The 69,973-nt window shown below is 39.2% G+C and overlaps 6 protein-coding genes across 9 annotated transcripts in view; 1 reads left to right on the top strand and 5 right to left on the bottom strand.

Annotated features, from left to right (window-relative positions):
* Positions 1 to 3,693: 3,693 nt before the first annotated feature.
* Positions 3,694 to 8,254, top strand: med11 (mediator complex subunit 11). Its single transcript, XM_024287441.2, has 3 exons — positions 3,694 to 4,642; positions 5,742 to 5,872; positions 7,833 to 8,254. The coding sequence occupies exons 1-3, from the start codon at positions 4,573 to 4,575 to the stop codon at positions 7,989 to 7,991; spliced, it is 360 nt and encodes a 119-aa protein (XP_024143209.1). The 5' UTR covers positions 3,694 to 4,572; the 3' UTR covers positions 7,992 to 8,254.
* Positions 8,255 to 10,716: 2,462 nt separating this feature from the next.
* On the bottom strand, positions 10,717 to 28,975 carry ehbp1l1a (EH domain binding protein 1-like 1a). 2 transcript variants are annotated; one of them, XM_036216845.1, is made up of 20 exons: positions 28,645 to 28,712; positions 25,230 to 25,287; positions 22,269 to 22,320; positions 22,027 to 22,122; positions 20,142 to 20,195; positions 19,733 to 19,911; positions 19,499 to 19,644; positions 18,395 to 18,445; positions 18,237 to 18,327; positions 17,939 to 18,080; positions 17,196 to 17,353; positions 17,065 to 17,113; positions 16,285 to 16,794; positions 16,175 to 16,211; positions 16,063 to 16,097; positions 15,864 to 15,975; positions 14,193 to 14,292; positions 13,642 to 13,715; positions 12,436 to 12,550; positions 10,717 to 10,898 (listed from the first exon to the last, which is right to left on the bottom strand). In XM_036216845.1, the coding sequence occupies exons 6-20, from the start codon at positions 19,864 to 19,866 to the stop codon at positions 10,805 to 10,807; spliced, it is 1,848 nt and encodes a 615-aa protein (XP_036072738.1). In that variant the 5' UTR covers positions 19,867 to 19,911; positions 20,142 to 20,195; positions 22,027 to 22,122; positions 22,269 to 22,320; positions 25,230 to 25,287; positions 28,645 to 28,712; the 3' UTR covers positions 10,717 to 10,804. The 2 variants fall into 2 exon arrangements, with proteins under 2 accessions (XP_036072738.1, XP_024144527.1); XM_024288759.2 differs by lacking the exon at positions 22,269 to 22,320 and having other exon boundaries at positions 28,645 to 28,975.
* A 3,743-nt stretch (positions 28,976 to 32,718) lies between these two features.
* On the bottom strand, positions 32,719 to 39,479 carry taf6l (TAF6-like RNA polymerase II, p300/CBP-associated factor (PCAF)-associated factor). Its single transcript, XM_024288672.2, has 12 exons — positions 39,321 to 39,479; positions 38,400 to 38,562; positions 37,982 to 38,068; positions 37,678 to 37,828; positions 37,523 to 37,573; positions 36,617 to 36,711; positions 36,466 to 36,540; positions 34,614 to 34,834; positions 34,384 to 34,516; positions 34,025 to 34,153; positions 33,191 to 33,681; positions 32,719 to 33,104 (listed from the first exon to the last, which is right to left on the bottom strand). The coding sequence occupies exons 2-12, from the start codon at positions 38,544 to 38,546 to the stop codon at positions 32,771 to 32,773; spliced, it is 1,914 nt and encodes a 637-aa protein (XP_024144440.1). The 5' UTR covers positions 38,547 to 38,562; positions 39,321 to 39,479; the 3' UTR covers positions 32,719 to 32,770.
* Positions 39,480 to 40,876: 1,397 nt separating this feature from the next.
* Positions 40,877 to 42,092, bottom strand: cth1 (cysteine three histidine 1). Its single transcript, XM_024287997.2, has 2 exons — positions 41,954 to 42,092; positions 40,877 to 41,887 (listed from the first exon to the last, which is right to left on the bottom strand). Exons 1-2 carry the CDS (start codon positions 41,990 to 41,992, stop codon positions 41,039 to 41,041), a joined length of 888 nt encoding a protein of 295 aa, XP_024143765.2. The 5' UTR covers positions 41,993 to 42,092; the 3' UTR covers positions 40,877 to 41,038.
* A 991-nt stretch (positions 42,093 to 43,083) lies between these two features.
* Positions 43,084 to 65,167, bottom strand: mta2 (metastasis associated 1 family, member 2). Its single transcript, XM_024288000.2, has 18 exons — positions 64,704 to 65,167; positions 59,044 to 59,111; positions 58,433 to 58,526; positions 56,551 to 56,668; positions 55,724 to 55,787; positions 55,424 to 55,541; positions 55,203 to 55,305; positions 53,859 to 53,958; positions 52,121 to 52,309; positions 51,435 to 51,509; positions 51,304 to 51,362; positions 51,130 to 51,230; positions 49,448 to 49,587; positions 49,141 to 49,369; positions 48,966 to 49,055; positions 47,864 to 47,982; positions 46,452 to 46,594; positions 43,084 to 44,714 (listed from the first exon to the last, which is right to left on the bottom strand). The coding sequence occupies exons 1-18, from the start codon at positions 64,729 to 64,731 to the stop codon at positions 44,564 to 44,566; spliced, it is 1,989 nt and encodes a 662-aa protein (XP_024143768.1). The 5' UTR covers positions 64,732 to 65,167; the 3' UTR covers positions 43,084 to 44,563.
* Positions 65,168 to 66,904: 1,737 nt separating this feature from the next.
* Positions 66,905 to 69,973, bottom strand: part of eml3 (EMAP like 3) — a 59,586-nt gene continuing 56,517 nt past the window's right edge. For all 3 annotated transcript variants that reach the window (XM_036216886.1, XM_024287998.2, XM_024287999.2), the window contains 3 exons: positions 68,886 to 68,984; positions 68,668 to 68,798; positions 66,905 to 67,775 (listed from right to left, as the gene is read on the bottom strand). In XM_036216886.1, the coding sequence (XP_036072779.1) occupies positions 67,548 to 67,775; positions 68,668 to 68,798; positions 68,886 to 68,984 (458 nt within the window). In that variant the 3' untranslated portion in view covers positions 66,905 to 67,547. The remainder of the gene's footprint in view (positions 67,776 to 68,667; positions 68,799 to 68,885; positions 68,985 to 69,973) is intronic.

Here is a 69,973-nt window from a genome sequence, read left to right as displayed (position 1 = left end):
TATTTTAGATAATGTGAAAACATTTTTTTTTTAATGCATTAACCCTGAAGATGTGCAGTAAGATCAAACTTAAAGCACGTGCACGTAATGCTGCACGAGTAACGTGAATTTATCTCAGGTTTTGTGCTGGACATGCGTCCTTGCATGCTAAAAGCTTCAGCCTTACTTGTTTCTGTCTGTTATTAAGGACTTAATGTCTTTGCCCCACTCTGTTTTAGAAGTAAACATCGAACATATGGTGTATAAAAGCATAACTAAAATTAAAAATTAAATATTGAGAAGTTGAAAACCGACGTATTATTTAGCTAAGCTAACCTAGCATCAACACGGAGCTTCGAATCATTCCGATTAAAAATAACTTTGTGGAAAAAGAAATAAGTGATGCATTTAGTCATTTAAATTGACATAGTCACAGAATGTATCAGCAAAACAAATACTTGTTTTATAGAGAATTATGATGGCATACTCTTTCACTTACCTTCGTATTCTCCGCCATGTTGAATAACACTCACTTGTCGTAAACTAATGCTTGGAAGAAAGTCAATCTCTGCTTCCGAAAAAAAAAAAACTCCCATTCTGGGTTAAACTTTTTGTTTTCGTTCTGGTCATAGACTTCCTGTTTGACGTCCATCGCTATTAACATCCAATATGGCGACGTCCTTACGTCAAACCGCCATGACAGCCTGTACAATGGATGCAACAGCTCCATTAAACTTGCTCATGGCACAACACCCAGATTTGACACCAACAGAGGAATAAGACAGGGATGTCCTCTTAGCCCTTTCCTCTTTTTACTAGTTGCCCAGGTTATGGCCCTTCATATTAAAAAATATCAATTCCGAGGCATTACAGCTTTAGGAAGAGAATTTAAACTCTTAATCTGTGCTGTTTCCCCTTAAAGACTGTGATCTAATCAATGGTATTTCAATAAAAACTTCACTTACATATCTCAGTATAATTATTGATAAAAATGAAACAAATCGCAGTGATGTTAATTTCAAACCAAATTACTAAAAGATATAATACATGGCTCATGAGAGATCTTTCACTTAATGGTAGAATTCTATTATCTAAAGCTGAGGGAATATCGAGATCTGTCTATCTGTCTCTGTCTTTAGAAATGCCCAAACATATCAGTAAATTATTAGACAAAACATTGTTTGATTTTATTTGGAGGAAACAATGTCATTATCTAAGGAAAAATGTTTTGTGCAACACCAAAAAGAATGGGGGCATGGATGTACTCGCCTTCGAAACTTTAAACAACTCTTTTAAAATAAAATGGTTAATGAATTTACTAACAGGAGAAGACAATATGTGGAATGCCTTTCCCAACCATATATTTAACACGTTGGGAGGCATTAAGTTCCTGCTCAAATGTGATTATAAACTTGAAAAATTGCCCACAAAACTTTCAAACTTTTATAAGCAAGCCCTGTTGGCCTGGAAATTAATTTATAAACACAATTTTTCTCCAACTTCTTGTTTCATTTGGAATAACAGTAATGTACAGTACAAAAATAAATCTATTTTTTTTCCTAGATGGTATGAAAATGATATTGTTCTGATAAGACAACTTTTCAATCCACATGGACATCTTTTGACATATGAAAAATTTCTTTTCCAATTCCATATTCCTGTTCCACCCAAAGAATATGCAATAGTGTTAGATGCCATTCCAACCAGTCTACTACAGCTGTTTAAAGGGATGTGTAACACCGATCAATTACCTACTTAGACAATTTTTTTGGCCGATGTGGATCTTTGTGTTAACTCAGTTTCCAATAAGCAAAGAAATCTTTTTCATACCACAACCTTACCTGCTGGGAGATTTTTTTGGGACTCAAAGTTTGTTGACATAAACTGGTCTTATGTTTGGACTATTGGTAACAAATACTGCTTAAATAACAAAGTAAAATAGGTGTCTTATAAAATACTGCATTGAATATATCCTGTTAAAAAAACTTTGAGTAGGTTTGCTGTTGATATGGACCAAACCTGTTCATTCTGTGGGACTCAAGAGGAAACCATTTATCATCTGTTTGTGGACTGCAGACATACACATGTGTTTTGGACAGAAGTTGGGAATCATATTGGAAACATAACAAAGAAACCTGTAACATTTTTAGATAAAGAAATTATTTTGGGTTACCTTACTAACAAAGTCGACAAAGATTTTATTTTTATAACACAGTTGTTTTTATTATTGGCCAAATTCCATATTCATAAGGCCAAGTGGTCGAACTCCAAGCCCAGATTCCAACATTTCTTGAATGAAATTAACCAGTATAGTCATGACATTAAACAAATTCAAAACAAAAAGGCAATTAAAACTAATTTGATTTTTGAAAAATGTAATCTATAACAAACCCCGAGGTTTTTTTGGATTGATGTTTCTTTTTCTCATACAGTATATGTTTATGATTTTTGCTTGTTTGCTTTTCTATAATATGTACTCACTTTAATTTCCCCTGAGACATTCACTTTGTTGTTGTGCTATCTTGTTTGTCTGTTAATAAAGTTATATAAAAAAAAAGGTACTCTTGGAATTGTCTCAAATGTGAGGTATGTGTCAAAGCGAGTACAGGATAGGAAGAAAAAGTATTTTCACCAATGATTTTGACAAATAAAGAGGTGCTTTTTTACTTTAAAAAAAACGCCAAACACCTGCAGGGAGGTGCGAATATATTTCTCAGCCAGTTGTGTAACTCTTTCCAAAAAAATTGTGTTTGGGGACAAGAGTAAAATAAATGTTGCGTGGTTTCAATTTCCTTTTCCCAGAATGTGCATATGTTATCGTTTATATTAAAACGTAGCCGTAAAAGTTCTTTACTAAGCATGTGTTGTTTGGCTTCCACCCGCATAAGAATTCAATGTTTCGATTTTTATTAATTTATTCATTTTACTTGCAATTTCGCATCCATAAATGCAAATTTTCTAATACAATTTGTAAGTTTTCTTTATTTCTGGTGGAGGCCAAACATATATTGAATCAATCCATTTTTTCAAAAAACACAAGGGTGTAAAATTGGTTTTCAATATAAAATCAGAAATGTAAACTTCCTACTTTTATTTACTCACTGCAGTACATTTTTTGTTTGTGTCTATCTCTGGCATTTTATGTTATTTCATATTTTGTTTATTTTTATGCTGTTTGTCTGTTTGTATATATGTACAATGTATATTATTGGCCATTTTGAACAGCTTTTTTATACTGAAACTGATGTTTACAACAAAGTTTATTTAAAAAAGAAAAACGAGAGAAAACTAAAAAAAAGTTACACTCGTGTAAATATAAACAACTCAGAACATTCCAGTAATTAAAAAGAAAGACTTCAATGAGAATAAAAACAACAAAAAAGAAATACAAGAGATGTGTTACTGTATAAAACTTCACTTAAAAAATAAATCTGTAATTTAAGATCTGTTACCCTGTTCAGAATTCTGTTTTAAGAATTCAAATAAGACATGAGCTTTAAATAATTTGTACATTCTTCCACAAAAGTTCTTCATTTTTAAACGGAGCACTTAAAAAAACACATTTATGTGAATAAAATTAAGGAAATAGTATTAAGTTACAAAATGCTGCTTTTTATGTTGTCTGTTTGCAGACTAAATCTAATCATTTGGAAATTCAAAAAGCAGCACTAAACGCTATTAAAAGTTCACCAGAGCTGAAAATCAAAGCAGAAATATTTACGTCTCTCACATGAATAAAAAAAGGTGCTGAACTGAACATATCACTGCTGCACAAGCTGCATGCGTTTGCATTCTGAATTTATTATGAAGGTAATCATTAGAAAGATAAATCGAATATAAGATTTTGATTCTTTTACTTTTGGTGGGATTAGAAAGTAAAGATATTTTGTAAAAAAAAATGGATCGTAATCTCTAAAGATATATTTTATTTTTATTTGAGATGGGGAAAGAGGTTTGGTAAAGTTTGTTCTTCAAAATGTATTGTTACATGGCTTTTACTTAATCTTGAAACTGGAAAGTATCTGAGAAAGAATCCAGATGTTATGATCAATGACTAAGAAAAAAAAATTATAAATAAAAAAAATAGTTCATGTTAAGTGGCAGCCATCATTCTGAACGTTTGAATCCACTTTTCAAGAATGTCACAGCAAACAACCTTTTATCTGCACATTATCTTATTGTTTTCTTCTAATTTTCATGAGCAGGTGGGGTTGGTGCCCACAAAATAATCACTATAGAGTGAATGGTTATTAAGCAATCACACAATAAAGAAAAACAGTCATTTTTAAAGCAACAATAACTTATTTGAAAGAAAATGGGGGGAAAAAATAAAGGAAAGAGCGCTCATTCCCTCTTCTTGTCTGTAGGTGGCGGTAATGCACCGTTCAGTTACTGTTGCTGAACCACAGAAGAAGAAGACACATTCACTACATGATCTCCGTGACTGAGCTTTTGGTTCTATCTCTGTTTCGTTTGATTCTTTTTACACCATCGCCTTTTAAACTTTTTGGTGAAGGTTTAGAGTAAAGAGACGGTGTAAACCCGCTCGTTTCGAACTGGTTCCCGGAGAAGAGCCCTTTTCTCTGTTTGTTGATGGCCAATGAGCGACTCCGAGCTCTGGAGGAAGTGGAGAAAGAAATAGCGATGGTCCTGCAGTGTGCAGGTAAGGGAGGAAAAACGTCGCTGCTGGGCTTTTTCAAATAACGATTTTTGAAAAACCTCGTTCTCTATGTTCTAATTTAAAATTATTTGACATGTTTAATGAAAATAGCTGAACATTTTTAGGAGAATAAAGCTAGCTCGACATTCATCTATGTGTTCTCCCTCTTTGTGTATTTACTATACAAGTTTATGCAGGATGACAATGTCAGAAATGTATCTGGAGTACAAAGAAAACCACAAAACTCTCGTTTTCTGGCCTAATCTGATTTAATCAGAGACTGTGTGAGACTTTGGAGCCTAGAAAAGTGTCAGGAAGTGAGTGAATGCATCCATAAGAAAACTCGAGCCAGAGATATGAGGACTCCGAGGAAAAGCACAGACAGGAAGGACATGGATCATGAACAGAACTTTAGAGATGGAAGAGTTTAACAAGATCTAGTGATGAGTAACGGAGGAGAAAAGTTTTGGTTCGATTTGGAAGAAGAAGAAAGGAGACGAGCAGAGAAACCACAGAAAATTAAAACTGATGAGACACAATGCATTATGGGAAAGAGGAGTGGATGCTGGATTGACATCTGTGAGCAACAGTTTGGTTTCATGCAGAGACAGAGAGGCACTGATGTTTGCTTTGAGGAAGTTTCTGGAGAAGATCAGAAGGAGCTGCTTTGTGTCTTTGCAGACACAGAGCTGGAGGAAGCAGAGATGAAGATGTTGAGGATCTTTGGGAGAGATCAGGATGGATCAGGATCAGGAATGAATCCATCAGAGGATCAGATCATGGTAGATGTTCTGGAAGCAGATGAAGATGATTGGACACGATGAGAGGAGGAAGAGTGATGATGATGGTGGGAAGGAGGTCTGGAGGAAGACTAAAGGAGGTCCATGGATGAAGAGAAGGAGAACATGATTGTGTGAGAGAGGAGGATGCAGAGAAGAAGGTTAGATAAAGGAGGGGGGGGGACTCCTAAAGGCAGCAGATGAAATATGTAGAGGAAGTGTCAGGAACTGTTAGAACTTTAGATAAAGTTACCATAGAATCAAGTCACAAGTTAAATTCATAGTCCTTCATCTGACTTGATGTTTGTTTCTTTGCTCTCCAGGTAATATTGTCCTGGAGCTCTCTAAGGACAAGCAGATTGCAAGTTTCGTGGAGAGACAACTACTGCAGTTCCAAAGCTCCATAAACCGAGTGGAGAGTGAACTGAGTGCCCAGATCCGCTACCTCACACAGGTACCAGAACAGAACCGGAGGAGCGTTCTGGTTACTGCTGAACTACTGAAGAAAAAGGAGTTCATGTAACAAGTCTTCAATTCAATATTGATTTGTCCATATTATGGTCATGAAAAACAGTTTTACAATACTAGTGATTTAAACTACATAAAGATAAAACTGTTATTTAATTTTAAGTATTACATCAAAGAAGAAGACAGTATTTATTGCTTAGTTAGTAAAATAAATAGTTTTAAGATCCACTCCTATGAAAACGGTGGTTTAGGTGTTCTTAGCATGTTCTTGTGGCGTTTTTCTCATGATGGAGGACATAGATCATGAAAATCAAGATTAAAACTGCTTTTCTGAGTATTTCTATAATCAACCCAGGTTCCTCCTTTTTTTTGGCTCCTTAAAATGACCGGAGTCAAAGAAGGCGCCGTACATTAAAAGCTCAAAACATCAGAAACAGCAACTAGTGGGAGAGGTGGTAAACAAAGGGTTAATGGGATATCAGCTCAGACTTACCCCCGCCCACAACTCAGGTGAATTTCTGATGAACTCTAGTCACTCTGCGGAAACTGTCCAAAAAATGGCATCAAAAAAAGTCTAAAAACAGCATTATGATAATTAAAAGATCACTGGGAGCAATTTGAAATTAGAAATTATGGTGGTCGAACTATCAAAAGAAAAGATTGATTAATTTAATAGGACACATGTTGTATTTTTCATTATTTTTAGTTTTTAAACTATTGAGAAAACCTAATTTATTCAAACAAAAATATTCCTTTTAGAACAGTAGCAAAGAAACCTACAACAATAAAATATACAAACATGCGTAATGAATGATTCAATGCAAAAAAAATAATAAAGCTGTTTTTTTTTATTCTTATCTCAATTATCAGGAAGAAAACGGTTATTCCCATTTTTTTGACCTAATTTTTACTTTTTACAGCCATCCATTTATTTAGTAAATCCTCTGGTTTGGGATCATGGGGATGCTGGAGCCTATCCAGCCACTGCTAGGTGAAGGATGGGGTTTATTCTAAACCAGGGGTGTCAAACTCAATCCCACAAGGGGCCAAAATCCAAAACACACCTTAGGTCACGGGCTGAACAGGATGAAAAATTATTGAACACTCCAAAACCATAACTTTTTAACATAATTATGAACTAGATATATAGCTTAAGCTGTGATAATGCTAGTGTGAATGCTGTAAGCTGAATTTGATACCTGAAGATGCTGAAATTGATTGCTAAAAATACTGAAGTTGATAGCTAGTTAAAATATTAGCTAAATGCCAAATTAGCCTAAAAACTAAATAAAAAAACGAGTTTAGCTGTAACAGCTAGCATGCAGCTGAAATATTAGCTAAACTCCAAAATATCCTAAAAAATCTTAATAAATGCTAAAATAGTAAAAAAAAACTAGCAGAATGTCAATTTTTAAAACTTTAAAACTTTAACTTTTTAACATAATTATGAATGATAAAAAGGCAGGAATATTATTCCAGAATAAATCAATTTAAACCTAAAATAATTTTCAATATTTGACTCTCCATAAAAATATATTTTTCCAAAATTATACAAGTTAGAGATGAGCACAAGATAACATCGGGTCATTAATAACAGTAAAGTTAAATGATGTGGAGGGCCGGATCCGGCCCCCGGGCCTTGACTTTGACACATGATTAAGAACCTTCGATGAACCTGTGAAGCATGTTTCTGGTCTGTGGGAGGAAGCTGGAGAAAACATGGACAACTTCAGCAGAACCCAGCTGGGATTTGAACCAGAAACTCCCCCTCTGAGGCAAACCACTACACCCCAGGGCCACCCTCTTTTATCATCCTGGACAGTTTAGCTTCACAAAAATGTTCTTTATTTTGAACTGACTTTCGGTTTGACCTGACTAAAGGAAAACTGCTGCATCACTAGGCTGTCATGATGAAGTAATGAAGTCAATCTTTTGAACTCCACCAGGTAGCAACAGGCCAGCCTCATGAGGGGTCCACGTATTCTGCCAGGAAGGACTGTCAGATGGCCCTGAACAGAGCGGAGTATGCGAAGGTCAAACTGGGAGAACTGGGCCGCGCATGTGAAGCCATGGTGGAACAGCAGCATGGACAGCTGTCCAGCTGAAGAGGATCTCTGAGCTGACAGCAGGACGTCGTCTTTCCCTGATGGAGCTCTCCTCTCCACCGAGTTCCTCAAAATACATTTGTTTTTGCTATTTTTTCCTTACAATCCTTGAGTGTAACTAAACGTGTTAGTGTCTCGATACATTTGACTACTACTTTTGTTTGTGTCAATATACTATTTTTTTAATAAATTGAGATAGCTTCATTTGTCACTCACAACCTAAAACATGTTAATGACTTTAATAAAGTGTCTTTACATTTGGATTCCTCTTTGAGAGATTTGATCCATTTGAAGAGCAAAATCACCCAAAACAATAATACATCATTACAACTCACCACATCACTGCTGTTGTATTCCAGAGACTCATCCACTCATCCATGTGTTTAGCTTCATACTTCAACAAACACTGGATGATGAGTTAACCAATGCTCTGGTGAAACCAGCTGTTTGAGAAACAACACATGAGTTATGATGTGTGTAGTGCCATTGCAGAGTCAAGAGTGGGACACAAAGAACTAGAAAAGTTGCATTAACTGTGATAATGCTAGTGTGAATGCTTTTTGCTGAAAATGGTGAAATAATTGACTTTAATTGCTGAAGGGATTTGCTGAAAATGCAAAAACTATTTGCAAAATGTTACATTTGTTAAGACTGTAAATTTTGTTAAAGTATTATGAAAGAGCGCTGAAGTTAACCTATATTTCTCAAAAAACTTATAGTCAAATTGCTCAAAAATCCATCATACATGCAAATTTTGCAAAAATATTTAGTGTGTTGCTTAAACATGAGCTAAACTCCAAAGTAGCCCAAAAAACCTTTGTACATTCTAAATTATAAAAAAAGCTAGCTCATTGCTTAGATATGAGCTAAACTCCAAAATAGTCTAAAATTCCTCAGTAAACTAAATCAGTCAAAAAGTTAGCTCGTTGCTAAAATAGAAGCTAAGATCTAAATTAGTATGTAAATACCTCAGTAAATAACAAATTAGCCAAAAATGTTAGCATGTTAAAATATTAGCTAAACTTCAATTTTTGTGTATAACTATAGAAGATTAAAACACAAATATATTTAAAGGCTTGTTGCTATAATCTACTTAAAATGTTAAAATTCAAAGACTTCTCTATTCATTTCCTATGGAGGATAACTTGCTCAATATGTCAAAAACTATCAAGTTTATGAATACCAAAAATACAAGCAGGAATGTCCTGAATGTTGTGATTTAAGATTGTTGAAATGGCTGAAAGTTTGACTGAGTTGTTAGATGCTGAAAACGTACAGAAGGTTTAGGAGAATCACTGTAGAGTGAGTGTTTACTGAGAGTCCACACATTGTTGCTAAAGGCACTTTCATCATGTGGCCGACTCTTCCGGCCCATGAGGAACTACAAAATGTGTAATTTCCTACAGATTCATTATAGTAAAACAGCTGTCAGATTCTATCATTAAATCTGCTGTGTCCCTTATTGTTTTGCCTTTAGAATCAATAAAAATATTTTTGGTTAATACTTCAAATTAGCAGAAAGAAGATTTTACCTGAAAGAAAAAAAACACTAAGAAAACGTAGTACTTCCAGTTTTTGAATCAACTCAGTTCAGTTCAGTAGAAATAAACCTTTTTAATCCCCAAAAAGAAATTTAAGACCAAATGAAACAAAATAAAACATGGGTGCAAATACACACAATATGATACAATTTTGCGTCATAAATATTTTAAACTACAGCTTAAACACAACGTGGATACAGCAGAACAGACAGGTGGACACAGAGCTAGTATGATAGGTTGGATGAAAGGATTTCACTCAATCTAAAACAAAAGTATATGTACTGTATAAAACACAGTGATCCCTCACAGTTCACCTTTTGCAGTCTTCCTTGGTTTTTCTGTGCCTTGATTGGCTGTTGACCTTATCACTCTCTTCTGTAGATCCTTGTTTTCATCCTGTATAACTGGAATTATTTTTCTATGAAGGTATGAACTTAAATATGAGCTTAAAAAAGAGAGAAAAGTGTGAAAATGTTCAGGTGTGTCTGAGAAATGTGGATATCTGATAGCTAAGAATGCTGAAGCTGATAGCTGAAAACGCTGAAGCTGATAGCTGAAAACGCTAAAGCTGATAGCCAGCTAAAATTTTAGGTAAATGCCAGATTAGCCTAAAAAACAACAAAAAAAACATAAATTCTCCAAAACAGCTAGCATGTAGCTGAAAAAATAGCTGAACTTCAAAATAGCCTAAAAAATGAAAAAAAAAATTAACCAAAACAGCTAGAGTATAAATATTACCCTAACTCAAAAACAGCCTAAAAAACAAACCAAAAAAAGCCTGAATTAGGCAAAACTGCTACAATGTAGCTAAAACATAAACTCTAAAATGGCCAAAAAAAAAAAATCTGAAGAAAAGCCTAAATTATCCAAAATGAGTCAACGAGCCACTTTTCTTCTTGAGAATCTGCTGGAATGATCGTGTTAATGGTTGAAAAGTTACATTAAATCAGAGAACACTGGAGCTCCGGCGTTAAAGGGTTAACTCTTGTGATGATGTTTCGCCACTCATGCTGCTACATTTCCTGACGTAACATGATCGACTGTGGGTCTGCTGGTGAGTGGATGTGTGTGTGATTGAGGCCCTGAGACAGACTGGAGACCTGTCCAGGGTGAACCCCGCCTTCACCCATCAGCAGCCGGGATAGACTCCAGCACCCCCGAAAGGGACAAAGTGGCCAAGAAAATGAATGAATGAATGTTGTATTTACCAAGAATTTGTACGAAACAGGACAGCATTTAGTGGTAAAACGGTGACAATAATGGGTGCAACAGTCATTGTAGGACACACTTGTCTTCCTGTTGTTGAGAATACTTGATCTTCCGCTCCTCAAGGCTTCGATTAAGGCGTTCATCCTCTTCTAGTGCTCTAGGAATAAAGAAAGAGGAGCATCATGAGCTGTTTGCCAAGCAGAGAATCTTTAGAACATGTGTCAAAGTCAAGGCCCGGGGGCCGGATCTGGAGGGCCGGATCATTTCATTTAATTATTATTAATACCCTAATGTTATCTTGCACTTATTTCTAATCATTTTGACATAATGTATTTTTATGGAGAGTAAAATACACTACACTAGAGGAGCTGGTCAATGAAAAGAGCTAGGACCACCGTTTCCATGGTTACTATTGGAAACACAATAAGACATCATAGTTTAAATTCAAACATGGGGTGGGAGGTTCTCCTGCTTAAACCAGCTCATGTCCAGGCCTGTCTTAAGTCTGACCATGTGGATGATCCAAAATAGAACCTTTTGGTCTTAATTCCTCTCTCCGTGTTTGGAGGAAGAAGAATGATGATCCCAAGATCTGTTAAGTGGAGATGGTGCTACCACCATGGGGGTGGTAGCATCATGCTATGGGGTGTTTTTCTGCACATGGGACAGTACGACTGCACTGTATCAAGGAGAGGATGACTGGGGATTTTGGGGAACAACCTCCTTCCCTCAGTCAGAACATTGTTGATGGGTTTAGACTGGATCTTCCAACGTGACAGTGAAGGACACAGCCGAGGAGTGGTTCTGTCAGAAGCAGATCAGGGTTCTGGAGTGGTCCAGTCAGTCTCCAGAACTAAATCCAATAGAAAATCTTTGGAGGAGCTCAAACTCTGCTTCTCAGCAACAGCCCAGAAACCTGATCTAGAGGAGATCTGTGAGGATTCCCATGATTTCTGAGGACTTAGAAATCACAGTGTTCAAATCCTTCTCTGTCTCTCTGATAGCTGTGATCTGACTGGGAGTGAAAAAAGAACTGCACCAGCTACCTCAACAAGATGTTGTTTTCTCTGTTTGGATTTTTGACCTGTTTTTTTAGACCTGTCCTGAGTTTCATCCAATGCCTGGACCTGGTTCATATGTGAACAAGTGTTTCAGATTCTATAGTTGGCTTGTCCCTGACCAACTGTGATCATCTGTTATCAGTTTCTCCTGCAGCAGCTGCCTCTCCCATCACCTCCCTCTGGACCTTCTTGTTTCTTTGCCTTTTAGAACAACTACAGTGCTTTAATAAGCTACATTTCAGTTTTCACTTTTCCTGTTGTTCCAATCTAACTTCTGCCTGGTGCTGAGGCTGCCCTCTACTGACTGGACTGCTCCTGTCTCCCATCTAGATGATTTACCTGAGCAATGAAAACCTTCATCAACTTATTAGTTGTTTCTCATAATTCAGAGTTTCAGAGAGATGTTCCAGTCTCCAGTCAGACTTGGTTAAATTGGCTTTCAGAGATCAATGAACCCAATGGAAGCCTCAGTGACTTTCAACGTGGAACAAATGTTGTTTACAAAGTATGTTAGCAACAGAGAAAAAACTGGCCTGTCACATATCCTTAACAAAAGCTGGTTTACAGACCAGTGACCAGGTTTAACAGAATGTCTCTTAAGGCTTCTTCTAGCTGGGTGTGTGTGCGTCTTACCCCATCTCTTTAGCATCCATGTCATGAACCAGCTTGTCTCTTTGGTTGACCAGAGACACCAGCTCCTGGATCAGCAGCTGCTCTCTCTGTGCATGTGCTTGAGACTTCTGGCACTCTGCAAGGTCGCAGAGAAACATGTCAGTCCTCTGAAAACGAGGATAATACTTCATATCCATAGCAGTGTTGACGACTATTGCTGAAACTTTTTCAAGTCTTGACAAAAGCAAAGACAGCACAAATGTTTTTTTGTTTTTTTGTTTTCGGTAGAAGGGTAAGGCTGATTTTATAAGTAAGCTAATGTGTCTTTTTGTGTCAAACAGATTAGAATGGAAAATGAAACAATACAACAGGAGTGTCAAACTCAATCGCACAAGGGGTTAAAATCCATAACACACCTTAGGTCGCGGGCCGAACAGGATAAACATTTATTGAACACTCTAAAACTACATTTTTGAAACTTTAAAACTGTAACTTTTTAACATAATTATGAACTAGATATATAGCATCGCCTGTGATAATGCTAGTGTGAATGCTGGAAGCTGAATTTGGCCGCTGAAGATGCTGAAATTGATAGTTAAACACACTGCTGATAGCTGAAAACGCTGGAGCTGATAGTTAGCTAAAATATTAGCTGAATGCCAAATGAGCCATAAAACTAAAAATATATATAAAAAAAACTTGGGTTAGCCAAAAACGTTACCATTAAGCTGAAAAAAAGCTAAACTTCAAAATAGCCAAAAAAACAACGGACAAAAGCCTAAATTAGCCAAAGCAGCTAGCATGTAGCTAAAATATTAGCTAAATTCCAAAATAGCTTTAAAAAAATCTTAGTAAATGCCAAAATAATCCAAAAAGCTAGCAGAATATTAATTTTTAAAACGTAAAAACTGTAACTTTTTAACACAATTATGGATAATAAAAAGTCAGGAATATTATTCCAGAATAAATCAAACCTTAAATAACTTTCAATATTTTACGCTTTATAAAAATATATTTTTAACATCAGGCCGTTAATAATAATAAAATAACATGGAGGGCCGACTCCGGCCCCCGGGCCTTGACTTTCACACATGTGCCATACAACATTGTATTAAAAAGGCTTGTTTTGATGCATTTATATTGTTTACACATTACACATTAATGTCTCATAAGGAAGACAGACTTTGATTATTACTGAATCATCATTAGTTAAATACAACATCAAACCTTTAATAGCCATCAAGTCTCTCAGTTCTTTGTTTAACAGCTTCAGTCTTTCTTCCAAGTCCTGTTCTTGGAGCCTGTAATAACAAAAAGGATCATTTCTGTTCTGTAGCTCCTAACAGCACCTTCACAGTCACAAAGGGCTTAAATAAACAAAAAAACAAAGATAAAAAGAACATTTTAAAGAACATTTAAAACTACATTATAGGAAGCAGTAAAATACATAGAAGACAAACACATTTTTTCTGTAAAACAGTTTGATTCCAGTTGAAGCTATTAGCTTCAGTGTATTCTCCTTCAGAATCTACTGAAATGATCGTGTTAACGGTTTAAAAGTTACAGTATGTTACAGATTTTGTGTTTAAGCCTCACTGGCGACGCCTCAGGTGTTAAAGCTTCTGATTTGAACTATTACATACGTTAAAATCAGAAGCTGAAAAATGTTTATTAAAATTAATGTAAAAATATCATTGCAGTTGTGAGCACTAAAAAAGTTATTCATAAGATTTTAAATCTTTTCAATAATCTTTAGGAAGTGATCCGAACTGCCTTACAGGAGCTGGAGGTGGTCCTGCCTCCGGATTAAAGCGTTTTTCTTGTTGACTAGGCTGAACCATTCCTGAATCAGCATCTCCTCCTCCACCGCGTCACTGCCTGCACACAACAAGAACACCGAGTAGAGTTTGGGATAAGGCATCAAAGTCAAGGCCCGGGGGCCGGATCCGGCCCTCTGGGTAATTTTATTTTATTGTTATTAATGACCTGATTTTATCTTGCAATAATTTCTAACTTGTATAATTTTTAAAAAATATATTTTTACGGAGAGTAAAATATTAAAGCTATTTAAGGTTTAAGTTGATTTATTCTGGAATAATATTCCTGTTTTTTTGTTATTTAGAATTATGTTAAAAAGTGACAGTTTTAAAGTTTTAAAAATTGGCATTATGCTAGCTTTTTGGACTGTTTTGGCATTTACTAAGAGTTTTTAGGATATTTTGGAGTTTAGCTAAAAATGTAGCTACATTCTAGCTGTTTTGGTTAATTTACATTTTTTTTATTTTTTATTTTTATGCTAATTTGGCATTTAGTTAATATTTTAGCTGCTATCGACTTCAGCATTTTCAGCTATCAGCTTTAGTGTTTTTAACTATCAATTTCAGCATCTTCAGCAGCCAAATTCAGCTTACAGCATTCACACTAGGATTATCACAGGTAATGCTATATATCTAGTTCATAATTATGTTAAAAATTTACAGTTTTAAAGTTTAAAAATGTAGTTTTAGAGTGTTCAATAAATGTTTATCCTGGTCGCCGCGTGACCTAAACTGTGTTTTGGATTTTAGCCTCTTGTGTGATTGAGTTTGACCCTCCTGGCATAGCAGAACTGTTCGACAGCATCTTAACTAATCCTTACAAATTCTTTATAACACATTTACCGCACACACATGAAAATGGTACGTTCCATTTTCGTGACGTCTTTTAAAATAACCTCAAGACACAGCTTTTAGACGCATACTCTAAGACTAAGTTTTTAAAACTTTTTAACATAATGATGAATAATAAAAAGTCATGAATATTATTCCAGAATAAATCAACTTAAACCTTAAATCCATCCATCCATTTTCTTGACCGCTTCATCCCTTTCGGGGTCGCGGGGTGCCGGAGCCTATCCCGGCTACTGATGGGCGAAGGCGGGGTACACCCTGGACAGGTCGCCAGTCTGTCTCAGGGCCTCAATCACACACACATCCACTCTCACATCCACACCTAGGGGCAATTTAGAGTCACCAATTAACCTATGAAGCATGTTTTTGGACGGTGGGAGGAAGCCGGAGTCCCCGGTGAAAACCCACGCATGCACGGGGAGAACATGCAAACTCCACACAGAAAGGTCCCAGCCGGGATTTGAACCGGGGCCTTCTCGCTGTGAGGCGAGAGCGCTAACCACTTGCGCCACCGTGCAGCCCTAAACCTTAAATAACTTTCAATATTTTACTCTCTATAAAAATATATTTAGTCAAAATTATACAAGTTAGAAATGAGCACAAGATAACATCGGGTCATTAATAACAATAAAATAAGATGATCTGGAGGGCCGGATAGAATTACCCAGAGGATCCTGGAGATTTTTGAACATAAATGAGAGAGAATATTTGCTCCTCATCGATGTGTGATTGCAGATTCTTTCCACCTGTATTATTAGCTTCAAACATAAAGGATTTGACCTGTTTCTATCAACTGTCTGAGTTTGGTCTCCACCACTCCAGCTCTGCTGTCCAGCCGGTTCTGCTCTGCTTCCAGGGCTTTCATCTGGTTTGACACATACTGTCCTGGCTCCTAAAAGGATCGATGCTGTTAGGAAAGATTTACAGAGCATTGCTGCATTCACTTTGGCATTCAGCGGTGGATTTGACCAAGACTGACCTGTCCTTCTTGTTTTAGCTGCATCAGCGATTTATCTGAAAAAACACAGAAATCAGCAACAGGCCAACATATGGAGATAAACAGGAAGGTGAGTGATAACAGTAAATCTGACCACTTTCAGAGTTCCTCCGGCTTTCTTCTGCAGAACTCTGTGATAAAGAAAAAACACTTTTTTCAACTGAAATAAATAGTGAAGACAATAACTGAAAGATGAAAGCATACCACTGAACGCTCTCCATCAAAGGATGAGCTTTGCTGAGATCTGCGCTTCTTAACGAGATCCGCGTCTTTAACTCGGATGAAGCTAGACTTGGCTGAGAAGCGAGTCCTCGCTCGTGGCACTGGGTGCTGAGTACTTCCTGCTGTACTTGTTGATGGAACTTGTTCAGCTTCAGAAGGAGGAGCCACGTCCTTGCTCCTGCTGCCTGCCTTCTCGGGAGCGTTTTCCGTCCCGGTTCCCTCAGAACTTTGCGCCTCCTCCTGGAGTCTCTGGATGCAGTACTGAAACGTTTCCTCCTGGCTCGCCCGGGTGTCGTTGCTGTCTGCTACAGCATATCTGGTTTCACTGCAGTCCTTCTCTATGTGCAGCACGCTGAGCTGCTGGCCTGTAAAATGGGTGTGGATCTGGTTGAGGTAGGTCATAACAATCAGGTGGTCGGGCACCTCCAGCAGGACCAAGTCTGAAGGGTCCAGCAGGCGAGAAATGCCAAGTTCAGCAAAGCCGTCGAAGGCCTACAAGAACCAATCATGAGGTTAGAAACATCATTCTTGAGAAAACACAACCGAACATGGGCTCGTTGACCCGCATTTTTCCTTCACAATCTCCTGGGATGATCGTGGAATGATTGAGGAATGATCTTGTTAACGGTTGAAAACTTACAGTACATGAAAAGACATATCCTGGCTAAAAATGATCATTTACTAAGAGTTAAAGCTATTCTTTATTTGTGCTAGATGTGATGCTACAGGTTGTTGTGTCTTGATGCTACTTTTAAAACAAACCTTTTTGTTGTTTTGCTTGATGTCATATGGGTCCAGCATTTTGTAATTTCTGAGAGAAAAAAAAAGGAACTACTGAGTAACTGAATTTACATTTTAAAAAGGGGGGGGATAACATGTGAGGTATTTCTTACATTTTTTCTGGATGAAAGTGGTCCAGGATAGCACAGAATGCCAGACCATTTCTCCAGGAAGTGGAGAAGTTTGAGATCTTTACTCCCTTGTGATCCTTTGTGACCTCCTGACACCACTTCAGCAGAGACTGACTGGACGTTACCAAAGCAGCAGAACTCTGAGTGAGTGATGAGAAAAAACGTCACAAACAGGAGAGCCGTGTATAGAACAGAAGCTTCAATCAGCAAACCAGGTGCTTTTAAGAAAACTATTCTAGTCAGTAAAACACATTTTCTCAAACTAAGATTATTTTTCTATTGAAAAACTGGATTATATACTGTAAATATGTTTATATAAACAGGGGTTTAAAAGGAACACTCCCCTACCCGCCAAATTAGATTTCAATTTGGTGGATAGAAAAAAAAGTCACTAGCACCTTAACAGGATAGACATTGTTCATTGTTCATCCAGATCATTTTATTTTACTGTTATTAATGACCTGATGTTATCTTGTACTTATTTCTAATTTGTATTAATTGGACTAAATATATTTTTTATGGATAGTAAAATATTGAAAGTTATTTGAGGTTTAATTTGATTTATTCTGGAATAATATTCCTGCATTTTTATTATTCATAATTATGTTAAAAAGTTACAGTTTTAAAGTTTTAAAAATTGTCATTCTGCTCGCTTGTCTAATTTTTTTCTTTTTTCTTTTTGTTCTTTTGTGATGAAGATTCCGTTTTTGCAGCGTGTTACTCACATCTCTTTGTTTTTTCTGCGACTGTGTTGCGTCTCTGGTTGGTTCTGATTGTGTTCCCGTTGGTGAAGCCTCGGAGCGTTGGCTCTGTCCACGAGGAAGAGGCACGGGTCGGGAAAGGGAGTTTTCTCTTTTTTCCAAACTCCTGCAAAAAGACACAAACACATTAAACGAACTGTTTTCAGACATGTTGAATTCAACATCGACTTTGACACACGTGGATTCGAGGAAGCAGCTTCTGTGCTTTTACAGTGTAATGAGGTTCTGGGGTTCTCTGTAAGGCTCCCACAGAACTACTCACCCTGATGATGACGACTTGAGCTCTTCACTTCTGACCTGTTCACAGTTTGAAACTCCAAGCTGCTGTGACTTGGGGATGGGGGGGTCCAAAGCTGAAGAACAAAGACAAGAATGAAGTTGGTCTAGAGATTCTGCAGTGAACTCAGTGCTGCTGCTCACCTGTGTGTTGAGGGTCCTCTTCATTAAGAGTGCTCAGCTGTCTGCTATACTCTGAAGAGAAGAAAAAAGATTACAACTGCTGTAAAAGGTGGTGATCACTACCTCAGAATCAAAACAAGTGTTCACCATTTGTTTTATGTAAAACAACCCGACAGAACTGTGAAGAGCACTCTAGTCCAGTGAGAAGGCCCTGGTTCAAATCCCTGCTGGCTTCTTTCTGTGTGGAGTTTGGATGATCTCGATCATGAGTGGGTTTTCTCCAGCTTCCTCCCACTGTCCAAACACCTCATGGGTTCATTGGAGACTTCACAAGAACTCTAAGGTGTAAACGTGAGTGTGTGTAGTTGTGTGTCTGCTGCCCTGCAATGAACCTGCAAACCTCACTGTCACCCAACAGTGACAGGATAGGCTCCAGCATTCCCGGAAAAGATTGAACAGGTTTGAAAAACGAATGTATGGATAGGTAAATGGCGTTAACAGTATATGAGAACTGGACTGAGAGACCCCCTAAGTACCTGCTGGCTCCAAGAAGCCAAAACCCCATAACCTTTGATAGAGAAATAACCAGCAGTTGCTCCATTGGTCAGAATAACCATTCTTGATCTGATACCTTTTCTTAAATCTTCTTGATAATCCCAACTTTTTTTCATTCTATTTTTTCTTTATTGCAAGTTATTCAGGTTATAAACTGACCAATCAGATGCCTCAGTGAAAGCCCGCTGGCCCCACCTTCACATTTGATTGACAGTCCACACCCCTTCCACTTTCAGTGGTAGGGGTGTGGACTTTGAACAAGCTCACTTCTGTAGTTGCCATAGAAACGTTGACCAATCCCTGTCTTCTGGCTCCAAGATGGGAACCTCCGTATCTCACAAAAATGGAGACTGAGTCGGTTGTTGTGTCCCCACACAGAAGGCTGGTACTCTGAACTTCTGATTGGCCCAAAGGTGCTCACGTTGGAAACCACATCAGCTCATTGTGATGGTACAGATGTTACAATAGCAGCGGTAGAGGAAAAAAGTGACTTCATTTAGTTAAACTGAAGAATGGAGTCGTTTAGCTTCAGTATTACTTATTCTGCTCTAAAACTGAAGGTGAATTTACCCATCACATGAATTTCTTGTCCAGTTCCAAAGCCGCTCTTTTTCTCCTTACTGCCTTCATCATCGCTGTCATTAAAGTCATCCAGATTGCCAATGTCACTCTGCTTTATGCTGAGCAAACTAGCGAGACTCTGCATGTCTTCATCCCTGGGAAACAGAAGACAAAATCCTCTCAAATCCCAGAAGCAGACCTTTCCGTCAGGAATTAGACAGACATGCTCCGGAGCAAACTCACGTGGCTTTGCCTTCCTTTAGGAAGATGCAGGACAGGGTCACCTTCAGTGTAGCTTCAACCACCTTCACAGACAGAGGCTTGAGTTTCAGGATGACGTCGAATGTAGCTGGAGTGTCACTGGCATATTTCTTCATGTTCACATCGCCTGATGCCAACACTTTTCTATGGCCTCTCGTCTCCTGACAGGAAACCAAAAAAATAATAATAAAAACATTTGCACCTCACAATTTTCCCCTTTATTGAAATTCATTTTTACATTAAAATAAAATGTTTATTCTCTGCGACTCGTGGACTGGGGTTAGGGGATCACTGCGGTACAGTATTTTGTTTTTCAACACGTGGTAAACACGTTGAGGCACATCAAAGAGTCATTTTCTACTATTTTATCATGCAAAAATGACAGACTTACGTTTTCAATGACGAAACTCCAGTCCTTGTCCTCAAATTCTTTTGCAGTAGGCTCCTGTGGTTGAACAAATCATCGTAAGCACATTCCCACCAGCAAATCACTTATAGTTCCTGGGGTTGGGATGTTTGTAGGTTTGGGGTTCTAACTGGTGATTTAATGCTGGGTTCACGCTGGACGCTGGAGTGCACGCAGCATCCACGCTCTCTTTCAATGCACAGCAGCATTTTCCTGTGACAGTCAACAGGTGCTTATGTTACAGCTTTTCTGTTTTTATCATCATGGATAAGTTAATAACCTAAAAATATGACCCCAGGTTTCTGCTAAGAAGAAGCAAGTAGTTAGTAGACCTACACTTCTTTAACTTATCTGTTGTTGAGACACTCAGAGAGAGAAGTGTTTGGGTTGTGATTGTGTGTTTATTCATCTCTACAGTCTGTTTAGATACAAACACATGATCACATTTGTCAACAGCAGTGTTTAATTGTGAAAAATAGGTCATATTTTGAAAATAAACCGGATTTTCTCATGTATCTTGATGTCATTTCCTGCCATACTTGAAGCGGATTGCTGGCGGCTCACGCACAAAAAGACCAGACGGTGAAACGATCCTCTGCACGACGTGAGCCTCCCGCAGAGGACCGCCGAGCTCCACGTCTGCTGTGAACCACACTGTAGGTCAGGGGTCGGCAACTTTAACAGTAAAAGAGCCATTTGAGCTCGTTTTGTACTGATCAGAACCAAGAAGGAGCTGCATAGTCTGAGTTCAGCCTTTAAGAAATTTAATCTTCTTTTTCTTAATAATACATATGAATTATGTCTAAAAATAACCTAGCATCTCTCAACATGTGATATTTTATAACCAATGTTGTTCAGCATAAGATAAAATGTGCTTTTAACTCATAAAGATCAAACTTTTTACCAAAGTTTTCCATATCAAATCTGTTCATTCTGGAGGTAGAGTTGATCAAACAAGATGTCTTCAGGTCAACAAGATGTAAAAACCTACATAGTTTATCATCTATGTGAACCTCAGACATCAATTTATACATTTAACTAAATTAAATAAATACTAATTAAGTCATTCTTACTTTAAATAATTATTTTTTTCTTTTTTTTTGTTCTTTTTCTCCTCTCTGTCCTCAGCAGTCTTACTCTGCTGGGTTTTGTTATTTTAGTTTGGGGTTGGATCTTGATAGTCTTAGTTTACAGGCTTTGTTTATTTGTTTTCTTTAGGTAGTTTTGGTTAAGGAGCTGCTGACTCTGACGGTCGACATGTCTGGATCAGCAGTCTCTATGACTTATTTTAGGTTTGTAAATGAGTCACCATGGAGATAAAAGTGTCACATGTGGATCTGGAGCTGCAGGTTATAGACTCCTGCTATAGGTTGACAAGGGCGTTGAATGTAGGCGGCCTCCGTTCTGCGGCGCCTCAGCGTCCAGTGTAAACCAGGCATAAGTCTGGTTCCTAGAGGAAATCTTCCCCATCCGTCCCCTCTAAATGTAATGTGTTGGTCACTTTTACAGGCTTTATTTGAATAAAGTTGAGACAAGTTGACCTGCAGAGGCTGGAATCACAATGACACAACAGTTGTAATTAATTTAGCTCAAGTTTGATGTATTTTTTTCCAATGCATACAGAAGACAAAAATGCTTTATCAGAAAAGTTGAAGTCTAACCCGTTGTGTGAATTTATTCTCTACTTTGTGTCTCCCACCATAAAGCTCGTGTTGTGCAGGAGTACTTCTACTCAAATGTTCTGAGTACAAACACATTTAAATACTTGTCAACTATTAATGAGCCGTAAAGCCAGGAAGCTTTTTATCTGATGATGATCAAGCACCCAGACCATGTTTCAACTGACCAGCACACAGACTTCCCATCATACCTTGAAGAGTGTGACGGTGATGCTCAGACTCTCTGGAAGCTGCCAGACCACCAGCCCTCTGTAGGGGTTCTTTATGCCTGGCTGCCAGCCATGGAGCTGGAACAACAAAAGCTGCTTTAGCTGTCGTTCAGAGCTGAGCCGAACACAGGTCGTAAATGACAAACATTTATTCAACACACTAAAAATCCATTTTTAAAACTGTAACTTTTTAACATAATGATGAACTTGATATATAGCATTACCTGTGATAATCCTAGTGTGAATGCCGCAAGCTAGATTTGGCTGATGAAGATGCTGAAATTGATAGATGAAAACACTGAAGCTGATTGTTAAAATATTAGTTAACTGCCAAATTAGCCTAAAAAACTAAAACTAAAAAATGAAAAAAAAGACCAAATTAGCCAAAATAGTTAGCGTTATATATAAGATAAACTCCAAAACAGCCTAAATATTCTTAGTAAATGCCAAAATAGTCCAATAAGCTAACAGAATGACTATTTTTAAACCTTTAAAACCAAAACCTTTTAGCATAAATATGAATCACAAAAAGGAAGGAATATTATTCTACAATAAATCAACTTAAACCTTAAATAACTTTCAATATTTTACTCTCCCAAAAAAATTTTTTTGTCAAAATTCTAAAAGCTAGAAATAAGAGCAAGATAACATCGGGTCATTAATAACAATAGAATAAAATGATCTGGAGGGCCTTGACTTTGACACATGTGCTCTACAGGGAATGCCGTGACCGCACCAGATATTATGGTCATAGAGCCTCCTTTTTTTCTACATGTATGCTGCAAGCAACAGGCTGTAGAGAACACTTAGACGACATACTGGGGTTAGTAATGACTGAAGTACAGCAGGTGAGACACAGGTGTGTTGAGCAGATTTGGCATTTTTTAACCTCGCTACGAAGTCTGTTAATGCTGTTCAAGTGATGAGTGTCGTTCCTCGCATCCCCTGGCTATTATAAATGAGAAACGTAGACAATCAGAGAGTAGTTTTTGTCCTACAGCCTCTCACTTAAATCATGAGCATACGGCCTTTGTGCCAGTCTGTAAGAAGCCAGTGCTCACATCTTACTAACAGCATCCCCCATACGTCATGAGTGCGTGAAACAACGTTATTCTTAGAAATACTACACAATGCACTTACCACATGCACACAAATCTACATTCTATTTCATGATGTCCCTTAAGAAGGCTGTATGAGCATCAAGGGACCTGCAAGACACCGCTCTACGAGCGGAGACAACCCACAGACCCCCAGCACCACCACGAGGTCATGTGACTTTATATACAGTGTCATCAGTGCTGGAATGTTCTGTTGGATTCTTGTGTGCAATGCATGACGTTTCCATGATTAAAGCCTCTTGTGGAAACTTAACGTACTGCATTAAGGTCGTTGGTATTTCCCTTTACAAAAGGGTTTTCAAGTTTTTTTAAATATATGGGGCCTCATTTACAAAAATGTCAAAAATGTCAAAAATGTCGGCATGTCGTTTGCTGACGGCACAAACCAAAGCAGAAGAGGAACAAGCACTGTGTCATGGTGGTGCGCTCCTTGGACCTGCTAACTCAAACTGATTTATGAGACACTTTTTGTGTGGCAGGATGTGAAAAAGAAAAAGCAATATCACTTTAAACATGTCAAAGAATGAGCAGTGTTGAACAAGAAATAGAAAAAGCAGTTTTTAGAATTGCTTTATCATCTAATTTAAGAGATCAGTAATGCAGGTACATTGTGAGAATGAAAAAGGATTTTCAGTATTGACTTTTATTTTGAATTATGAGTCACAAACACTTCCACACTATATAAGCATACATGCAAGAACATGCAAAACACCCAAGTCCATGACATGTTTATCACTGCTTGAACAAACATCTTCCATTCAGATACGGAACTCCAACTTTAGAAAGAGATTACAGAACAGAACCTGTCACTACAAGTAAAGCTTTGTTGTCTGTCATGACACAGGCACATGTATTTGCTTACTGCAGCCACTGACTGTACATGAGAACTGGACTGAGTGACCCCTCCCCCTTCTCGTTCCAAACAGGAAGTACCAGCTGATTCCAAGAACCCAAAATCCCATAGACTTCTATAGAGAAATAAACAGGTATTACTCAGTCATTCTACGGGTCAGAATAACCATTCTTGCTCTGAAAACTCTTTTTGACATCTTCTTAATAAACTCAACTTTTTTCATGATATTTTTTCTTTATCGCAAGTTATTCTAAGTTATAAACTGGCCAATCAGATGCCTCAGTGAAAGCATGTGGTGCCCGCTGGCCCCACCTTAAACGTTTGATTGGCAGAGTCTCCCTTGCCCGCTTTAGTGGAAGGGGTGTGGTCTTCCAGCAAGCTCACTCCTGAGTTGCCATAGAAACGTTGACTCAGACCGAGTCAGACCAATCGCTGTTGTCTGGTTCCAAGTGCACAGATATTTGGGGACTGAATTGGCTTCATTGCACTGGAGCTGAAAGTAAGGCATTTTCTATGTGATGTCACACCTACTCAGTCCAGTTCTCTCTATATAGTCGATGACTGCAGCCTAAAGGTGGATTGTCACTGGTGCGTTTGTGGTACGTTGTGTTGTTTTAACACAAAACAATAGAACGTTCATTAATCAATCCAAACATTCACATTGTGTCATGTCTGCGTTTCCTTTAGCAACACAACACAAGGAGTTCTATTTCCATGCCGTCAACACATCAAATTTGCTGTAAAAAGCCGGAGAAATAGGAAACAGTTTCAAAATAAAAGCTTGTGTTGCCCTTAAAAAAGAAAAACTTCATAAAATGTTATTTCATATTTACAGTGACGTGCCCTAGCGATTACACATGGGCAGATACCGTGTCCATCTTCACCATGCACTAAGAGAGTTGTGAAAGTACAAAAACACAACTTTATTCATGACATAAGACGCCTTTAACAGGACTCAGTGAGGAGAGAGAGGACATGGCTTCTGATTGCTAAACTCCAGGATGTTGATGACAGGGATAGCAGAACAAATCGCTCCTCTGGGAGTCCGGGTAGAGGAGGGACGGACCGCCGACACAACGGAGAAAAGTACACTAACAGACGCTCGTGAGACGGTTTCCCCACGGAAAGTAGCAAAGATGCACGCAGATAGACCGCTCAAACTTCAGGGGCAGAAACTCACATTTAAATAAGAGCAAACTCAGTGACGTTCCTACCTTTGTGCTGTAACGTCTGTTCCTCCTGGTCCACACCACCCTCAGTTTATCTGGTTGCCTAAGTTAAAGAGAAAAGAAGATAAGATGCATGAAAACAAAATGAATATTTAAAGCATTTTTCATTTCTACCAACCTGTCTAATGCAGAAATTGAGTCAATCATTTTAAAAAGTGTCAAACACAGAAAGGTGTGAAAAAAGCCTGCAGCAACAAGGACCCGGAGACAGACCGATTTGTCCTGAGCTTCTAAATCACATGTCAAAGTCAAGGCCCGGGGGCCGGATCCGGCCCTCCAGGTCTATCCGGCCCTCCAGATCATTTTATCTTATTGTTATTAGTGACCCGATGTTATCTTGAGCTTATTTCTAACTTGTATAATTTTGACAAAATATATTTTTATGGAAAATAAAATATTTGAAGTTATTTAAGGTTTCAGCATCTTCAGGGATTAAATTCATCTTACAGCATTCATACTGCATTATCACAGGTAATGCTGTATATATAGTTCATAATTATGGTAAAAAGTTCTGGTTTTAAAGTTTTAAAATGTAGTTTTAGAGTGTTTGATAGATGTTTATCCTGTTCGACCCGTGACCTGAGGTGTGTTTTGGATTTTGTCCCCTTGTGCGATCGACTTTGACACCCCTGCCTTAAAGCCTCTATTGTGGTGGACTGGGACGGTCTTGGGCGGTGGTTCCTGCAGACTGTGCTCCAGTTACAGGGGAGTGACCCTTCTCAGATTGCTTGGAATTGTCTGTGCTGACATACTGGAGAAGGGAATCAAGTTGTTAAGACAACCTCAGATTAAAAAAAAAAAGTGTTGTTGATTTTGTCGTCTTGACAGTGAACCGCTGGACTGAGAATTGTCATGAATCAAATATACAACAATTAATGAATTTAAAAAAAAACACCAGGCATTATAGTTTTTTTTTGAGGGGTGAAAATGATGACTTTAACATGGGAGTCGATGGGAAATTGCTCACTAAGCTCGTTGCTCACTCTGGTCATTTGAGGTACTGCAACGTTCTGTTACTTCCTGGTTATCTTCACCTCCTGCCACCAACCACTCCGACCATTCAGGAGTCAACCCCTCCCACTTGAAAGTGGGAGGATCTGTCAATCAAAGGTTTTGAACATTGGATGTGGGGGGCATGGGGGGGGGCATCCACTTTAATTGAGGCATCTCATTGGTCAGTTAATGGCTTTAAAGACCCATTCCAATGAAAACCGTCTTTTCTGTGCTTCTAACATGTTCTTGTAGCATAATATTTAAGGTTTAAGTTGATTTATTCTGGAATAATATTCCTGCTTTTTTATAATTCATAAATATGTTAAAAAGTTACATTTTAAAAGTTTTAAAATGTCATTCTGCTAGCTTTTTGGACTATTTTGGCATTTTCAAGATTTTTAGACAGTGATCCGTACGGATCACAAGATCCGTATGGATCACAAGCCACAGTTTGATACACACGTGTACCCTGGACCACCCCAACCCCCACCCCCCATGCACACACACCTCTGGCTCGCATCATTGAAATTAATTGTCCGGAATGGAATTTGCATCAAATTAATGTAATGTTTTAACAAGTGCTAAAGCAGCTGCTTGACAGTTCTCCAAAAGTCTGTTCACCTGAAGCTCCTGCTGCGTGTGGGAGGAGTCTCTGTCAAAAACCTTTCTTGACTTCATCATGGAGGCCCCAAATGATTAAATATCAGGTTTATTTAATTTCAAGAGCTGAATAAAAGCATTGGTTCACGTTTCCATTTCTGGATTCAGAGAATCTCCCAGTTAAGAGCAGCAACCGTACTGCACAGGAGAAAACCGCTCTGTAACAGGGGGGGGGAGTACGGCAAGCCAAAGGGATCATAGCTCGCCAGGAAACGCGAGCTCAGCAGCGCCATGTTTAACGGATAACAATTATTAATTTAGATAATAAAATGTTCCCAGTGTTTAATAAAACAATTAATACCAAAAAAAGAATTTTAAGTTTAATTTTAACTGGTCATCAGAATTTTAAGGCGTACTCCAGATAGATTTAGTGTTTTTAACACTATTTTTAAGCATTCTTTTCTGTCAGTTTTTGTAGATTTGGTCACAAGACATGTAAATGTCATTAGAAAATACATGTTTTAGCATTTTGTTTGTGTTCAAAGTTCAAAGATGTTTTATTTCTATAAATAGGCCTCAATGAACTAACAATATTAAATATGTGTTTTGAAGCTTTTCCAAAAAATAATTTTAGGCATTTAATATTGTTGTTTTTGCTGTGTTTTTTTTTACTTTTTACTGATCTGAACCGTGAGTTTTGAGATCCATTACACCCCTACCAGAAACTAATGAAGGACAGAGGCTGCATGAGTCATTAAAAGTAATAGTGATCGTAATAAATGGTATGAAACTATCATCTTAATTGTCTTTATTTCTAGTTAGTTTAAAGCTAATGAGGGTTAATGTGTGTTTTACATCCAGTTTGTGGATGACCTGATTAGTCGACTATTGAAGTGATCGTTTGTGGGGGCACTACTCCCCCTGCTCCCTACAAATCACAGTATCGTCTGCGAACATCATGATCCACAGGGTCCTGTCTGATCTCAACTGTCGGTCCATCACCAAACATGAGGTGCTGAAGTACTCTGTGGCTTCCATAATGTCTTCTCATGTTCCTTATTTCTGACAATCGTCTACTGTTGGTTTACATCTTTAAGTTAAAGATAAATTCCTTCTTTTATCACACAGTTTCAGGGAGCAGACATTTCAAATTAAGTCCTTTTTGTTGAAATGCATTTGGTGCTTAATTTCTACTGAAACAAACTTAAACATGTTGAGGTTTCTCAAACTGCTGTCTACTCACCTGACTCATTCCTGCTCCACACTGAGCGTGTTTGGACAGTTACAATCATGTACAGTCACGATCATTTATTCCATCACATCTGTTTACCCAAAATCTGATCTGAACACTTGAGAAATGTGATCAAACCCCAAAAGCCACAGGTTCACCGACCGATGCCATACCCACGTGTGACAGGACGCTTAGGTCATCATCCCCACAAACTAAACCTGGAGGGGACAACGCGCCTTTTCTGGAGGAACTACGTCATAACTGAGTTAGTACCGTGGTTCTGTCAGCAGCAGCATCGGTCTGCTCTGGAGAACAGCTGATCGTTTCTCTCACGAGCTTCCCTCTGCTGTCCTTCACATGTGGGCGTTCACTTCCGCCTCTCCACGAAGCCCTCAAAAACTCCCAGAAAGAGGATTTAAAGCTCTTCCAGGAGACCAAGTGAATCCAGATCGATCCAATGACCATCGATCATTTCAATCCATGTCGACAGAGAAGAACTTTTAGAGACAGTCTCTGCTAGAACCGATGTCGCTCTTCCAACTCCACCACTTTTCAAGTGTTATAACATTTACTCACCATTTATGAGAGCACTCTAAGAGCAGCTCCTGGAAAGTGGCCGTGAACTCAAACTTGGAGGCTTTCTTTCCCACGCGCTGCACGCGCTTCCACACTGAAGTCATGGCTGAAGCCACAACAAGCCCCCGTCAGGTCAGGCGGGAGGCACGAGCCGCACTCAACCAGCTCATCCACCTTTCCAGCGAGGGTGTAACCGCCCGACCGCATCCAAGAGGCTGCGCGCGCATCTGCGCTACAACTGCGGCGCGCCGTGACGCGCGGGAGGCTCGTGTCTGCGGAGACTGGACTTGTATGGAGCTAAATCGAGGCCAATATGATTTCAAACCCAAATAGAACAAATTGAAAAAAATATTGAAAAAAAATACAAAATATCCAAACGTTTTGATATTCAAAAATAAAAATAATTATTTTCTGATTCAAATGTTCAGTTTTTTGGTTTCAAAACTAAAAATGTCAATTTCAAAACCTTTTTTCGGTTGAATTTTTTTTCCACTCAAAAATTGTTTTTGTTTCTTATTTTAAGAATGAAAATTTCAGTTTCGAAACTTTTTTCAGTTTCAATACTTTTTTTTTGTTTTCGAATCTAAAAATTTCAATTTCTAAACTTTTGGCCTCATTGTGACGCTGGGGCGGAGCTAACACAAAGGACCAATCTAAATCGATGAGGGTGGTGACTTCAGTCCCGTTGCATTCACTGATTCTCAGAACTGTGATAATTACGGTCTTAAAATGTCTGTATTATCATAGTCTGAAGTTTTTATGAAGCCTTTTTATCCGAGCATAAGGACGTTTTCTTCACCTGTATTTAACAGAATAAGATGGCACTTTAAACGGGCTAGAACAGCGTTTTGGATGGACGGTTTGTACGCGATAAAACTCTGCTTTTTACACGCATCTTGGGACAACGTCAGACTATGATAGTACAGATTAAAAAGACATTTTCTGACTGTAATGATCACAGTTCTCAGAGTCAGTGAATGCAGAGACACTGAAGTCACCACCCTCATCGATTTTGATTGGTCCTCCATGTTAGCCCCGCCCCATTGTGCCACAACGGGCCAAAAGTTTCTTAACTGAAATTTTTAGATTCGCAAAAGAAAAAAAATTAACAGAGAAAAAAAGATTTGAAGCTGGGAAAAAAAAGGTTTGAACTTGAAATTTTGAGTTTTGAAACCTAAAAAACAGAGCATTTGACGCTGAAAATAATAAAGTTTATTTTGGAAAAGCTTTGGACATTTTACATTTTGTTATCCAAACAGCAATATTTTTTTCAAAATGTTTTATTTGGTTTTCAAATAATATTGGCCCCAATTTAGCTCCATATACTTGCCAACTACTGATTGTGTTTCATATCGCTATCTTTTAGCTACATATGGACCGAGGCAGAATGTCCAGCCTACTTTTTTTTTCATAAACTTTACTATGAACTACAAGACAACCGGCTAAGAAAACACTATAAAAAAACACGTAGGCTACTGTGCAACAGGCACATTAAAAATCAACATTTTCATCCAGTTTTATTGAACATATAATATAAAAAATGTTTTCAAAATATGCAGTATCTTAATGAAATGTACCTGTAGTTTTGTGGGGTTTTTTTGCATGTTTTCTGTTGTTTTTCTAAAAGTTTTATTAGAAGAATGTTGAAAAATGTGACTGAGTAGAACAAGCAGGACCAGAACAGCTGGAATAACATCAAAATCATTACATTTATTTTCAAAAAATGTCTAGAAAAACAAGACGGGTTAAAAGATATAAAATAACCAAATAATCCAAAGTTAAAACTTTACAGAGGACAACTTTGCCATCTGAACAGACAAACTTAGAACTAAAAGTCCAGATGGAATTCTTTAAAACTAGTCGTGAAGTAGACAAGCTTTATTTGTGAATGTGGAATTTCCCAAATAGAATAAACAGCAGATTAACATACATGATATTTTTGGACAGACCATGTTGCCTAATTCAAACTCTTTACATAAAAGGTCCTTCAGATGGCGGTAGAGCTGCCGTCCCACACAGTAATGCAGCTGTTAAGATGGACTCAACAACGCATCTTTGATGACATGCTGAACTTCCTCAGCCTCTTCAGGAAGAGCACCTGCTGATGAGCCTTCCTGATGAGGTCCTGCTGAGGTGGACCCCAAGATACTTGAAGCTGCTCACCTCTCCACTTCCATTCCCCAGATAAACAGCGGCTGATGAGGGCTCCTCTGTCTCCTCATGTCCACCATCACTTTCTCCTGTCTGTGTTGAGGTTGTTGTCCTCACACCACGTCACCAGAGAAGCCACCTCCCCCCTGCGAGCTGCCTCGTCCCCGCCTGTGATGCGTCCTATCATGACGGTGTCGTCTGCAAACTTCAGGATGATGTTGTCCTGATGAGAGGACACAGTCGTGGGTGAACAGGGTGTAGATCAGGGGTCCCCAAACTTTTTCTTGTGAGAGCCACATAACTGTTTTCTTCTCTGGTGGGAGGCTGGGGTCGGTTTGTAGGCTAACAGAAAAACTCTAACAATCACAGCATAAACGTGAACATTCACGGTTTTCCAGAAAGACACACAACCAAATAATTCATTTCTGTAATCTTCAGAGAAAAAAATAATACAAAAACATTTTAAAAACTAGATATATAGCATGACCTGCAATAATGCTGGTGTGAATGCTGTAAGCTGAATGTGGCCGCTGAAGATGCTAGTGCTGATAGCTGAAATCACTGAAGCTGATAGCCAGCTAAAATATTTGCGAAATGCCAAATTATTCTAAAATAATCAAAAAATGTCTAAAATGACTGTAATGGGGCTGCACGGTGGCGCAGTGGTTAGCACTCTCGCCTCACAGCGAGAAGGCCCCGGTTTGAATCCCGGCTGGGACCTTTCTGTGTGGAGTTTGCATGTTCTCCCCGTGCATGCGTGGGTTTTCACCGGGGACTCCGGCTTCCTCCCACCGTCCAAAAACATGCTTCATAGGTTAATTGGTGACTCTAAATTGCCCCTAGGTGTGAATGTGAGAGTGAATGTGTGTGTGATTGAGGCCCTGAGACAGACTGGAGACCTGTCCAGGGTGTACCCCGCCTTCGCCCATCAGTAGCCGGGATAGGCTCCGGCACCCCGCGACCCCAAAAGGGACAAAGCGGTCAAGAAAATGGATGGATGACTGTAACGAAAAGTTCAGTCTTGGTCTCATCACTCCAAAGTACTTTGGTCCAGAAGTTTGTCTCTGTGCCGTTTGCCGTACTGTTAGTGAACTATTTTGTGGCATTTGAACAAAAAGAGTTTTCTTCGGTTGACTGGACCGTGCACACCATTTTTCTTCAGGTAACTCCTTATTGTACATCTCAGAGTTCTGCTGAACAGATAAAGTTATTTGTGGATTTTTCTTTACATCCCAAATATATTTCTGGCAGAAATCTTTTTTACCATGATTTCAAGTGAACCCCTCACTTTCCTCTTCTTGATCAAAGTTTGAACATTGACTCACGTTCTCAGTTCCTCTTCTTATCTCCCTTTCCTGTTTTGTACAGTTCAGTTACCTTTTCCCGTAGATCTTTTGACAGCTCTTTAGCTTTCCTCATGACTCAGATCCAGAAATGTCAGTGGAGCTCTGGATGAAGGATGAAGGTTCTGTTGGTAGTCCAGAACCTCCAAGATCTTTAGTCCACACATAGATTCCAGGTAAACAGTCACAGGTGAGGATGGTTACCTTCAGCTGTCATTTAAACCCTTGTGGATCAGCTTGTGTTCATTCCTATTCTATGAAAATGACCAAAAAAAAAAAATCACCATTTCTTCCAGGGTGTGTAAACTTATGAGCACTGTAGCTACTACGGATGCCGAGGAAAGAGGTTGGCTTCATCATAGACCGGGTCACTTATTAAGGAAAATGGTGTCACCAATCAACCATGAAGCATGTTCTTCAACTGGAAGCATGAAAAGACACAGAGAAGATTCAAACCCATGCCTTCCTGCTGTGAGGTAACAATGCTAACCACTACAGCACAGTGGAGCCTGCCAGCACTACTGTTAGTAAATATTACCCATCAGTCTGTGAACAGTTGAAGAAGAAGCACATCAACAGATAGACAGGAAGAGCAGCTTTAATCATTCAGCTCTGGTAATGAACCAGCAGCTCTACAGCGGCAGCAGAAGGGAATAGTGGGAACAAGTCCAGCGTCTGACAGGCTTCCCCACTCTGCCTATGACTGGGAGTTTGTGGGCGTAGGCTCGAGGAGGAACAGCAGAAGGAGGCGGGGTCGGAGCAAAAACAGTCTGAAAGGGTCGGCGACCTTGGCACCGCTGGCCCATCTGCCGTCCACCAATGACAAATGTGAAAGTTGGGGGTCCATTTTGAGGGGAGGAAAACCGGGCCTTGGGGAACACGTCCCGCGGCAGACCCGTTAACCGCTGACCGGAACGTGATGATGAATATCTGGAGCGCTGCGCTGAGGAGGAGCGGGCCAAAGACCTGGTTTGAGGAAAAAACAGAAAGATTCAGTTTTTCCTTTCTCTGGCTCTTATGTGGATCTGAAAAGGTTACACTTCACACTGTACCTTCCGGGCCCTGCTGCTGCCAGGCTGGGCGGGGGGGGGTCCGTGCGAGGACTCCCATCCCGTCTGGGGCTAATGCTGAGGTTGGCGGTGAGCTGCGGCATCTTGCGAGCAGTGTCAGAGTTGGAGCCCTGGCCAAGAGCTTCCTTCTTGGGCTCCCGGAGCAGAGTCGAAGGGCAGTAAGGGTAGCTGTCCAGACCGGGCCCCGTACTAAACCTGACAGCTAGGCTGTCCCCGAAAAAAGAGTAGAGCTCCAAGTACATGGCGGGGAGAGAAACAGGAGCCCACTCCTCCCACGGACAGCCGCCGCTCCCCGCCTGCAGGTGGCTGGCGATACCAAAGGCAGCTTCTGACAGACTCTCTGGGGGAGGGCTGAGGCCCGGGGACCTGTACCCAACAGCTGCTGCTAGGGATCCTGTCTGAGCATTGACACACCACTCTCCTGGATGGGACAGGGACAGAGCCTTCATCTTCAGAAGGCGTTCTACTGCCACCTGCAGGACGCACAGAAGAACTCATTTACACTTGAGCTGCCCTTCTGTCAAGGGATGTGTATCGTCATGATACGATACACATCATATTGGAATACACGTGTAATGATACGAAACGTACCGCGACACACATGTCATGATACGATACATATCCCGGTACAGTTATCATGTTATAATGCGATAAATAAAAATGGATTAAGCACAGAAGGCAGCACGGTTCTATTCAAATGTTGACCATCTACCATTTACCAATCATTGAATTGTTTATTAATTGGTTTACAATATTTAGATATTTCTCATCGTTGGTTGAAAACATCAAAATCAAACTCAAAAACAACCAACTGACCAGGATGGCTCCATACACTTTGTGTCCATCTGCTTTGACCTGAGCGTTGGAGACAGAGTAGTCATCCAGAACAGCCTGGAGGTTGGCCCAGTATGCAGGAAGGTGTGGGAAAAGCACTTTCTCAACAGCCTGCAGAGAAACACGCGAATGCAAACAGTGTTCAGAGGCTGGATAACCCAACAGCAATGATGCAAGGAAGTAGGTCATCTCAAACACAGGGAAGGAACATCCCAAAGAATCCAACTTCACCAGAAAACTGGAAACCTTAAGAACTGAACTGACAATAAATTCTATTTGCCTGATGAAAGCACCTTTGATTTCCCATCAGCAGGTTAGGAGGTGGATAGGTAAGGGCTTACCTTCCATCCCAGAGCGTGAAGGCCCACCACAGCTCCATAATGGGAACAGAGCGGTCTGACCGGGTCAGACAGAACTTTCTGGAGAGAAAGCAGGATCTGATGATATAGTCCACTCACCAGATCCCCATGTGTCCTGGTGAGAAACCAGCTGTTAAATGTAGCTCCGATTACATTATTTTCAACAGAATCACAAAAGAAAAGCTACCAAACAGAAACACTTGTGTTCACACCAGAAGATGTTGCTCAGGAGCAAGGCAGCGTAGTCTCTGAGAGTCCAGTGGTCATTCAGAGGGTTGATGGAGGCAGCCAGGGGCTCCAGGATGCAGTACATAACACTGGACACCAGGCTGCGCACATAAGAGCCCAGGTACAGGTATGGGTTCTGGACAAGGCTCCTCACCATGTGGAGAAGTCTGTTGAGCTGCTCCAGGTCATGGCTTACCGACTTCACCTGGAACACAACATTGACATGTTGGGATGAGTTTTTCAGCCTCTCACTCCAAGGTTTTGTTTTGGCTTCATTTTTCACAGTTTAATCAAAATGTTTTAACACAGTTCACCAGTGAGCCGTAGGAAATGATTCAGCTTCACCTCACTGGTGTAGAAACATTTATCATTGACAGGATATCTGTGTCCATCCAAAGAGGACCAGGGGTAACACGGAGTAGCTAGAAATATGAAGGATCAGATTTTACCTCGAGTTTGTTGTATTTGTATTCAAGACACTTTGATAACTCAACTGTACTGTCATTTTGCCACAACTTTGACCAACTGCTCTCATTTTGGAAAAAGCTCGACCCCATACACCAGAGGTGTCAAACTCAATCACAAGGGGCCAAAATCCAAAACACACCTCAGGTCGTGGGCCGAACAGGATAAACATTTATTGAACACTCTAAAACTACATTTTAAAACTTTAAAAACTAAACTTTTTAACATAATTATGAACTAGATATATATCATTACCTGTGATAATGCTAGTGTGAATGCTGTAAGCTGAATTTGGCCGCTGAAGATGCTGAAATTGATAGTTAAAAACACTGAAGTTGATATCCAGCTAAAATATTAGCTAAATGACATTTAGCAATTAGCCTAAAAAAAAAACTTAGCCAAAACAGCTAGCATGTAAATATTAGCTAAAGTCAAAAATGGCCTAAAAATCTTAGTAAATGCCAAAATAGTCCAAAAAACTAGCAGAAAACCAATTTTTAAAACCATAACTTTTTAACAAAATTATGAATAATAAAAAGACAGGAATATTATTCCAGAATAAATCAACTTAAACCTTAAATAACTTTCAATATTTTACCCTCCATAAAAATATATTTTGTCCAAATTATACAATTTAGAAATAAGTACAAGATAACATCGGGTCATTAATAACAATAAAATAAAATGATCTGGAGGGCCGGATATTAATACCCGGAGGGCCGGATCCGGCCCCCGGGCCTTGACTTTGACCCATGTGAATGTGCCATACACCGTCTCCTCACTCATTCTCGGAGGCTTTATCAATACCTCATCAATCTAACCAATCAGTTCACGTCCTCACTCCCTAGTGCCGACATGGCTCATAAAGTCTCTCAGTTCCAATGAAAATCACAGCTAAAGACGGTGTTCAGCTGTGTAACAAGTGCATCAAGTATTGAAGCTGGGAGACCGGAGACCGTCATCGGTTTTCACTACATCTCCCATGATTCATTGGATTAATGTGACAGCATCTCTTAAGGCACGTTCACACCGGGCTCAGAAACGTGCGTTCAAGCAACCACTTCCAGTAAACAGTCGCTGTAAACACGTGTAAACAGGAGTTTCAACCTTCTGTGTTCAAATCTCTCACGTTCACAGAATTTATCACATTTTTAAGTCAACTTTTGGCTTTGTGTATAAAGCTAAAATAGATTGGCCATTCAGAGACATATGGATGTGTCATTGCCAACTGTTTGAAAGTTAGGCTGAGGTTGGATGATTCTACCTGATGCACCTTTACTACCTGCTGATTTAATCCAAGTGAACCAATGTCTCATATATGTAGTATCTGAACTTGCTCTGCTTACTATAGGTTGAACTGAGAAAACTTACTCCACTGATGACATAAACAAAGTACGGCAACAAGGCAGCGATCTTGGAGTTGGACTGGAGGTCCAGCAGAGCAACCTGGAAGATGCAGAGAAACATTGAGCTAGAAACACTCAACTCATCCGGAATTAACACGAGCACGGCAGGAGCTCACCTTCATCAGATGTGGGTCGTCTCCCAGGATGGCTCGAGTGATCTGCTGGTAATACTTCAGCAAGTCATCCGACAGAGACTGAACTGCAGCTGGTACTGTGAGGGGGCAACACTTACAGTCACTGAACCGATTCTTTTTAAGAGGAGAACATCTCTAGGATTTTAAACAGTTTCTCTTTATACTTTTTTGTTGAAGCATCTGGGAAACCCTAATGATCAGCTATCATGATATCCTGAAGATCAGCTGTCATGGTATCCTAATGATCAGCTGTCATGGTATCCTGATGACCAGCTGTCATGGTATTCACGTTCTCCATTCTTGAAGCTGTTCTTGGGGAACTTAAGCTACTCTGTTAGATGATTTGGGGTTTGGGTTTTTTAAAGGTGGTTCAATCAGAAATCTCTGCATTGTCTGGATCTGGTGATCCTTTATCCATATGACCTAACCACATTAAAAGTAGGGTCATCTGGACCCACAAGACTGCGTACTCAACTGTTTTCAGGATTATTTATCTCCATGTCAGACTTAAAATCCTGTCCACCTTTATCATGGGAGGGATCACACACCAATGTAAGGGAGGGGTTATCTGGACCCCATAGGAGAGCACGAGGGTTAAGCAAGTAGCAAGGAAAAAAACCCACAATGCAATGAGGCAAAACGAGCAGGAGTTCTTCCAGGATTACCTATGATGTGGACTGATACCTGCAGTCCTAACAAAGTCTACGTTAAACCTCTCAGATCCTCGTTAACCCGACACTTGACAGCACTGTGTGTGATGGACCTGACATGCCCGGCACACATGTGGAAATGACCATCTATAAATGAAAGTGTCTGGATTTTTCCCAGAGCCACAAGAAGTGGGTTTGCATCCCTGGAGCCCTGAAGAATGTGACAGCTGTTTCTCACCTGCTCCCTGCAGCTCCATGTTTCCTTTCCCGTCCAGGTAGGCCACATTTACTGCCACAAAACAGACACGCCTTCAATGCAAGTCTTTGCTCGCCTGTCCAGACATGAGACTTGGACAATATGACTTGGTGATATTAAGAAGACAACACACACACCTCGCACCATGGTCTCAGCACAACCTTTGGGGATGTTGGTGGCCAGAGCCAGCTCGATCAGGTTGATCTCCCGATCCTCCACGAAGAAAAGCTCTCCTTCTTTCACCGAGCGGAAGGGCAGAGTGTCCTGGGCCCCGTAGCCACAGATGGCCTGACGAACAAAGACAAAGACGTTGAACGAGCGTTCACGTAACAACAGACTAGTGCTGCCACAAAACATTACTTTAACAGTCGATGAGTCGACTAATGGCGGCAGCTCTACAACAGATTACACTTTCACACCTGAAACATTTTAAGGACTAACCTCGACATTGCTCCACCGCAGAGCTCTGTTGAAGTCCTCCACCGTCAGCTTCTTCCGTTTGGCGTGTTTCATGAACTGAGAGCTGCTCTGTTTCAGACAAAAGAGAAACACTTAACTGTACACCTGATTGTAGTGGAATGAATCTCATTTCACAGCCAACAACATTAAGCTAAAGGAGACATGATCACATCAGACTGTAGAGAAAATTAGATATGAGACGTGCAGCGAGAGATCTTCAGCCATCCTTTTACTGGTTTGTCTTCGGCTTTAAAGAACATTTCCATGAGATGTCAGCTGAATGTATTTAGGTCTTCTTAAGGTCTAGGAGTCCAGAATACAGTGAAGACACGATTCTTTTCCCTGAAAGCAACCAGAACTTCCTACATGAGTCCGACTTCAGTGTACATGCTGCTCTGACCTGAGCAGCCTCTCTGAGTCGGTAACAGACGTCCTCTGCGAGCACAGCAGCGATCTCCTCTCCGAGCTCCACTCCTGCACTCTCAGCCATGAGCGTGACCGATTCCCTGGAAACCTGAGCGAAGCGCCGCTCCTCCCGCTCGGCCATGGTTACAGCCACCACTCTGACAAGGACCCAACACCAAAATACTTCAGAAATTACTACTAGGATTTTTTTAGGTAAAAAAAAATAGTTTTTTATAGATTAAATTACGTTAATGTTTTCATTAGATCAGGACTGTCAAACTCAATCACACGGGGCCAAGATCCAAAACACACCTTAGGGCTCGGCTTTTAGTAGGATAAACATTTATTGAACACTCTAAAACTACAATTTAAAAACGTTACTTTTTAACATAATTATGAATTAAAAACTGGCAGGATCCGGCCCCCGGGCCTCAACTCTGACACGTGATTTAGACAGAGTAACTCGGTTCTATAACTGAAATGTTTTGTGCATTTATTATCTTACATTTTAATAGTGATAATGATAATTCATTTGCTGAACACAAATGAATGAAATGAATTTTTGTTGTAATAGTGTATTTATATAGCTAGTATACACTGTAGATAAAAAATACTTATATGTATTTATATTTGAAGTAAAACGTGGTTTTAACTATGAAAAGGGTCACAATATTTAAGCACAACCATGTTCGCGTGGTGAAATAAAATACAACCTTTAACTGTGTTAAATGTTTAGGTTTAACTCATGTTAGTTTTGTTTAACTCATCATGTTTACTGCAGCGAGCATCGCTGTTAGCAGCAGCACACGGTTGTTTAGCTAGCTCTGAAGAATCACGCAAACGCAAATGTAGCTACACAAAAATCACGCACTTCAAATCAAATCAACCAGAAAGCTTCATGGAACTGGGACTTTACCTTTTTAGAAGAATGCATGAACAAATATCCTTAAGAAAAGTGAGGAAAGTTTCTCAGAAGAAGGCTGCTGTAGGAGAACCATTGAGGGTGTTGAACACAGGATTTCCGCCAAACCTTTCAAAATAAAAGCAGCTCACTGCTCTGTCTACCATCGACTGTTTCATTCAGCTGACTGCCACCTACTGGGCTGGAGTTTGGATTGTTCAGAAGTTTTAAGTTTCTTCCCCCTTTATAAAGTGTATTTAGAGCCAACGTTGGCGTACAAAATCATTTTAATAAATGTACAAACACGACATAAAAGGTGAATAAGCTGGACTAGCAGAAAACATAAAAATATATAAAATATTTAGCATGAAAATAGGCGAGTAAAAAGGAATCCTATATATTTTTGTGTAATGAAATACAGGTATTAAAAAACAAAAAAGCTAACTTTTATTGTTCAGCAATAATCCTGCAGACTCTACGTGTACGTGTGCATCAATTCAGGCCGCATGGTGGTGTAGTGGTTTGCACTCTCATCTCACAGCATGATGGTGTGGGTTTAATTCTCAGCTGATCCTTCCTGTGTGGTTTGCATTTTCTCCTTCTGTATGAGAGTTTTCTCCAGGTGCTCCAGCTTCCTCCCACTGTCAAAAACATCCTTCGTTAGAGTCTTAAAGGTGTAAACGTGAGTGTGTGGTCCGGTGACAGACTGTTCAGGGTGTGATCCATCTTTGAGCAAACATTAGCGAGGTTGGCTCCTGCAGACCCATGAACGATAAAGGGATTCAATGGATGGTGGACGCTCCAGTTTCATGCAGAAATGAACAGTTAAGCTAAAGCGGGTCTCTAAAAGCATCCATTTGGTGCTTTGATCCACCAAGTCAATGCAGGCCACGTGCACAAACCAGGAGTTAAAGAGCCCTTTGGGTTAGTTTCTCACTGACCACAACCCAGAAAGAGACGCTCATCTTTGAGAAGAATGACTTATGAGAAATTTCAATATTTTTGGCATAATACTTTTGTGGTGCTTCTTAGCCAGAAATTCATGTTTCTCAGATTAAACAGAGCAAGTCAGGTTTCTTTTTTTTTTTTTTTTTTTAAACCAGCTGATTAAAAGGTAATCAGCTTTTTAACCACTTAACATTGAAATTTTCCAAATGTTTAGTTGGATTATTGAACCACCATTGCTACTGTGCTTGGAGGCTCGCAGAGTGAGAAGTCATTTTAAACTAAGTTTTGTATGCTTCTTTAACCAGAGAGCCACAATGGAGGAGTAGAAGAGCCAGATGTAGCTCTGGAACCACAGGTTGACCCTGTCTCAGTGTTACAGTGATGCTTTCCAGACAATTTTCATTTGTGATCGGACAAGTAAGAACTAAAAATCAGTAGGAAAAAACAAAAAAAAATTCTCAAGTCCAACAAGGGTGATAGCCATTTATGTTCCCAATATGAAGGCCAAACATGCTGGTGAAGGTTTCGTTGGTGCAGGTGATGTCCTGAAGTTTGATCATAGCAACTCTAAGGAGATTTGAACTCCAGTTGGCCAACATAAAAATCCCAATGATCCACAAACACTTGCTTAAAAATTTATTAGCATTATTAAGTCCAAGTTCATCCACAGGATTTCAAAAACATACAAATAAAGATTAACAGATGCTAATCTGATGTAAAGCCATTTACTGTAGCTTAAAAAAATAAAGTTAAAAAATAAAGTAAAAAAACGGAACCGTTAAAAGTCAGAGTGCTCTGTGGTCCCAGATGTCCTGGGCCTTGGAGCTCTCCAGGTGCTGCAGGTGGAGGGCCAGCGGCAGCATCAGGTCGCTCAGCTGCTGGCTGGAGAAGGTGAAGGCGTTGTGGACCGGGACCTCCGAGGACGGGGTGTCGAGAGGAGACGAGGACGAGGGGGAGGATGGACCATCGGAGGAGGCTCCTGGGGACGGCAGAGGACACTCGGCTCCGCAGGTTCGGATCTTGCTGGGCAGGCCGTGCTGGAAGCGACAGCGCGTGCCGTACAGGCAGAACCCAAAGGCGCTGAAGGAGCGGCACAGCGCGCCGCGCGGCCTCCACGCGGGAGCGCGCGGCCGCTCAGGGGCGGGAGGCTTCTCCTCCTCCTCCTCCTCCTCCGCGTCTCCGACCACCTCACCGTGCAGGAAGTTGCACCGTGACCCGAACGGGCAGACTCCGAGGGCGCGGAAGGTCCGGCACTGGACGCTCCTGCGGCGCCGCGGCGCGTGGCGCTGCTCCGCGGGGCTGTGCACGAACAGACAGCGGCTTCCGTAGAAGCAGTACCCGCCCGTGGAGTGGAAGCTGCGGCAGAACTCCGTCTTGTACTTGGGGTGGTGGAAGGGGGCGTGTAGCTCGTGGAGGCCGTGGGCGAACTGACAGCGGTCCGCGTACTTGCAGAGGCCGGAGGAGGAGTAGCTGCTGCACAGCTCCGTCTTGTACCTGGTGGAGCAAACCAGGGGCGCAGAGGAGGAGGAGGAGGGCACCAGGGGGAGCAGGGCCTCCGCTAGGGACAGACCTCCTCCAGAGTCCTCCCCACACAGCCACCTGTCATCCTGACAGGGCGGGGCGTCAGTGCTGACCTGAGGAGCAGAGGTCAACCGTCAGACGTGAACACCATCAACCTCCACTCTCCTCGACCTCCTTACCTGGAACATGACGGAAGACCGGTCTCCAGGAGGAACCATCAACCCACACAGAGGAGTTAAAGCGCTGCTGCACGACGACCCGCATTTTCTTATTAAGGGTGACGTCACTCCAAGGAAAATAGGTATCAGGTGTGCAGAGAGCTCCAACTGTCGACCAATCAGCATCAGGCGCGAATGAGGACAGACCAATCAGTTTAGCTGCGTTTCATGTCCTCCAGTGGAGGGAAATCCTAACTTCAGTTTTCTGCTGACTCATCATTCACCTCATCCAGGTGAGGGCTTCATAGAAACACCTTCTGGCTCCAAAAGTGATGTTTCTGGACATGAAGGCATTTTGTATGAGGTTCAACAAAACAATGGTGCTATTTATAAATAATTCTATATCTTTTTCTCATATTACCTTCATTTACATCAGTCTGTAAACATAAAAAAACAATTCACCTAAGACCAAAACCCAGAGCCCCAAAATCCCACCTGACTGTTCAGAAACACTTTATTCATAAAATAAAACGACTTATTTAACTTTGGACGGCAGCACAAGCTCATCCCTTCAAAATAAAATATGTTGAATAGATCCTCCGGCTGCAGCAGACTGATGTGCAACCACAAGAACTATAAGAGCCTATAGAGCAGCTGAAGATAAGAATTTGTGTTTTATGCTTATTCTAATAACAAACAGCTCAATTACACCTTTGACAGGGGTGTCAAACCCAATCACACAGGGGGCTAAAATCCAAAACACCTCTTAGGTCGCAGGCTGAAAAGGAAAAACATTTATTGAACACTCAAAAACTACATTTTAAAACTTTAAAACCATAACTTTGTAATATAATTATGAACTAGATATATAGCACTACCTGTGATAATGCTAGTGTGAATGCTGTAAGCTGAATTTGGCTGCTGAAGATGGTAGTGCTGATAGCTGAAACTGATAGCTGAAAACGCTGAAGTTGATAGCTAATTTAAGAAAGCCAAGTTAATTGTTCAACTGCTCTAGTGTAACTCACAGGTGAAGTGAGCACTGCTTTCCAAAATGCTGAATGCGGTTCAGTGGAGCTGTTCCTCCTCTCACTAGTGTCTGCTGGAGCTGGAGGATGCAGAGAAATGAAAGAATGAAGCTGAAACTCCTGTTAAACCATGGAGAAAATCTTTATTATTCTTATCAAGATATATTTCCAGGTACAGACAGGATAATAAAAACTGGGGCAAAAGTTTCAGTTCGAGCACATTTGTCTGTCCAACTTACAAAAATCAGCACAAAGTCCCTTTGAATGTGTCATGATGCTCAGCAGGCTCAGTTCACCTGCAGCTACAGCATCCAGAACCAGAACCAGTTAGAAAAATCAAACGGACAATTTCTTTCTTCTGTGAGGATTGAATTTTGAGAGACCAAGTGCACTTATAAAAAATCAGTGGAATTGCTTATACAATGATGGTACCTCAGATATCGGATCATCCAGTTAACAAATGAATCCTAGGACTCTAAGAACTGTACAAGCAGTGGAGTAAAATAAAGAACCAGCTGGGATGGTGGGACATTCATGTGACATCAAATGACAGAAGCATTGCTTCTGGGTTGGTTGATTACTTCTACAGAAAAGTTCATGGTCAACATGCAAGAGAAACATTGTTTGGCCCAAATTGACGTGTACAGAAATGTTTCACATTACTGTTTGTTTGACTCCAAACTGAACTCATTCCATCCTGGAAAGTGGAACCTCTAATAACGATGAAGACATTTTTGGGTTTTTTAGCAAACGTACCAAAAGCAGGCATGGAAACGAGGTTTCCTTTAGTCATTTTCTCTGCTCTGCTGGGCATGAAGAATGAGCTGCCAAACACAACCTGTACTAGCCATGAAAAAAACAATCAGCTAAGACAGTCCATCAAAAAACAACAAGCTGGACTCAAAATCTGGAGCAGTTCTAGATGATTGCTGAGCTCAGTGATGGGGCTGCAGCATCTCACAACAAAAAGATGAAACCCACCAGGCAGGAAACACTGAAAGGATCCGACACTTAGCCCTCAGTTTGTTTCAATATGCACAACTTGCTATGCACACTAACAAACATCCACGTTTGTTTGCTAAACCTCTTTTCTATTCACTATTCTGACATTTGTAAAGCAGAGGGAGATGCCAAGTATGCATCTATGTGACATGGTTCTGTCCTCCTGACGTGGTCTGGGCTACAAACGACTGAATACTGCATGGACAGTGACTGAAGGACCTGTGTCCGCATGTCCCACAGTTGCATACGCTGAAGGGAAAAGCATGATGGGATACATTTGATGTTCCCGTCTGCCTCGTGACCAGCATCACGGTGTCAGATCTTCACACAACACATGGATGAAGGTGCTCTCTCCCACCGATTCATTTATACATTAAAAGAGGGGACATCAACAGGGGTGTGAGCTGCAGTGAAACGCTCCAGACCCCAGCTGACGGGTCGGTGTGCATCTGCTTATTCTACCTTAAAGGTGTGTGTGAGAGAGAGAAAAGGTGTGTTAGAAAAGTGGGGGATGAAATAAAGGGTAAAGAAAAACATGACTAAAATCAGGGAAATAAGACAAAAGTGAACACAACCCCCCACCCTCATAAAACCCACCCCCCTAGTCCTCCAGGACAATGGTCTCGCTGGTGCTGGAGGGCAGCAGGGGCACGGAGCGGGGCGGCGGCGGCGGCAGCTTGATCCGGACCAGCAGGTGAGGCTTTCTGGCAGCCCGGCGCATTTCAGACTGAGTCAGATGCTTCCTCAGGGCCCTGATGGGGCGAGACAGACACTCAGAGCTGTAGCAGCACATCAACCTGTAATGTGTCAACTCATGTTATGCTAGAAAGTTACTGTTTAAAGTTTTCAAAATGGGCATACTGTTAGCTTTTTGGACTATTTTGGCATTAACTAAGATTTGTTTAGGCTATTTTGGAGTTTAGCTAATGTTTCAGCTGCATGCTAGCTGTTTTGGCTAATTTAGGCTTCTTTAAAAAAGTTTTTTTGGCTGTTTTGGAGTTAGGCTAATATTTACATGCAAGCTGTTCATGCTAGCCATTTAGGCTTTTTTATCATTTTTTTAAGGCTATTTTGAACTTCAGCTATTTTTCAGCTACATGCTAGCTGTTTTGGCTAATCTAAGTTTTTTTAACGGCTAGTTTGGCATTCAGCTAATGTTAGCTGGCTATCAGCTTAATCATTTTCAGCTATCAGCTTCAGTGTTTTTAATATCAATTTCAGCATCTTCAACTATTTTCACTAGCATCTTCAGTGGTCAAATTCAGCTTACAGCATTCACACTAGCATGATTGCAGGTATATTTATGTTAAAAAGCTACAGTTTAAACGTTTTAAAAATGTAGTTTTAGAGAGTTCAATAAATGTTATTCCTGTTCGACCTAAGGTGTGTTTTGGAGTTTGGCCCCTTGTGCGATTGAGTTTGACCCCCCTGCTCTAAACTAAAGAGACAAATACATGAGCTTTAACCCTTTAACAGCAGAGGTGTTGCCAACAACACTCTTTGACCTACTTTAACTCTTCAACTGTTGATCAACAGGAATCAGCTGATTCTGATGTGGAGAAAAGCTGATTGACACTGAGTCCAGAGCTGCCACTATTAGTTGACCATTCAACGACTTATCGACTATTAAAATAGTGGATCATTAATTAATTAGTGGATTAGTCGTTACTGTACATTATATGGAGTCAGAGTGTAGTAAAGTTGAACAAAGTTGTGAGCGTTCAGCACCTAAAAAATTTACTTATTTATATTTGAGTCAATGAGACCAAAACTTTATCTTTAGTAAAAATAGTTCCTTGTTTCAGATGCCGACCTCATTAGAGAGATCAGGAATATACTTTCCATCAAACTCAATTTGACAGGTGACCTTTGACCCTACATACATTTTATATATAAAAATGATATTAAATTGTTCCGTCATCTTGAGGGGCGGGGCATCTGTGAAAAAAAAGTTTGATGGAAAGTTTATTCCTTATCTCTTATATTTGATTTAATCTTGTTTTAATCCCAGAAACTAATTAAGGACAAAAGCTGCAGGATTCATTATAAGTTTAATAAACTATCATCTTTATTGTCTTTATTTTTAGTTAGTTTGTTTTCCAAACTATCAATGATATTTGGTATAAGTACAATAAGCATGCTTAAAGCTATGGTCACATATAAAAGCACAGCCATGTGATGAGAGGCATCGGCAGAATCTTTCTGAAAATGGTTTGCGTTGCTCACAGTGCTCCTCAGTGAGCTTGTTTTTATACACTCAAAAAACAGCACTCTTCACATGATGTTGGCTGGTAAACATTCCTATTTTAAAATTACCCCTTAAAATACCCCAAAAAACCACAAATATCTCTTATTCGAACAACTAAATTTGGCCTTTGGTGCAGTAAAAACACCAACATCCAACAATATGCATCTTGGCTGCTCCGTAATTCTAACTTGAATGAGACTAGATTGAAATGATGTTTTTTACATGTTTTCCAGTGATGTACCTGGTGTCCTTCGTGGCAACGAACACAACAGGGTTGGGAGCCTCCCCCTGGCTGACCTTCTGCCGCTTGATGACTGACTGGGAAGTGGTTCTCATACCTGATGTATACGGCCTTCCATTGGCCGGGAAAGCTCCTCCTGCAGCCTGTAAAGAAACAACACAAGCGTAACTTTTTATTCCTCTGAAATGATGACATACACCTCAGCTACAGCATGTTCTACCACAACTCCTGGACTTATACTTTCTGTTCTCTAGAAAACTAAGAGTACGAATGGTTTACTTTGTGTGAATTGATTCAGATCTCAGTCAAATATCAGAACTCGAAAACAAAAGAAAAAATTAAGATATCAATAAATAATATTGCTTGCATAATAATTTGATGAAAATCCCTTTTCAATATGTATCATTTTAATTGAAATTGTATGACAGGTGTTGTAAATTGTGTGTATATATATATATTATTTATTATTATTTTTTCTCATTATTTTCCTGTAAAAGCTCTTGGTGATACTCAAGGATCTCCTAATCCAGGGGTCAGCAACCTTTAACAATAAAAGAGCCATCTGGGATTGTTTTCTACTGATCAAAATCTAGAAGGAGGAAGAAGAATGGAATAGAATAGAATAATTTATTATTGTGGACTAAAGGTTCAAATAACAAGACTATAAAAAAAACAAACATAAATTCATACATAGAAGGGACAGTAATTATACCCTCTTTGTCCTCAGTAGTCTTACTCTGCTGGGTTTTGTTATTTTAGTTTGGGGTTTGGTAATCTTAGTTTTCAGGCTTTGTTTATTTGTTTTCTTTAGGTAGTTTTGGTTAGGGGGAGCTGCTGACTCTGACGGACGACATGTCTGGATCAGCAGTCTCTATGACTTATTTTATGCTTGAACAAGGATCCACCATGGAGAGATAAAAGAGCTTCATGTTGCAGACCTCCATCCTAGTCAAATGGATAAAGTTGATCTTTATAGACAAAATGCATTATGTTCATAGTCTATGATATTAATTAAAAAAAAGCATATTTTAGATCATTCTGAAATGATCATTTTGATGACATTTACAAAAATGTTCCAGTTTATTTGACCTCTCATAAAAAGTCAGCACACAAATATTGTTCAAGATATTTCTCTAGCCAGATATAGCTTTATTTATTTAAACTTAACATAGTAAACTCAGTAAAATGAGTGACGCTAAAAAGCATCAGAGAATGCAGAACACGTAGGATTCACAGGCTACAAAACTTTAGTCTTTTTTCTGTGTTTGAGCGAATAAAACAAAACAAATGAAGAGTGTTGAAAAGTTGCTGGTGTGAAAACTCTTCTGATGACCTGCGATCACGCGTTCTGGAGGTTCTAAAAACCTTTAGTGATATTTTAGATATGAGGACAAAGTGGGAGGAGCACTGACGCTGTCGAAGCCTCTCTTTCCCAGCAGGCTTTGAGCTACTCGAGGCTGGCTGGCCTGGTTCCTGTTGATGGGGGTTGGCGGTCCTCTGGACGCCTTCAGCTTCAGCGGAGCAGAAATGGCTGCAGGAGAAGACAAGATGACTCCAGATTACAACAGAACAGGTAAATGATCTTTGGAGGACAAAGTAAACATCCACGCTCTCATTTCAGTGTCTATTAGTCGATCCCTCATTTAGAAAACGGTTTGCCAGCATTTGTTGATGATATAACAGAAGCCTGGAAGCGTATTGTTTCTGTACAAAAATAAAAATAAAGGCTCACTTTTCATGTTAAAACAGAAAAAATATATTTTAATTAATTACAGAAATGTCTAAAGAAAAATTAAAACTTCGTGGAAAAATATTTTTACACAAAAAACATAAAATTATGAGTGATATATTTATAAAGCCACAAATTTATGGAGCTATTTAGGGTCGATAAATATTTGAAACCCAAATAAAACATTTTGAAAAAATTATTGTTGTTTCTCCAAAAGAAATATAAAATGTCCAAAACGTTTTTGCTATTCTAAAATAAACTGAATTATTCTCAGCTTCAAATGTTCTGTCTTTTAGGTTTCAAAATTCAAAATTTCAGTTTCAAGACTTTTTTTGGCCAAATATCAGTATTGCTTTTCAAAATGTTTTATTTGGGTTTCAAATATTCATGGCCCCAAAATAGTTCCATAAAAATTGTCCTCAATCAATAAATGCAATGACTTTGTTATTTATAAAGTTTTATATTTTATTCTGGTTCTAAATACATTTAGAGGGACATCTCAGAATTCATTTGATCCCACTGACCGTTTCTACAGAGGAGAATCTGAACCAAATGTAGCATTCAGACCGGCTTTGAGGTCGATCAAGAAACAAGAAATTCACGTCTTTCTTATAAAAATAGAGATTTATCTTAATAAAACACAACAGGATTTTGAATGCACTACACTTCTATAGAAAATAATGTAAAATTTCAGTATACTTTATCCTAAAAAATACTTGATAATTTAATTTGGAGTCAAGCTAATATATTATCAATCAATAAGGTGCGCTCTGAAATGATCTTACCTAACTCTTTTACTATGTTGGCTAGTGACTGTCGGGGTACAGACTTGCTCTTTGAAGGGGTCTTTGTGGCTTTGGGCAGGCGGATCATACCTGAAGAAAAAGAAACAAACATCATCCTGTCCCACTCTGAGTTAAGGCAGTGTCCACGTATGTCATACATTTCATGAGTACATACACTCAGCTTTGACTGCGTTCGCATTGATGGGGGCGTAGGGTCGGCGTGCAGCGCGGCGTGGCTGCAGAATGTCCTCACACACTCGCCGCGCCACGCGGGTCAACTTTGTGGTCTGGAGGATAAATGTTTGGCGGTTCTTGGCCAGCAGCTTGGCTCGGCCCTCGTTGCGAGTGAAAGGGGACATGCCCTGAACTTCTTGGCGGGTCATGTGGGCGCGCGGGCCTGACTCCTGAACACAGGAAGAGGAGTCAGGGAAACTACAGACTGGGAAGTGTTTCCAATGAGCTGACTGTGTGGACAGACTTACAGAGCCAGCTCTCGCTGCTCCCTCTAGTTGAGTGGGGGTCTTCAGGCCTCCATATTTTTTCCAGTAGATCCAGCAGGAAGCACACAGTCTGCACTGCATGTTTGGAGGACCCCACGCATACCACTGAGGAGACTGAGCCGCTGGGAAAGACAGAAAACATGACGTTAGGTCAAACAGGAATATAAGATGTTTGTTTCTTTATTGGTTCTAGCCGTTCAGCCGACAGCCTGTTTCTTTCCATTTTTAATACTACCAGCATGTTAGCATTAGCTTAATACCACATTTACTGAGCTGGCAGATTATAAAGTTGAAGGTAATTATAAATTCATGTTTTGTAACATCATTTTCTTTACATAGGTACTTATATTCTTTTAGCCTCTGTTAAGCATTAGAAGTGAAGTTCCATCTCAAAGTCAAGACTAACTCCAATGAACTGGTGTTTCAACATGTTCTTGTGGCATTTTAGGATGATGGAGGACATATATAAAGAAGATCAAGATTCAAACAGTACTTTGGAGTATCTCTTAATTGTGTGAATGCTTAGGAGCAGGAGGTTTTTAGCCTGAAAACCTCAGTAGATAAATTAGCCAAAAGCGTTAGCATTCTCCTGCTCCTTCTCATATGCTTTTCAGCATGTAACAACTTAATCGCACTTTCAGAGATTTCAGTGATCTTGGTATCAAAACGTTCAGCTCGTTCAGGTCATTACTGCTGGTATTTTTAGTTTTCATAAACTTGAAAGTTTATGAAATATTGAGCAAAATATGCTCCATAGGAAATTAATAAGTTTTCAAAGTTCAAAATGTGTTTTCATCTTTTATAGTGATTTTAAAAAATTGTAGTTTAGTTAATATCTTAGCAACATGCTAACAGGCTAATTTGTTATCTACTGAGGTTTTTATGCTGATTTTGAGTTTAGCTATTATTTTAGCAACATGATAATATTTTTGGCTAATCTAGTTTACTGAGGAATTTTAGGCTATTTTGGAGTTTAGCTAGCAACTACCGGTAAGCAATGTGCTAGCGTTTTTGCTAAATAGGCTGGGTTTTTATGCTAAGTTAAAGTGTAGCTAATAGCTAAGTAACAGGGTAATGTTTTTGACTAATTTAATTTAGTAGGAAATTTTAGGCTATTTTTGAGTTTAGCTAGTATTTAAGCAATGAGCTAGCTAGTAGATCCATGAACGTCTTTGTTTTCCTGTCTGTGTAGAATCTGGATCTAAACCGTACAGCAGCTCTGATACTGCTCATCATGTTGTTGCAGAAGCACTAATGTTCAGTTGAGGTTGTGAGGGGCTGTAAGCTAGCAGGAAGACATGTAAAGAAATGGATGATGGAAAGTGAGGGCAGGATTACTACCCACAACTCCATGTCCTAGAAAGCAACAGTGTTTTTTTAAATTCATTCACCTTTATTAATTCTCACAGGAAGAACATAAACATAATGTATTAAAACAACACAAGACATGTTTTGCTGAGGAAATGAAGGAAGCAGAATGAAGAAAACGTAATTTTCTGCTCCTTTTATGTGTAATACATACAAAAAACAAAAAAAGGTACATCTACAACCAGTTAAACATTACTATGTGGATGGGCATATTTACAGTAAATAGACATCAGGACTGGGAGGTGTTCATCTTCTATTGTGATATAAAGGGATGTGTATGAAGAGGCTGCACTTACTGTGGCAGCTCTCACAGCTCAGCCCTTTCTGAAAGCCTGCTGCTCCATTCATCCCAGGCTTACTGCCTGGCACCATGATCTGGTTGGGGTTGGGTTTGGTACTGATGAAGAAGAAAGAGTGATTATGAGAGGGCAGATATGACAAAAGGAACAGCAGCTGAGACTAGCACTTACTAGGTCGGTATGTACACTTGTTTGAGCTTGCTGTCGGCCTCTGCTGCTTTTAGTCGCTTCTACAGCAGAAACACGTTGGTTAGTAAAAACCCTGATACGTTATGGGGATAGGATGTGGCTCTGGAACACACCTGTTGGATGTAGCGGTCAGTGGTCTTCCACATGTAGTAGAACTGTACTACACTTGCAAGAGACTTCCAGGGAAGCTAAAGAAAACCAACACAGGTTAGCTTAATCCAGACTGAACATGAAGGACATGAACTCTGTCCTGTTGTTAAACGGATGTCTTGTTCTTGCAGCACATTTTCACTGCTGTTTGTGAACCTGAATCTTTGCTTCATTAGGACGCAGTTTAAGGAAAAAGCTATCTTTTATAATAATGTTTGTATTTCTAATGTTACAGAGGACAAACAGAAATCTGAAACATTTGTAATTAGGGGTGTGCAAAAATATCAACATTGTGATATGTTTAGATATCTTTAGTCCTGTGATTAATTCTCAATGGGTTCTCTATAAATATTGATCTTTTATTTTCATTTGAAGAGGCTGTAAAACGTTATATTCTTCATCCTTTGGTGAGACGTTCCTCTGGAGGTAGATAGAGAGCGCACGTTGCACCAATGTGTCTGGCAGCTACTTGAATTATTGAATTTTTGTTCTGTTGCTCACAACAATTTTGCACTAAGTTGTTCATGCTGTTCATGTTTACTATAGTTAACAATGTATTTTACAGATAATTCCAATTATCTAGCGACAATTCTTAGCTCATTTGAATTCCCACTGTACATCTTTATGGTCTCAAAGAGAAAAAACTCACAAAATCTTGGCGAATGTCATTGAAGTCTTTGCCATATTTTTCTAGAGCCTCTTCAAACAGCATGGCTTCAGACGCGCTCCATTCCTCCATTTCATCCCGACACAGAACCGGGCCTCCCTGAGGCACGAGCGTGGACATGGCCTTAGCCAGGTCGTAGTTGTTCTTCTGCAGCGTGTCCATGGCATGAAACTGTCACAGAAAATGGTTGGAAAGGGAATGCAGCAAAACATCAAAAACTTTTTAGTGACAAATAAATGCAGAACAACAACCTGCAACCACAAATGGTTTCTGACCGTCTAAATTCCATGTGTCAAAGTCAAGGCCCTAATTCTATCCGGCCCCCCAGATTGTTTTATTTTATTGTTATTGATGACCCGATGTTATCTTGCTCTCTTGGGTTTGAGTTGATTTATCCTGGAATAATATTCCTGCCTTTTAATCATTCATAATTATGTCAAAAAGTTTTTAAGGCTGTTTTGGAGTTAGGCTGCTATTTACATGCTAGCTGTTTTAGCTAATTTCGGCTTTTTTCACTTTTTTTAGGATATTTTGAAGTTTAGCTATTTTTTCAGCTACATGCTAGCTGTTTTGGCTAACCTGTTTTTTTTTTTAATTTTTTTTAGGCTAATTTGGCATTTAGGTAATATTTTAGCTGGCTATCAAATTCAGCATTTTCAGATATCAGCTTCAGTGTTTTCAGTTATCAATTTAAGCATTTTCAGCTATCAGCACTAGCATCTTCAGCAGCCAAATTCAGTTTCACACTAGCATTATTGAAGGTAATGCTATATATTTACTTCATAATTATGTTAAAAACTTACAGTTTTAAAGATTTACAAATTTTGTTTCAGAGTGTTCAATAAATATTTATCCTGTTCGGCCCGTGACCTAAGGTGTGTTTTGGATTTTGGCCCCTTGTGGGATTGAGTTTGACACCCCTGGTCTAAACTAATTGGGCTGTACATCTGGATACAGAGATCTACGCATCTCTCACCTATTTCGACCTGCATCAAACTTGCTGTTTGTTCAAGAGCGTGTTCATAAATCTGACAATCCTGCAGCTTGTAGGAGAAGATACTGCAAACATTTGCTTAACAAGCTTGATGCTGCACTCTTGAAAACACAGATGATGTTTACAGATCGGGTTTATAAATTTCAAACCCTCTACAAAAGCATCAGAAATCACGTCTTCATGTTCACGTGATCATTCAGAGACTCTCCATGTTCGCTGAGCCTCATCACCTGCAGGAACACATCCCACCACTGACTCAGCTCTCATCCATGTCCTGAACAACTCATCATCCAACCACAGCTCCTCTCTCTAGATCTTTCTCTACACAAACGTTTGAGCATTTAAAACTGCCTCTGCCACTGTTTTTGTAAAACGCTAAATAATATTGATTTGAAGGAAGAAGATAAACATGTCTGTGTTCTGAAATATTTGAATCCACCAACCACATATGGAGTTTGCTAAACTGTAACTTACACTAAACTTAACTTTACACAACAAACTGCTCAGTGTGAAATAGTTCTTCTATTTTAATCGTTTTCAAATGAAATGACTAATTAAAGCTGTGAGTGTTAAAACCCTTTCCACATGGGTCTGTGCTCTAACCCATTACATCAGAAGATTCGAGGCATTAGTGTTATGGCAGAACCAGAAAACAGATGCCTGAGGAGAAAACACACATCTACTCAAAAACTGTGTAAAATGTAAAGGTTTAGCAGTGTCACTCACCAGTGTTATGTCTCTGGAGGCTGCAGCTGCGCTCATGTGGAGGCTGGGCTGACGGATGGAACTGCTGCAGTCCAGAGCTCGAGCAAAAGTACCAACAGCCCTGACATGAGGAGGTCAAAAAGACACGACTTTTACTGGTGGATACAAGATACCAAAACAAGCTTTCTGGATCGGATCGAAAGCCTCCATTCAGGTTAATTTAACATCTCTGATGACACATTTAATTCATTCTCTTAAAACAACGGCTTCCTTAACCAACCACATCAATTAAACTTCACTTGGTTACTGTGGCAGTTTGAAACTTAATAAAGGTTTATAAAGCCAAAATATTATTTTGTTCTAGCTTTACAAGAGTTATGTATGAGATACATAAAAAGTAAAAACGTATTCTGTACATTTACAGAGTCATTTAATGATTTTACAACTCATTTTCTGATGGTTTTTTGTTTATTGGGAAAAATAGGGATTATCAGGTTCAAAAACCTTAAGATAAAGAAATTATAAGACTTACTAGTATCCACCACTGTAGTTTGTAAAACTAGCAATTTAACCAAAAAAGTTAACCAAAGTTGCTAATATATTAGCTCAACCCAAAATTGGCCTAAAACACCTCAGTAGATTTCAAATTGTCCAAAAATGCTAACAAGTTGGATGTTGCTAAAAAAATTAGCTTGACTCCAAATTAGCCCCCAAAAAATCTCAGTAGATGTCAAATTAACCAAAAAAAAAGCTAGCCCATTGCTAAAGCATTAGCTCAACCCAAAATCAGCCCAAAACACCTCAGTAGACACCATATTATCCAAAAATGCTAACATGTTGCTAATATATTAGCGAAACACTAAATCAGCCCAAAACACCTCAGTAGACACCATATTATCCAAAAATGCTAACACGTTGCTAATATATTAGTTTAACACACTTTTCTCCTTCAGAATCTACTGGAATTATCTTGTTCACGGTTGAAGAGTTACAGTAGATTCAAGATTTTGTGTTTAAATCTCAGCGACGCCTCAGGTGTTAAAGGGTTAACCCATATGTGACAACAAGAGCCTCAAAATGAGAACGTTACCCACCAAAAAGTATCTAACTTCACAAACTTTGTTATAATAAATGAAATAGTATTTAAGAGATGCACCCAGTCATTTCTAATGTCCTAGATGTGTGAAAGGAAGACATTAACAAACACTTCACAGAACGAAACCATCAGGACAGACTCACAACAGGGAAAAATAACAATAACAAATCTAATTAGCAAAAACTAAACTGGTTATTGTTCCTGGATTTAATAAATAATAGAAGAGTTTTATAAGTGATGGTGTCATAGTGTGGGTAATGGTAAATTACCTGGCCACTACCAAGAACTGGTCAATCTGTGGATCTTTGAGCTGGTTGTCGGGGTCCCACACCTTCGTCTCTAGCTTCTCCTGGACTCGTGTATCAGATTCATCTGAAATGAAGAACAACTGCATGAGACTCGACTTCTGAAACCACACCAAAGGAGTCCTTCTCTGTTTGAGAATGTGCTGCTACAGTCAACAGTCATGAGGTTTTGGTGGTCTGCTAACCTTCCGCTAGCATGTCGGGGATCTCTGCCTGGTATTTGGAGCCTACGCGTATTTCCCCCTGGTCTGCCAATAGCGTCTTCTGCACTGGGTCGAACACCAACGAGTAGAAGAAGCAGTCCTGGACAGAAGACAGCAGCAGTTTACCTGAGAGGATCCAGGTTCAACACCTGAAACCCTTTAAAAACATGAAGGAAACATCTCACACATGCAGCTCGTCTATGTGCTCTGAGAAAAGGCCCGAGGATACATTGACTGGAGACTGGTACTTCACATGTAAATGAGAATCAAACAGGTTCTTACTTCTTTATCCAAGTAACCGGCCAGGACGTCCGTTTCATTGAGGAGGGTCACGTTACATTTTCCTCTGAGGAGACAGTGAAGAAATGTTTAGAAACTGATAAGAAACTGAAGGGAAAAAAGAAAACAGTTCATTAAAAAAACAAACATTTTATGTTCCATTTTATACTTAAAGATGAATTTTACCACAGAAGGAACAATAACTTTTGAATATGGATAAAGCACTAACTCTAAATAAATCACTGAATAATTATTAAAATATCGTCAAAATATATCTGAACTTTCCTACAACAGCGTCGGGGGTGGATCTTCAAAAGCCACGCCCCCTCAGAGGAGATTTTGGAAACATAGGCTTCAGATCAACATGAAAAATGTCTTTAAGACATTTAGGTTGTGGGACTTTGGTTAAAAACTTCATAATCATCATTAAAACACTATTGGGAATTTTTTTTGTATAAAAAAAAATGTTCAAACATTTGAAAAAACATTTCAAACCAAACCTGTACATGATTAACTGAACATCAACTCCTTAGTGTAGTCAAGATCGCTCTTATAGAAAAAACTAATTGAACACGCGGGGATTTTATACTAAATATGACTGCATTATACTCACTTCTGCCTACGTGATTTCATACTCATGTATGTGCACACATAAGCTTAGATTAACACTGCGCATGTGTGTGAAAGACAATGGCAGACGCAGCTTTACAAAGGCTGCATCATAGTTTTGAGTTTAAAACAAACAAACGACTAACTGACTGGTAAATTAAGTCTACACAAAGTGCAAACACACAGACAGTTAATGAAGAGTTTTGTTTTCAATCACGCACCGTATGTGAGTGGCAGGTAGGGATTCAAACTGTCGGGACAAGAACAGCTCCCTGTGTTTGAGCTGGTGCTTCTGCTGCTCAGTCAGGCTGGGCTGGTTCGACTCTTCCTCAAACTCCCCTGCAAATACAGACAGATCTGCATTAGACCGCTCTGTACAGCACCATACATGAAAACATTTGAGCAGGAGGAGGAGAAACATCTGCTTCAAAAGTCTACAATTCCATGAGTCATTTATGCAGGAGAGCTAACCCAACATAGCCTCTGATGAGGGGAAAGGCGATTTACAAAAATACTTCACACCAACAGAGGAAGCGGCGTAGATTCAGAAAGTAACATGTCATGTAAGATCATCTGCAGAGATGCACCATAGAAGAAAAACCCTCCAGTTAGCTCAGTACGAGTTTGTAAATAAGTCAAATATCTGTGTGGTAACGTGGAAACAGTCCATTTCAGAGAAATGCAGCAGCAGGTTGAATTTTATGATTGAACTTTCAAAATAGTTTTTTTAAGTGTTTTAGTTATTTTTTTTTTTTTTTATTGAAACAAACCCAGTCACAGTTCAATAGATTTTCTCACTAACCTATATCTGTACCAGTGAATCTTAATTAGCCAAATATTTTTGTCTGCAACTTCTGTTAGTCTGTAGAAAGTCATGTGACACAAACTGTTGCAAAAAAAAAGAAAAAAAACACAGGACGGTTTACATGCTTTACATATCAGTAAAACATACAAGGAAGAGCACAGAATTGTCCCATTAAAAAAAAAACAAAAAAAAATCCTCCATCACACCTTAAAAAACATTAGAGCAGGGGTCTCAAACTCAATCACAAACTTTAAAACTGCAACTTTTTAACATAATTATGAACCAGATATATAGCATTACCTGTGATAATGCTGGTGTGAATGCTGTAAACTGAATTTGGACGCTGAAGATACTAGTGCTGATAGCTGAAGATGCTGAAGTTAATAGCCAACTAAAATATTCGCTAAATGCCAAATTAGCCTAAAAAACTTTGGTTAGCCATAACAGCTAGCATGAAGCTGAAATATTAGCTATACTCCAAAATAACCTAAAACATCTTAGTAAATACCAAAGTAGTCCAAAAGCTAGCAGAGTACCAATTTTTAAAACTTTAAAACCGTAACTTTTAGCATAATTATAAATAATAAAAAGGCAGGAATATTATTGAAGAATAAATCAACTTAAACCTTAAATAACTTTCAATATTTTACTCTCCATAAAAATCTATTTTATCAAAATTATACAAGTTAGAAATGAGCACAAGATAACATCGGGCCATAAATAACAATAAAATAAAATGATCTGGAGGGCCGGATAGAATTACCTGGAGGGCCGGATCCGGCCCCCGGGCCGTGACTTTGACTTATGCATTAGAGGAACATGTTATCAAGGTGCTCAACCCTTTAACAACAGAGATTTAGCTCCGTTCTTTCGACTATCATAACTCTTTAACTCGTTCAAATAGTGTAATTCCAGTGGATTCTTGCATGTTAATCAACACTTACATTAGTAATGCTGCATATTGATGCAAAGCTGATTTGTAAAGATGCTTTTAATCTATCATGTTTATCTGAAATGAATTTGGAAACCTCAGAATCAGTTTTTTCATTACTCATGTATTTTTGTTCAAATATAAAAAAGTATTGATTTACTACTAAGTTGGTTATGGCGTCTCCAGCCAAAAGGTAAAGCTGTAAAGTCGCTACGGATATTTTAACTACCAAATGGCAAAGATTTGATCCACATCTGATTCAGGAACACATGTGAACCAAATTAACAAACACAGTTTTAAACCTGAACCATTAGAATCAGATTTGAAAGGGCATGCAGCCTTCTGTGCTGGAACTCTTGGTACTCACTTGCGTTACTGTCAGCCAGAGTGTTGAGGTTGCCTGAGATGTCTCGTCTTCTGAACAGACACACCACTTTTGCTTCAACGTTCCCATTGGCTGTCTGTATGCAAGGAATAAAACAGTTTAGGTCTGATCTGTCATAAAGTATCACATCTTTTGTACAAAAAAACAAACAAAAAACATAGGAACTTCTACAAATCTTTGATCTGGTACCAAAGAACAGAAATGTTGACATTTCTTTGTGTTGGAGACTTTTAACACAAGCAGAAGTCCAAAGAATGATAAATAAGATCACTTTAATCTCATGGACATATTCTCTCTGCTTATTGATTAGACGTGTCAGCAGTAAACAGACATCTCACCATCTCGTCTATCTCAGCATCTATTGAATTAAATCCTAAACCTGGAGTAAAAAGAACATTTTACAAATACATTTTATTTGTTTGCCGCCTTTCTTAGACGTCGGGAGAGTTGAAGTAGCAAGCTGTTATTTTCACCAAACACAAACACATTAATACCAGATCATGTTGGCAGTATCATGATGCAGAATCCAGACACAACAATGTCAAAAAGAACAGACAAGCAGATCTAGAATCCTGTTTGAGGAGCAGACTAACCTTATTGAGTTCTTCTATTCTCCGAATCAGATAAGGGTTACTGGAGGAATTCTCAAAGTACACATAGTCTGAAAAAAAAAAAATAAAGACACGTAAGAAAAGAACAAACCTGTGACCAAAGTTTATAAAGACTCCAGTGAATAGCACATATATATATATTAGGGGTGAGATATCATGATATTTAGTCCTGTGATTGATTCTCAATGGATTCTTTCCAAGTATTGATCTTTTATTTTTGTTTGAAGAGGCTGTAAAATGTTATATTCTTCATCCTTTGGTGAGACGTTCCTCTGGAGATAGATGGGGGCGCACGTTGCACCAATGTGTCTGGAAGCTACTTGAATTATTTAATGAGTCACATGACACTGGGGAAGGAAAAGGACTAATTGTGGTACATTTACACATTTTCCCATAATGGTGTACTTTTGAAAAATACACTGCTATAAAAGATGAGCACTGACTACTTTTCATTGTGTCAGAGTTATTTTGGTGGTGTTGTCCTAAGAAATGAGATGAACATAGAAAAAATGAAGAGAAAGAATGAGTTAAAAGCCATTGGGAGTGGTTAACCAAAGAAGACGTGTTTGTGTTGCATCTCAGTCAGCGATCGGTGACCCGGCCTAATCCAGTTTGGGGTTTGCTATATCTGCCTGGCATACACGACGAATGAGCTTAAGGGTTAAGGGTGAAAGGAAGATATTTTCAGGCCTTATATACATTTAATTTTGTGTAAGATCAGAGTTTTTAACATGGGAATAAACAAGAAACTGGTTCCCTTTGACTCCAGTAGCTTTTTGAGGAACTGCAAGACCTGCTACTTCCTAGTCTGAGTTAAATTTGGAAACCGAAGGCAAAATTAGCAGACAATTATTTAACACTCAAATGAGTTCCATTTCTCTCAATTCTTTAGAAATTAATCATCTAGTAATCCCAGAATGGACCAATCCAACTGTCGTGCTTTTTCCTGACCACCCATGCGGTTGTAGCTTCTGACTGTTCAGACATTCCCGGTTCAGACAACCAACAGTAGGTAAGATAAAGATATGTGGAAAACAATGTCAGGTTCTCCAGTCCAGAAAACACTTTCATGCTGAACAAAAAGGACACCCACTTTGTTTGTTTGTTTTATTTGCTGACTTAGCTGTTACACTGTCTCACAGAGACATAATTGTATGTGCATATTTTGTTTACAATTTTTTGGAGAAAAAAAAGTTGCACTTTGTGTCACTGGGAATTCAACTCAGCCTTAGATCGGGTGATATAAGATCATATGAACAGTCTCATTTGATGATGGCAGCACACCAAATAATACAGCCCTCACTCATTAATAAACTTTTAGCACCATTAACTGGTGTAATGTTGGCTTTGCTATAATGTATTTTAGAATAAAACAAAAACTAACTAATGTGTAATTCAAAGAAATAAATTTCCTTTTTGGCCAATATCAACATCTGAACATCATTTAATAATAACTAATTTTACACAGCTGTTTAGTTTGTGGTACAAATAAAATTTGAAAAGAAAATTTAAAAATGTCTAAATCATACAAAATTCAGCTTTTTGGAACTTTTAAGCATATTCCAATGTTAATTCCTCTTTAAAAAGTAGTGTTTTGATCCATTCATGCATCTCTGAGTATTCCTCTCTGAGCACCAGCCCCTCCCAACCCACCAGAATGACTGGGTCGTCATGTTGTGACGTAAGAAAGCGGGGAACAGCCCCCTCTAGGCAGAGTCTGTGCTGCCAAAGCGGTGATGAGCAAAGAGCTTTTTATTTTAGTTTCAGTTTCATTTTTCGTGGGTGAAACGCAGACACGCTGCCGAGGCCGGTTCTAGGATGAAGTCAGGGAATGGACGGCACCCACAAGCTTCTTAACTTTTGAGGGAAAAGAGAAGGGAAACACTCCTGCATGAATCTATTGTAAAAGGAAGGTTTGAAAATGTCTATGGATATTTTTGAGAAGGTAAAGATGATATAAAACAAAATTGTTGATTTGTAAAAAAACATTAAAGACACATTTATCGTGTTTTTAATCGTAAAATGCTATTTTCTTCCATCTGGATTCTCTGTGCCTTAAGGGATTTTAAGTAATAATGCATTACCTTGTGTCTTCGAGCCAGAAGTCAAAAAGTAACCCAACAATCCAGTTCTTTAAAACACAGGGGTCTCAGTTTACAATCTCTAAACTTTCTTGTAAGGTTTTTAATCCAATTTTGTCTCAGATAAGTTGTCTGATTTACAATGTAAAAAAGGACAATGTTACATTTTCAATGGGTTTTTAAAGTAGATTTTACTGCATGTCCATGCGTTTGTGTTGTTGATAAATGTCAGTGTGCTGATTGGAACTTGCGTTATGCTCTGTGTCTCTACTCCTAAAAGATTTCTACGCCTTATTTTTTAATGATCATTGGGCTGTGTGCTGATGGGACTGTCTGGCTGTTAAAAACAGAGATGGAATCATTTCCTATGATGAGAGTGAAGTTAGAACTAGAACGTTGTGTTTTGAGCTGAGGAATGACGCAATCTTACTCCAGGTCCTGTAAGAAGGCTACAATACAAAACAGAGAACACGATTCAGGCTTAGATTATCCTTCAGAGCTGTACGGTGGAGCAGCAGTTAGCTCACGAGAAGACCCTGGTTCAAAACCTTACTGTGTGCATATTCTCCCTGTGCATGTGCGGGTTTTCTCTGGGCACTCCAACTTCCTCCCACAGTCCAAAACATCCTTCATCATAGGTTAATTGTGTGCCCTGCGACAAACTGGTACCCAGCTCAGGGTTTACCCCACCTTCACCCAACAGCTGCTGGGTTGACTACAGCAACCTCATGACCCCGAAAGGGATTTAGCGGGTTAAGAAAATGGGTGGATGGATGAGGGCAAAATAACTTTTCAGTTTAAGTGTTTATTAAAGATCCAATCCAATAAAAAATGTGTTTGGTGTTTTTAGCATGTTCTTTTGGCATTTTTCTAATGATCAAATGTCCTTTATCATCAGAAAAATTAAGATTAAACTCAAAATTGTGTTTAAGTATTTTTTAAATTAAAATAATTGTGAATCAGGAGCAGATGAAAAAAGCTGTTTGAAAAAGCTTGCATCGTTATGCAGACTACAGTCAGCCGGCCACAAGCTCTGCTCAATTCTGATAGATCTACTCCCAGATAATTAGATCCCTGAACATCTTTGTTTTCCTCATCTGAGCTGGAATCTGGATCAAAACAGTATTTAGCATTTGATTTTTCTAAGCCTACACTTTGACAGGTAAAATCTAGAGTATAAATAAAGCTTGAAGCATCTGCAGACATTTTACAGAAGATGAAAATTAACTTTAACCTCAATAGTTAAAGGAAACTGGAAGCTTTACTACAAATAATCAGACTTTTACTTCAGCCACATTTTGACTGACGAATGAAAATATGACTGAAATAGTTTTGATACACTAATGGATCAAAGTTTGATCCATTAGTGCAGGAGTGTCAAACTCAGGGGGCCGAAATCCAAAACACACCTTAGGTCGCGGGCCGAACAGGATAAACATTTATTGAACGCTCTAAAACTACATTTTTAAAAACTTTAAAACTGTAACTTTTTACCATAATTATGAACTAGATATATAACATTACCTGTGATAATGCTAGTGTGAATGCTGTAAGCTGAATTTGACATTGAGCCACATTAACGTCTTTGCTGTGATGTCTTAGGAATTCAAAAGTTACGTCACAGATAAGAACACAAAACAATTCGAGTTACAGTAGAAAAACATTAAAATATTTAAACATCAAATTGACAAACACGTCATCTTAGCCTAAATCAGTTGACCTAAATAGCGTGCAGCCCCCTGTGAGAGCTTACAGGCTGTAAGCAGCTCAAATGTCTGCCCACTTCTGTTTCTGCAGAAGCACTTCAAGAAACCAAACCATCTGCCAGCATGGATGCTCCAGCGCCGGTTTACAAAGCAGAAGACGGTTCTGTCCAACAGAACCATTACAGCACATGTGTCAAAGTCAAGGCCCGGGGGCCGGATCATTTTATTTTATTGTTATTAACGGCCCGATGTTATCTTGTGCTTATTTTTAACTTGTATAATTTTGACAAAATACATTTTTATTAATAAAAATGGGAATTCTGCTAGCTTTTTGGACTTTTTGACATTTACTTAGATCTATTAGGATATTTTGGAGTTTAGCCAATTATTCAGCTACAGGCTAGCTGTTTTGGCTAAGCAAAGTTTTTTTGTTTTGTTTTTTTAGTTTTTTAGGCTAATTTGGCATTTAGTTAATATTTTAGCTGGCTATCAGATTCAGTGTTTTCAGCTATCAGCTTAGCATTTTCAGCTATTAACTTCCATGATTTCAGCTTCAGCCTTTTTAACTATCTATTTCAGCATCTTCAGCAGCCAAATTCAGCTTACAGCATTCACACTAGTATTATTGCAGGTAATGCTATACATCTAGTTCATAATTATGTTAAACAGTTACAGTTTAAAGTTTTAAAAATGTAGTTTTAGTGTTAGTAAATGTTTATCCTGTTCAGCCCGTGATCTAAGGTGTGTTTTGGATTTTAGCCCCTTGTGTGATTGAGTTTGACACCCCTACATTACAGCAATTACAGACCATACAGGTATAGACACATTTGCAGAATCTACCAGTGTTTTTGTGCTAAATACCAACAAAATTAAACGTTGAAATTAAATGCTAAAATAATGAAATTTGCCCAGCACTGCAAATGTAATAGAGCAGTTAAGTTATTTAGCTTCAAGTTTTCAATAGATCAAACAATGCTAAAACGTGCAGTCCGATTTCCAACGTGTGCGATGATAAGATGATTGAAATGTTGATGCTTTTCATCAATTTCCGGACTGGAGAAGTCTCGTGAGAACAGACGACTGCTAACACCAATGCAAGAAGCCAAACTTAGCAGCCAGAGTAAGCAGGGCGCGTGCTGCCCGCTGCCGTCCAGCCAGCCTGATATGGCGGAGGTGATAACCAAATTAAAGCCCCGCTCAGACAAAGCTAACCGCGGCGGATGCTGCTCCTATCGGGATGACATTTTGAGGGCTAGCAGGCGGAGGCTAATGCTAGCAGCACCGAGTTTGCTTTGAAACGATGAGATTTGACAAACACGCAGGCACACCGGTTCACACCGCACTTTCAAATAAACTCCTTTACCTGCACACGGTTTAGTAAATCTAGATTGGAACCATTTTCTGTGCAGAATTTAAACTTTTCCAAAGGTGTGAACGCTGCGCTAGAAACTCAGCAATGGCACATTCTGATTAAATAAAATAAGAGAAAATTAGAAAAAATGGTTAGATTTATTTCTTTCCGAGTTATTCCAAATTAAGCAAACCGAAATATCCCTGTTTTGGTGCGGTGCATGTCCAGCTCACATCAAACTAAATCTATTATCAGCCGCTTCAAACAGACTGAGTGTAAACGCATTACAACACTTTAAAAACCACTTTAGTGAGCTAAAACAAACCCTAATGTTCTAAAAAGTGTAATTCTCGTGATACAGACGCAGCGAAGCTAACTAAGACCTAGCTTTGTTAGCCGCTAACAGACAGCACAGCTAGCTAGCTGCTAGTTAGCTACCTCGTTGTAGAAAACGAACAATCACGTTGTGTGGGGGGAGTCTGGAGAATATAATCCATTCCTTACCTCCCACTCGGTACATGTTGGCCGCCATCCTCTTCTAACTTTATCAAAATCAGTCCCAGGGTATCCCCCTCTCGGGTTGAAATATCACCGGGGGGTTATTTTATTCCTTCATTTATCGTAGACACCCCCGTTGTGAAACAAAGCCGGTTCCAGGCACAACAGACCGAGCTGCCGCGGGTAAAAGTTGAAAGTTTCCGTTATTAAAGCGGAGGAGGTCGTCCAAAAACACCAAAGTCCTTAATTCGGCCCTTCGGATGACCCGAATCTTTTCTTCCTCATTCACTCACTCATTGATACTTAGTTAGCTCGTCTCTTTCTATACTCTTCCTCTCATCCTCCCCTCTAAGCTTCATCCTCCTCTTCTTCACCTCCGCTCAGTTTAGCACTCGCGCACAGACACTCATTTCTGGTCCCCTTCGGTCGTGCGCACATCGTCACCTTCGGAAACGTTCGGCAATGTTCGTTCAGAATGGTTTTCCCGGCCTCGATTTTAAAAAATACTTCAAGGTAATTGGTCAGACAGACCTCATTTCAGAAAAAAGCTACGAGTGATAATTCTTTTTTAAATAAAAGGAGGATTTTAAAAGGAGGATTTTATATATATATACAGTATATATATATATATATATATATATATATATATATATATATATATATATATATATATGCTGCAGAGAGAAAGATGAAGTCAGACTTGATCAAAATCTGTTGAAGTGGCTAAAACATGTAATAAAAAATAACTTGTTGGTTGACTTTAACCAATTACCGATTTAATTACATTAAAATCAAATTTAAAAAGTACTTTAGTCCATGTTTTCATGGTGCCTGAGAAAATTCTGCAGTCGATTTGCTGAAGCTGCTCCTGAAAAGAACAAATGCAAAGACAAGAAAAACAAAACAAAAATACTTTTGTAAAAAATGTTTTAAAAAAAGCCAACCAAACTTAGTTACTACATTTGTAGCTCATTTGTAAAACGCTTATTGTTGGCTGTTCTTGGTCAGCAGAAAAAGAAAAAAATATTTATACTTTTTGGTAATTTACACATCTTAAATACATGCAGGACAAAAGTTGAATGGATTTTCTAATTTAAAAAAAATCTATCAGTAATATGAACTCCAGGAACCCTCCTTACACATGGAGTTGAGGATTGTTAACTTGGTACTTGGCCCAGAACTCAAAGCGTCAGAGTGAACCTACTTTATGGGTCAAAGACTTACCAGATGCTACAGTGTAGTTACATATACTTTCAAAATCTCAAGTCATAGACCTCTCCATGCAGGGCATCACTGTCCCGCCACCAATCCTACATAAAATGTTATGGTCAAATATTTTTCTACTTTGTACATATCTGTCACATGTGCTGTGAGTAGACCTGCAGATGGGAAACTTTGAATTCGTAACATTGAATTTTTCTGTGTCAAATGCCAGGCTGGGCTTACATAGTACCAGGCAGTGAGGAGGGGGATCCTATTGACGTGGGTACATGAGTTCAGGGGTTGTCTGCATAGGGACTCGGTGGGATACAGAGAATATTCACTCACTTGTTAGACCAAAGTAAAAATGGGGACTCTGAATCTGTTATACACAAAGCTTTATGGAAAGGTTCTGTTCTACAGGGCGACTAACAGGTTGAGTTAGAAGATCCTGAAAGTAGTATTTTAAATTCTTTAAAAGCATTTTGAAGTGAAGGGTAAAGTCACATATTACTTCTCTGATACTTTAAAGCACATGTGTCAAAGTCAAGGCCCGGGGGCCGGATTTGGCCCTCTGGGTAATTCTATTCCGCCCCCCAGTTCATTTTATTTTATTGTTATTATTGAGTCAATGTTATCTTGAGCTCATTTCTAACTTGTACAATTTTTAGAAAATACATTTTTATGCAGAGTAAAATATTGAAAGTTAATTAAGGTTTAAGTTGATTTATTCTGGAATAATATTTCTGCCTTTTTATTATTCATAAATATGCTAAAAGTTTACGGTTTTAAAGTTTTAAAAATGTAGTTCTAGTGTTCAATAAATGTTTATCCTGTTCTGCTGTGACCTGGGTGTCAAGGTGTGTTTTGGATTTTGGCCTCTTGTGCGATTGAGTTCGACACCCCTGATTTAAAGTGTCACTTTGGTTTGCCAGCTTATACATTTTTACAGCCATTCAACCTAAAAGCTTTAACATGTGCATGACAAAAACCGATGACAGTTTTGGTTAGAACTAATTTTCTCTTTATTTTGTAAAACATTTATTCCCGAACAAAACTTTGAATCAGCCACACTCATACACACTCCCTCAAAATATTGTGTCAGACAAACAGAACCCTAAACATTCCTGGATTTATTTATTTATTGGAAGTTTGATCATAAAAATGTCACCAAAAGTGTACTTAACATATATGTATGAAGCTGTACTAAAGTTTTATTAATCACGTGTGCTATTTTGTTTAAAAACAGTTTGTTTTATAGGAACAAGTCTGTCACAGTCTATTGAAAGAATACATGTCAAACATACATACTGTCAAGAATATAAAAAAAGTTTAAGAACTATTTTCAGGTTCGACGGGTTTCTCCATTAGGCAACAATTAAGGACTTTAGAAAACGAGAGACAGAAATAATCACAACAACAGTGATGATCTCCACTAGCAAACATTACAGCGCTTAATGGTTCTTGACACATGAAGACAGAAAGGAGCCCATCTTGATACAGGAAGGATCAATTTCACAAGGGTTTGCATGTTGAAGGCACAAAAGGTTAGAATAGTCATTCCATTTAAAGGGTTCTCTTTATTAAAATGACAGCAATGGAACCGCTAAAACGTCCCCCGGCTCTGCTCCTGTTGACAGCATCTGCCCTCTAGCTTGAAGGAGGTTCTAGTGAACTGGTGGAGGCTGACAGAGTCGATGTCAGCTTGTCTTTGCTGTCCCAAGAGCTCCCCAAAGCTGTCCCTTTGTCCTCTCTCACCACCCTCCACTGAAAGATGCAAGTGTCCTTTCCGCCCATGGAGAGCAGGTGGGAGTCATTGTGGGTGAAGCAGACGTTGGTCACATGACTGCCATGGCCATCGTACTTGTGACTTGGTGCCTGTTAGAGGAATAGCAGAAAGGCATCTTTAATGAGCCTTGGAGAGCAGGAGAAACAGCCTGAAGAGAGACTCTCACTTTTAATGGTTAAGAAACTTTTGAAAACGGGCTTTTTTTACATGTAAACGTTTGGTTTAACCCATGTGTCAAAGTCAAGGCCGAGGGCCGGATCCGGCCCTCTGGGTCATTATATTTTATTGTTATTAATGGCCCGATGTTATCTTACGCTTATTTCTAACTTGTATCATTTTGACAAAATATATTTTTATGTAGAGTAAAACATTGAAAGTTATTTTATGTTTAAAAGTAGTCAAAAATAGTCCAAAAAGCATAACTGTTTGGACTATTTTGGCATTTAGTAAAATTTTTCTGGCTATTTTAGAGTTTAGCTAATATTTCAACAACATGCTGGCTGTTTAGGCTTATTCAGGCTTTTTTTAAAAGTTTTTTAGGCTGTTTTGGAGTTAAGCATATATTAACATGCTAGCTGTTTTGGCTAATTTTGCCGTTTTTTTTTTGTTTGTTTGTTTTTTAGGCTAATTTGGCATTTAGCTAATACTTTAGTAGGCCATCAGCGTTTTCAGCTATTAGCTTCAGTGTTTTTAGCAATCAATTTTAGCATCTTCTGCATCCAAATTCAGCTTACAGCATTCACACTAGCATTATCACAGGTAATGCTATATATCTAGTTCATAATTATGGTAAAAAGTGACAGTTTAAAGTTTTAAAAATGTAGTTTTAGAGTGTTCTATAAATGTTTATCCTGTTCGACACACGACCTAAGGTGAGTTTTGGATTCTGGCCCCTTGTATGGTTGAGTTTGACACCCATGGTCTAACATCTCAAAATGATCTAAGCTTTTAGACAGACCGCTGGATTTGTTTGACTGTTACCTTCAGCTTTGGACAGGGGAACTGGAAAAGGTGGACCTTGCAGAAGTCATCAGCAACGGCCACGATCCTTTCACTATGGGAGCGGCACAAAGCGTTGATGTCTGTGCCATCAGAGCCCTCCAACCAGACACCTGTGCACACCACAAGCCGTGAGCCATCCTCATCACAATCCCATTTCAAGGAACACTTGCAGAGAAATAGTTCTGCTGCCTTCTCACCCATAACATGGAAGCCCAGCACACACGTGAAAGAAGCCCATTCTCTGTCTTTGCTCTCAGAGCGGTTCCTTAGCAGTTTACATCCTCCTGTTATGTCCCCTGTGGTTGAAAACATTCAGTTTGTGAGGAGTCACACATGTGATTATCACACTATATAACTAATACTATATTTAAGGAGAAAAATGTGAAAGATTAGCAACATGTTCACGCTCTTGAAATGTAAAGATTTTCCTGTCTAACATTGACATAAACTAATCCAAGAACACTACAATGACAGATTCAAAGCAGAGGGCCAAAGCTGGGATGAATGAAGCATCTGCCAATAGAACCAGAATGGATTTGGTTTCATTCTCTGCTGCTGCTTCATAAAACGTTTTGATCATAAAACTTTATCAAGACAGTCCTGGTCTTCTTTGTTTCTTCATTTACCCAGATGAGGCAGATGGGGCAGGTAAAGGGGTGGTCCAAATGATTGGGGGATTTAATCATCACATTTTGACTGGGGTTTCTTTAAAGGACGGGGATTTCCAGAATACTACACAAGGATACAACCAGCAGAATTCTTGATCATTAGATACAATTATAGTGATTATTGACACTATAAATATGAAAACTGATATATTTAATAATGACTAAAGTTCATTAGTACTTAATTCCCCTTATGACAATTTTTTAAATTTAAACAAATGTTCCCAGTAGTGTTTTAATTATGATAATGAAGTTTTTAACCAAAATTCCACAACCTAAATGTCTTAAAAATACATTTTTCATGTTGATCTGAAAATCTCGTCTGAGGGGGCGTGGCTTTTGGAGCTCCGCCCCTGATCCCCCCCCCCGTCTGATTATGATAGTTCTGTGTCCCGCTAGCGTAAATCTTCATAAAAACGTCCATCAATCTGGGTAATGTCCAGCCGTATGGTTCTGATCCGGATGTCAGCTGGACGAGGAAGTGAAGATCTTCATGGACAGAACTTCCTCCAAAATCCTGATTCTTTCTCCTTCCAGTTCACCAAAGACTCTTTTAGCTAATTCTCCAATGTTTATTGACTGTGATCAATACATTCAATCATTGGTTTCTCAGAGTTCTT

This window comes from Oryzias melastigma, linkage group LG18 (assembly GCF_002922805.2).
Source record: "Oryzias melastigma strain HK-1 linkage group LG18, ASM292280v2, whole genome shotgun sequence".
NCBI lineage: Eukaryota > Metazoa > Chordata > Actinopteri > Beloniformes > Adrianichthyidae > Oryzias > Oryzias melastigma.
The sequence above is the reverse complement of the archived record's forward strand: the minus strand, read 5'-3'. Positions and strand labels throughout refer to the sequence as shown.

Coding starts and splice junctions, on each gene's coding strand:
- med11 (XM_024287441.2), top strand. CDS start 4,573: ATGGCCAATGAGCGACTCCGAGCTCTGGAGGAAGTGGAGAAAGAAATA. Junction 4,643..5,741: donor GATGGTCCTGCAGTGTGCAG/GTAAGGGAGGAA, acceptor TTTGCTCTCCAG/GTAATATTGTCCTGGAGCTC. Junction 5,873..7,832: donor AGATCCGCTACCTCACACAG/GTACCAGAACAG, acceptor GAACTCCACCAG/GTAGCAACAGGCCAGCCTCA.
- ehbp1l1a (XM_024288759.2), bottom strand. CDS start 28,748: ATGACTTCAGTGTGGAAGCGCGTGCAGCGCGTGGGAAAGAAAGCCTCC. Junction 18,446..19,498: donor ACAAGAAATTCATGTGATGG/GTAAATTCACCT, acceptor TCTTCTCTTCAG/AGTATAGCAGACAGCTGAGC. Junction 16,098..16,174: donor CCGGAGGAACTCTGAAAGTG/GTCAGATTTACT, acceptor GTGTTTTTTCAG/ATAAATCGCTGATGCAGCTA.
- taf6l (XM_024288672.2), bottom strand. CDS start 38,546: ATGGCCGAGCGGGAGGAGCGGCGCTTCGCTCAGGTTTCCAGGGAATCG. Junction 37,829..37,981: donor TGCGGTGGAGCAATGTCGAG/GTTAGTCCTTAA, acceptor TTTGTTCGTCAG/GCCATCTGTGGCTACGGGGC. Junction 33,105..33,190: donor GCAGCAGCAGGGCCCGGAAG/GTACAGTGTGAA, acceptor TCCTCAAACCAG/GTCTTTGGCCCGCTCCTCCT.
- cth1 (XM_024287997.2), bottom strand. CDS start 41,992: ATGGTTCCTCCTGGAGACCGGTCTTCCGTCATGTTCCAG. Junction 41,888..41,953: donor GGTCTTCCGTCATGTTCCAG/GTAAGGAGGTCG, acceptor TCTGCTCCTCAG/GTCAGCACTGACGCCCCGCC.
- mta2 (XM_024288000.2), bottom strand. CDS start 64,731: ATGGCGGCCAACATGTACCGAGTGGGAG. Junction 47,983..48,965: donor CAACATAGTAAAAGAGTTAG/GTAAGATCATTT, acceptor CTTCTCCTGCAG/CCATTTCTGCTCCGCTGAAG. Junction 46,595..47,863: donor GAAAGAGAGGCTTCGACAGC/GTCAGTGCTCCT, acceptor GTTTCTTTACAG/GCTGCAGGAGGAGCTTTCCC.